At 39.0% G+C, this 72,089-nt stretch overlaps 3 protein-coding genes, 1 non-coding gene and 1 pseudogene across 10 annotated transcripts in view; 2 read left to right on the top strand and 3 right to left on the bottom strand.

Moving 5' to 3' along the window:
* Positions 1 to 17,814, bottom strand: part of LOC145497757 (uncharacterized) — a 123,771-nt gene extending 105,957 nt beyond the window's left edge. For 3 of the 6 annotated variants that reach the window (XR_014050716.1, XR_014050715.1, XM_081477608.1), the window contains exons 1-6: positions 17,334 to 17,814; positions 6,497 to 6,925; positions 5,186 to 5,551; positions 4,432 to 4,560; positions 2,776 to 2,931; positions 2,026 to 2,050 (exon numbers count right to left, since the gene is read on the bottom strand). Coding sequence is in view for 4 of the 6 variants with exons in the window: in XM_081477608.1 (XP_081333734.1) it covers positions 2,026 to 2,050; positions 2,776 to 2,931; positions 4,432 to 4,560; positions 5,186 to 5,551; positions 6,497 to 6,925; positions 17,334 to 17,415 (1,187 nt within the window). In the remaining 2 variants the exon portion in view is untranslated. The remainder of the gene's footprint in view (positions 1 to 2,025; positions 2,051 to 2,775; positions 2,932 to 4,431; positions 4,561 to 5,185; positions 5,552 to 6,496; positions 6,926 to 17,333) is intronic. The other 3 variants (XM_081477606.1, XM_081477605.1, XM_081477604.1) reach the window with 3 other exon arrangements.
* A 1,493-nt stretch (positions 17,815 to 19,307) lies between these two features.
* On the bottom strand, positions 19,308 to 42,953 carry LOC145497735 (uncharacterized). 2 transcript variants are annotated; one of them, XM_081477574.1, is made up of 21 exons: positions 42,635 to 42,953; positions 41,343 to 41,485; positions 40,749 to 40,892; positions 40,138 to 40,246; positions 36,502 to 36,687; positions 35,331 to 35,453; positions 34,521 to 34,643; positions 33,827 to 33,949; positions 33,218 to 33,337; positions 32,424 to 32,558; positions 31,577 to 31,774; positions 30,946 to 31,140; positions 28,639 to 28,881; positions 27,697 to 27,933; positions 24,084 to 24,266; positions 23,365 to 23,457; positions 22,918 to 23,070; positions 22,020 to 22,196; positions 21,021 to 21,158; positions 20,362 to 20,559; positions 19,308 to 19,562 (listed from the first exon to the last, which is right to left on the bottom strand). In XM_081477574.1, exons 1-21 carry the CDS (start codon positions 42,696 to 42,698, stop codon positions 19,549 to 19,551), a joined length of 3,099 nt encoding a protein of 1,032 aa, XP_081333700.1. In that variant the 5' UTR covers positions 42,699 to 42,953; the 3' UTR covers positions 19,308 to 19,548. The 2 variants fall into 2 exon arrangements, with proteins under 2 accessions (XP_081333700.1, XP_081333702.1); XM_081477576.1 differs by lacking the exons at positions 19,308 to 19,562; positions 20,362 to 20,559 and having other exon boundaries at positions 21,034 to 21,154.
* Positions 35,781 to 35,853, top strand: Trnat-agu (transfer RNA threonine (anticodon AGU)). Its single transcript has one exon. It is a non-coding gene; the product is annotated as a tRNA-Thr (tRNA).
* A 3,878-nt stretch (positions 42,954 to 46,831) lies between the features above and the next one.
* Positions 46,832 to 50,069, bottom strand: LOC145498526 (uncharacterized; annotated as a pseudogene).
* A 16,681-nt stretch (positions 50,070 to 66,750) lies between these two features.
* LOC145497810 (uncharacterized) lies at positions 66,751 to 70,953 on the top strand. The gene is made up of 3 exons (XM_081477675.1): positions 66,751 to 67,473; positions 68,715 to 68,924; positions 69,019 to 70,953. Exons 1-3 carry the CDS (start codon positions 67,375 to 67,377, stop codon positions 69,223 to 69,225), a joined length of 516 nt encoding a protein of 171 aa, XP_081333801.1. The 5' UTR covers positions 66,751 to 67,374; the 3' UTR covers positions 69,226 to 70,953.
* The last annotated feature ends 1,136 nt before the right edge of the window (positions 70,954 to 72,089 follow it).

Here is a 72,089-nt window from a genome sequence, read left to right on the forward strand (position 1 = left end):
AGAAAATCATGTTGCGTGACATGAACAAGACGAGCATGAAACTAACATAAATAGAAAAACAGAATGCCGCATCTTCCCTTATAAATGAGTTCCTTTTTAAAAAAATACTCCTCCCTTGATTCAATAGAAATATGTAGCTTGAATATTTCTTCATAAACTCCGTTAAGGGTCGCAAATTCTCGGAAGTTATCCGCAAAAAACCACAACTTGAAAGTTTATGCAAATTATGTGCCATGCAATTTGCGCCTTGTTATGGGGCAGTTGTTTTCGCTAAAGAGTTTATCTGTTCGCTCTCCAAAGGAGATAAGACTCTTGAAAAGGGTTTAAGATCGCAACACGGCAAAGATGTTCAGTTGCACAATTTACTCGGATCAACACGACCAGTAAACGAACTTTGTACAATTTCTGCTATTATCTACAATCTAATCGCCATAAGTTGTAAAATATATATATATCTATATCTATATCTCTACCTCTAACGCTACCGCTACCGCTACTGCTACCTCTTCCTCTACCTCTACATCTACCTCTACCTCTACCTCTATCTCTATCTCTATCTCTATCTCTATCTCTATCTCTATCTCTATCTCTATCTCTATCTCTATCTCTATCTCTATCTCTATCTCTATCTCTATCTCTATCTCTATCTCTATCTCTATCTCTATCTCTATCTCTATCTCTATCTCTATCTCTATCTATATCTATATCTATGTATATATATGGAAAATTCTTTGCAAACAAGTTCTCCATAAGTGCGTAGACAGCTGTGCTTGATTCTTGAACCAAAATGGTTTAAACTCACAACTTGCGATTGGATTAGGAGCATACTCATTGAGGCAACTTGAATAGTAAATATCTAAGCGGAAATCTTTTGCTAAAATATCCTGATTCTTTAATTTGTTTTTATTGTATCTAATACGCGTTTTCGTTTTCGTTATGGGGCAGTTGTTTTCGCTAAAGAGTTTATCTGTTCGCTCTCCAAAGGAGATAAGACTCTTGAAAAGGGTTTAAGATCGCAACACGGCAAAGATGTTCAGTTGCACAATTTACTCGGATCAACACGACCAGTAAACGAACTTTGTACAATTTCTGCTATTATCTACAATCTAATCGCCATAAGTTGTAAAAAAAATATATATCTATATCTATATCTCTATCTCTATCTCTATCTCTATCGCTACCGCTACCGCTACCTCTACCTCTACCTCTACCTCTACCTCTACCTCTACCTCTACCTCTACCTCTACCTCTACCTCTATCTCTATCTCTATCTCTATCTCTATCTCTATCTCTATCTCTATCTCTATCTCTATCTCTATCTCTATCTATATCTATATCTATATCTATATCTATATCTATGTATATATATGGAAAATTCTTTGCAAACAAGTTCTCCATAAGTGCGTAGACAGCTGTGCTTGATTCTTGAACCAAAATGGTTTAAACTCACAACTTGCGATTGGATTAGGAGCATACTCAACGAGGCAACTTGAATAGTAAATATCTAAGCGGAAATCTTTTGCTAAAATATCCTGATTCTTTAATTTGTTTTTATTGTATCTAATACGCGTTTTCGTAAAGCACGATTTGATATTGCGGTGCGAAGCTCGAGTTAGAGCATCTAGTCTCAGTATGGACTGAAGTCTCCTTTTCAATTGCATGTAATTTACACTTCGTAAATGCACCTGATTCAATCGTCTAACAGAAATGAGAAGTGCTTAGATTATTTTAGAGAAATTAAACTCTGAAGGCAGAGGGCCTCGCCCCTCCCAATCAATATAGCATGTGACTACCCTCACCCCCGCCCAACCTGGAGGTATTTTGTAATGGTCTAGTGATATCAATTCACACTTGACTTTCCAGACACGTTTTTGGATGCACATGTTCTAGTTATAATAACTAGGGCGGTTGAGACAGAGGCTACTATTCTAGCCACAACGCAACATAAAACTAGCGGGACTTTTTTTCTATTTATATTTACAACTGAAATTATATACGCACTACTAAGCACTCCAGGTGACCTACCTTACACCGGCTGCATTTCTTACATCTGGTAAAGACATAATGAGCGGTTAGAAAATAGTTTTATTAAAAGGGACAATGGTAACAAAATAAAGTAACCCAGGTCCGTCACTTCCAATATGTGATTAGAGCGTTCCCTTAATTTTCCCGCTCGAGTTTTGCACATTGACGTTTATCATCGGTTCCCTAGGGTATATACGATTTTATTAAAAACTGGATCATTGGATAATGCAATTCTATAGTTTTCATTAGCTTAGCCATCATTGGTTATACCATGCTCCACAAACATGGTGAGCGTGCGCGTGATTTTTTGAGCCATTTTAATTTTTATTTTAGTCTAACTTTCTATATTTTGGGGGCGTTTTTAATAAAACAGTTATTCCAACGGCTCGCAGAATAATTTTTAAGTAAACAAAAAAAAAAATAAGGAGAAATAATACAAGATAGTACAATAGTAGAGAGAAATCAAAACTAAAATAAAAGAAAATATAACGGAAAGATGATAAATAATGTGAAAAGTGTTAATCAAGACTCCATGCAGGAGTGATAATGGTTACAAAAGGCGTGAATCAATTTTATGAAGGTGATAACACAAAGTCTTTACTAGTATGCGTAAAAAAGATATATCACGAGCTAGTAGCAAAGTACCTCTATCAAAGACAAAATAGATGTGAAACGTTCTCTAAAGATTACCGAAATACAGATATCAGTAGCACCCTGCTGACATTTTATATAGGTAAGACAGTAAATTACCTTTCCTTTGTTTCTTTCGCCAAGATAAGAAACATACACCAAGAATGAGCAACGCAGCAGACAATACTGCTACTAACGACGCAAGAATTATCACTACTGAGGAGCAGTTATCTTTGTTGTAAGCCTGCCTCCCTCCTTCCGGGTCTCTGCTAGGATCTAATAAGTGACAAAAGTTGCTTTACATTTTTTTGAAGGAGATTTAAAGCAAGTAACAGCGGTTTTAATGGAGTGTCGTGAATCCAAAACCAAAGTCATTACTTTAGCCCATAACAAAGAAAACAGACAATCTAGTGAACCAATGAGTACTCGAAACAAATACATACAGTTGACACTAAGTTCGGGTAAATGTGTGCGAGGGATTTAGGGTTGGTTTTGGTTTTACTTCTGATTGGATGAGAAAGTGACGCAAGTTCTTAAGGCAGTCTTTTAGGGAAAAAAAAATGCAAAACCACATCAAGTGCGAATACGTTCGACACTTTAGTTAAGCGAAAACCACTCTGTACATTTAACCTTGAGCGTGAACTGATCGAACGTAATTGGGCTAAATTAGATATGTGTGTACAACGCGCTATTTGTAACAAAGAAAAATAAGATAATTATAAGAAAATCGATGACACAATTTACATTGCAAACAAATGTGTGCACCCAGAGAAATAACACTTCGGCTTTGACAGTGTAACTATCTCTGATTTGCTCTCTATGACTGAGAACGCAATAGGTTGAAGTGTTAGCCGTTCCAGACCCCTCGGGGTTCAAGCCCGAGAAGACGGGAGTATATAGTGCTCCGTACATGAATGCGCCTTAAGGACGTTGAATTCACGCATACTTGAATTCACGCAATATATCAACTCTCTTTATCCCACTATTAAATTTAACCTTGTACACTCTCCTACTTCACTCGATGTTTTGGATCTCACGTCCAGCCTTGTTGATACTACATTCAAACTGATATAAACTCTAAGCCTACAGATAATCACATATATTTGTTACGTAATAGTGCCCATCGCACCCATTGCTCCAAAGCCATCCCCTATGGAGTAACTAGAAATGTCTAGTCCATTGCATGTCCAGGCCCTCAATTGATGTGGCTAAAGTTCTTTGCTGTCTAAAGCAAGCATAACATTGTCGCATTGTGCAAACGGCCTAATACCACGGGGCTACATGATGTCCCGTTTAAGTACTTCTCAGGGTCCTCTCATGTACAATAATGGACAACACTTGCTAGCAAATCCTTAGACTTGCACCTTCATTGGACTTAATGATGTCCTCGGGCAGACTTCCTTTAGACAGCAGTTATAGAACGCTAATCGGTCGGCTCCTTGTCAGAGTAACCGAGCGAACTGAAATTCAGACGAGTGTAGCGTGGGCTCACCAATTTAAAAAAAAGCAGGGAAGAGGTGGGGGGGGGGCAGTGGGGAGCGCTAAATAATAATAATAATAATAATAATAATAATAATAATAAATAGATAGTAGCAAGACGTTCTCTACATTTTATGCTAGGTAAGCTCTATAGCTGCTTCCATCAGGAAAGCACCCTTCCCCCCTCCCCCCCCCCCCTCCCCACTTGAGGAAAAAAATCACAAGCTAACGGAAAAAAGGGGCTCAAATCTGTGGGCATGGTTCTAGAAAATCGGACATGTTTTTGGAAAATCTAACCTGATGCAGTAGTGCGATCATACACAGTTGAAGAGTCCAGCCGCCATTGTGTGGTGGGTTTGGTAGTTCCAGGTGGTGTTGAGGTCGTTGGCACTGGATTATGAATTAAACAGACTCCTTGGCAGTTATCTGTTGGGTGGCAAAACAAAACAAAACAAAACAAAACAAAACAAAACGAACTCACAAAATCAGCGATTTTTATTTTATAGAAATCATTTTACAACTACATGTCCTCTGTTAAGTTAATAAAGATGAACACCCGGTGTTCGGGAGGTCATGGGTTCGATTCCTGTCGGGGACTCAGAATTTTTCTTTGTCCCACGCTCGTGTCATGTTGATTAATTCACCTTTACATGTCCTTTGTTCAGGCTCATCTTTGAGTCATGCGCGCGAGCGGCGAAGGGCGAAACGATCCGGCGAGATGGGGTCTGGTGAAAAGGCGGCTTGCGCCTGTGCTCCAACAGGAGCCTACATTTAACCGTGACCGACACTGATTAGTTTCTCCATACGGGAGTCGATGGCATTTTCTTCGGAAGTACTCGTCAGTATTCGAGTGTGGTCAGTGTCCGTGTGCCATGTCTCGCCAGTAGTCGTCGCGTATTTGTCGGTTTGTCACAGTGTTTGATTGAGAGGAGACAGAGGGAGGAAGACCAGGGATGGGGGTGGGAGGTGGGGGGGTGGGTGTGAGAGAGGGAAGGGGGCAATGAGATGGGCTTGATTGCTAGTGGTGGAGGATATAGACCCATTCACATACCTGTTTTTTCCTCACAAATCCATCCTCTGTTAATGTTTCCCTTGATGCTGCTAAACGATCCCTTGGCCATCACAGCGTAAAAATCACTGTCTTGAGGCTTATCCTTCTGCCATTTGTTTATAGTTACGTTTTTGCCATTGATCCAAGTCCATTTGTTAGTTGTCAAGTTTCTGTACAAACCGATGTTCCATTCATTTTCTTTGCCACTATTCCGAGTTTGAATCTCTTTATTTATAAATTCCCACTCTCGCTCTGTTTCCATGACCACCAGATGCTTATTGTCAAATTTACAACTGCCCTCTGCCTGTGGCCACTGCAGTGGCGTGTCATTTGTAAAGGTGTAGCAAGAGCATCGCTTATCTCCATCTGAAATTCATAGAAAGAGGAATGAAAGAACATACAAGCTTGATTGGAAAATGAATCAACCGACAAAGACTGGGATACTGGGGTAATCTGCTTATTGTTAAATTTACAAGAGCTCACTGCTTATGGCCACGACATTGACGTGTCATTTTGAAAGGTGTAGCAAGAACAACTCTCCTTTCTATGTAAACTTCCGTTTTTTTTTTTAAATAATTACTGAAACAAAACATGGAAAATTGACATGAACAAGTAAATTCACAATACTCAGGGAACGCAGTATTTAGGTTCTACGTTTTTCTGTTATCCTGTAACGTATTGCCGTTGCCTCTCAGTATATTCATTTTATAGTTTTTCTGTCATTATCTTTTTGGGGGTGGCTCTCATGAATTTGGTTCCGCTGTGCGGAAGTCGACGGGTACGTTGACGAGTCGCATGTCCCTGCGAGCAATCTAGCGTTTACCATAATGATTATACACTACGCTTGCGTATGGAAAACTAGGGTATTGATTATGTTTTTCCCTTTGCTTGAAATTTCATTTCGAGGCTGTCAAAAGTTAATTATAACTGTGTTAACTTACTGTAGAGACAGTGCTCCACTCCATATGATGATGTTTTGTACTGAGTGTTTGAAGCCCGAGCAAGACAACGCTCTGAGATATTCACAGGTCGATATTATATCTGGCAAGATTAATGTCGGGGAGCACTGATATTTTATGTCGGGTTTCAATGAACATACATTTTGTCTTGACGACGTTAAGGCTACGACGATTAAGATCTCATCATCGAATAATCAAAAAAAAAAAAAAAAAAAGCGCGAGGGACAAACGCAAGGGGGAAATCGATTCATTGCTTGTGGAAGTACGGATCGTCACATCGAAGATAGGTTATATGATTGAAAAAATGTTTAAAACAATCATTTAAAGTATATATGGAATGTGCAAGACTTACCCTCTTGATTGCAACCGTCGACAGGAGACTCACAAATATACCCAGGGTTTGGTTGTGATGTACAATCCAAGTCATCATACTTTCCATAATTTTTCCGATAATCCTTGTACATAGCTACACAATTCCCTTCACCATTCGGTTCCCCTCTAGCCCAAGGAAGATCTTTCTGAGATGTGCTCTTGTTACTTAACCATCTCCACTGTCTAGACCGATAATCTCTTTTCAAACCGATAAAATATTGGTCAGCTACTGTCAACTTTAAAATAGTGTCTTTCAAGAAGCTCCACTCTGCGTAACTTTCAATAGACACAAGATCACCAAGTCCAGTCTTCTTGCACAATCGTCTGCTTTGCTCCCAATTAAGAGGGGTAGATGTCGCGTGAAATGTGTAATTGGAACAGCCACCTTTGAACCATTTAAAGGTTTCACCTATATAACAGAAAATTACGAACAAAGATGTAAACTAGTCAAGCATTCGTACCGGGGGAGGGGTGCTCCCTACGACGGCCTATACGAGTAGGCTCACCCGAAAGGGGTACCTTGTTCAGGCTTCAGGTATATTAAAGTTTAAGGGGTTCACAAGTTGACGTATATCAAAGGGTAGAGAAATCTGTCTTTTAGGCATTCAAAAGGGACCTCAAAATATTTCGAAGAGACGCACCTTACGGCAGTAGCATTTAATTTACTAAGCACTACCTCATAACTTCATTTCAAGAGTTTAAAAAAGAGATGCAATGTTCTCACGAAGGTAAGGGAACGGGGTACTTTTTCCAGTAGCATTTGCATGAAAGGCGTACCTTTTCTTGCTAAAGGGTAAGGGGTTGGACCTCGGGGCGGAGCATCCAAGTATAAAACTTTACAGAGTAGCCACCCCCCTACCCCGCTGAATATAAGACATTCAATTAACCGTAGTAAACTTATTCATGTTTTTATTTTAAAATACTTCATGCTTCACTTCTGTGATCCCGTCGATGAAATTTTTAGAAAGCTCGTCGCTGAACCCCAATATTATGGCTTGTAAATAAGAAACAACGCCAGATCAAACAATTTTCTTACAATATTAAAACGAGAAAAAACTGAAATAATGAAATAAAATGTTAAAAAAAAAAAGATGTAAAAATCCTTTGTGAGAATGCGGGAAATTCGCCATATATTTTTGGGCACAGGATAAGCAGGAACTCTGCTAAATCAATAAACAATACACTTTTTAATCACTAAATGTCCGAATTACATATTATACACCAATTAATTAAGTTAGGTGACATATAAACAACAGGATGTAATATTTTGGATTCATAAATGTCGCTGGATTCTTCATAAGATATACATTTGAATTCGTAAGCGTTTGCACTTGAAAGGTATTCTGATTTTTCCTCGACCGTTTATACATATTGATAATAACAGCTAGACATTCATGGGGGAGTCTATTGCTGTCAGATTCATTACAGTTGCAAGAATTGCTTACCCCACAAAGTATTGTACTCACGTTTTACATTTCAGTTTTGTTCCGTGTCGTCACCAACTTGGCAAATGAACACAGGATAAAAGCCAAATTGATAAGGTTATGTGGCACGCTCGACAAAAAAAAAAAAAAAAAGAAAAGAAAAGAAATATATCCATAATAAAATACATAAATTGTTACCGGCAAGTTTCTTGATAACACACTAAGGCCAATTTTTGCGACTACGTTCTCACGTTCTAGTTTGCATGGTATTTTGACTTCCATTCTTCCTAAGGCCTAATGAAAGGAGACTGTTTTAAATTTTCGTTAACCTCATCGCCTTTCTTCAACCGCAGAGTAAATATTTCGATTTCAGCTAAAAATCGCATACTGATGACCTAGTTCTACAAGACCCTACAGAGCCCTATTGCTGGTTTTCAGTGTCACGCCATTCAAAATGGATCAAAATAAAAATCAAAACCGGGCATTAGATAAAGTCCAGAATCTGGCAAATAAAAGAAGGTAAATATGCAAAGACTCTCGCCAAAATTCTGGTCACAGCAATTTTTCTTATGCGAGATATGCGGAGAAATTTTTTACCCAAATTTATAGAGATTTGTATGGAGACGCCATGCTGGTGCCCATACGGATGGGCATCAACATGGCGGCCGGAAACATACAGAAACATCTGTTACTGAGTTTTGCTACAAAAGCGTGAATTTATCCCTCGAGGAACTCTAAAACATTAAAATAATACTTTTTCTAAGACATGAACTGTTCAGATAGCCAAATTCCCCGAAATAAGTCACTTTTTTTAACCATCATGACAGCCCTCTAGGCCGTCATGTAAATGCCGCGTCACGCAAAAGCTTAGAAATTCAAGCGTAGTTTATCACAAAACCAAGAACCCATTCGGAGCAAAAATTTGTTTGAATATTGGTTTTCAGCCGCTCTTATACCTCATTTAAGTAAAACCTCAGGAAGATCAATAGTTTTGTAGTTCGAATTTTAGTGACGTCATGTGAAAACCAGCTATGAAGAGATTCTCCACGATTCGATTTTGCACCAAGCAAGTGGTATCGTAGCCTGCGAACACGGACGTATTTCCGGCTGTCGCTTGTCTCCGTCGAAAATAACGTCTGCGAAACCGAGCTAGGAAACGATTTCTGTCACGTAATGACTTCTGTTTCTCTTTGGCCAATCAGATTCCATAATAGAATGAAAATCGAGTGCTCCTCGCAGCGAATACCTCGCACAGTAGTTCTAGGGCTACTTGAGCTAAGCTGTGATTGGCTTAAAATTCCTACGTCACAGAAATCGTTTCCTGGCTCGGGTTCGCAGACGTTATTTTCGACGGAGACAAGCGTCAGCCAGAAATGCATCTGCTTTCGCAGGCTAGTGGTATCGAAAGTGTTCGGCTGAATTTTAATACATCGAAATTGGTCTATTAACCTACATTACTGCGGAAATTACACGTTGGCGCCAAATTAAAGTTACACTGCAGGAGATCCCCAGGCCAAAGAAAGTAAAATACCTAATACCATGGGTGACAAATTGGCGCGAACTTTCAACATTAATTTATAGTTTACGTGTAAAGTTTGGTTCTCATATCCCGCCGACGTACCTGCGACGTAGTCGCCGGTTGCAGTTGACAACGTTCAGCGATCTGTCCCAGTGGGTCTCCGACGCATCTGCGATGGATCGCCGACGCGACGTACTCAAATTTGCGCGAAATGCAAATCGAATTGCTCAAGTTTCAACAATTTTACCCGTAAATATGGATCGAATCGTCTTACTGGAGTACGTTGCGTCTGCAGATGATGTTCACAAAAAATATTTTCATCGCCGACAACCGCCGACAGCCGCCGGCTTGCCTGCGAAACTGAACTCAGCTCAACTCCGTAGGCAAGCCGGCGGTCAATGCCTGGGATAGATTATGATTCGGCGATAAATGCTCGCATATGCCGCAACGGTGTCCCAGGCCATGCCGGCGGCTATGTCCCAGGTATGTCGGCGGCATATGAGAACCAGGCTTAAAATTATGAAAATGCCACAGCAACGTATAACGCGAAATTTCTTGATACAATAAACAATTCAAAACTCACGATTGTAAGCGTCATTTGCCGTGGTATGCTCGTGAAATTAGAGGCTCGGAAAATGATCAGTATTATGACAAAACGCGCGTGAAATTATTTCCTAATTTCACTCGTCATCATTGGATTACCCATTCTAACTTAGTAGAAAGACTGCATAAAACAATTTCAGAAACTATCGTGAACGCAAACGGTATATGTTCTTCACCCCTCAAAAATGAAATGTTTCAGCTCGTGCGAAGCTCAAAAGAAACTGAACAAAAGCAAAACAAGAAAAGACTCTTGATTGTCAGATTCAACTTAATTAAAGGTATAGCGCTTTAGCCACTCAGGAAGTAACTTGTCAACATTAGAGCGAACACGCAACTACTACTGTAAAAGCGAAACACTCGAAAATATGCAGTGTAATAAAAACAAATAGATAACGTTACTTCAAACTGCCGCGAGCCAAAATAGATCATTCAGAATAATTCAACGAGAATGAAGGATAAACGATGTTCGCGCTTGCACGATATCAGTAATTTGGCATAGCAGAGATACACGGGAAGTTATTAAATAATTGTGATGATAATAACTGATACAACTGCGCAGCGTAATAATAAATACTGTAATTTGTTTTATATATGCCAAGGTAAGTTAGTAAACCTAGCGAGTTAGGCTTTAAACTTCAGCTTTAAAAGGTCAAAAAAGGATGACGATGAGAGACATTTTCGTAGACCGTAACTCTTTTAAATTACAATGTAAGACCCCAGATGAACTGAAACGAGATTTGCTTTACAGCTGTGGCACACGAAGAGGAAAGTACATTTAAACAGAATGGCGCCTTAAGACTTAATGCTGCGATAAATTTGATTTTGTTTATATCTTTTTTAAATACTTGTACAAACGGATTTTACAAAAATTAATTTCGATAGCGAGAGACTTTGTGGCATGCCGAATGTGACCTGCGTTCTGTTGGTGTGCTGCTGACGCATCTCCCATTTTAAGCCAAGAAAATATATTTCCACGCTCAGAAACTCAGAAAGGAAAATGGACTAGCGACAACGACGAATTTATTCTTGAACTTCTCTTACTCGGTCATGAGTATTAACGAAGCTGGATGTAGTTAGAACTTATGTAAATGAAATAAAATAATGATACATCGCCAGACCAACATAATAGCCAACCAGGAGACGAGTGTTCGCTCTGGGAAAAGCGCGAAGTCATCAGACGTAAACTTAAGACGCAAGGCAAGAGTGAGGTCTGTACACTTAACCTGCTTCCGCTGATGAACAGCGGTAGTCGGCGGCCACTGTCACGTTTCTCGAAAACGTCGTTTTCGTTTGGTAAATTTGTCGTTAGCGACCAGATATCGAGTCTTTTAAGCCAGAAAAAACGTAACTTCAAAGATATTTCCCTCGGCGCATTTCAAAAGGGAAGTAGTTTAGGAGTTTAGCCGGGAAGACCACATAGGTACAGTTCCCAGAAATCGACTAAGCGGAAGTTCGTGATGCTTATTGTGCTGAATCTCCAGTTTATCCCACTGTAATTCGCTTTCCACAGAATTTTTTTGACGAAATCATAGCCCAAAACTTCCTTCATTTGGATAATGTTCGATCTCTGGCTTCAGGTGACTTGATGTCTTCAGTTCGGAGGAACAGTTAGCGGGAGCCAGACATTTAACTTCCCTCTTAACTCACTTATAAAATGCTCCTTTTTGACAAATCGTATTAATGATACCATGGACAAGGCGCGTATCCGTCTAGGTCAATTTGCAATGAATCTGGTACAGATTCATTAAAAGGACCCCACATTATAGCGACTGATAATCGGTTTCTAACACTTGACAAATTCTGGTGACAAAGGTCATTTGCAGCTTTGCATATCACGCCTAGAGAACAAACGCCGGCAATCACAATTGCAAGTCATTAGGCGTCCACACTTACCCGTTCTAAAATGGAAAATTTCAGTTAATACCACAATTGCAATCAGCAGAGACAGCTTGGAGAGATTCATCATCTTATAGTTGTCAGTATTTGAAAACCTTGAAAGACAAAATACTACGGAAGAGTAACCACTGGTTACCTGATCTGCGCATGCTTCCCGGCGCTAGTGAACAGCGGAAGTCAGACAATGCCATATAAGTTTCACGAAAAATGCTCTTTTTAACTTGGAAAATCCAGGTTGTAGGCAGTTGCTTTGATCTATAACTACACGACACTGAATTAAAGTCGAAATATTGTGACAAACATTTTGCATTGCAATAAACCAAAACTTGGTTTTCAACAATGCTAAAATCCTCAGACTCGTCTTGTTTATGTTGATATCCCGAAATATAAATGATATGCCCTGCGGATTAAAAACTCAGTTCAGTGGCAACAAAATTGCCCCGGTTACAGACGATCCATTTTTCAAGTTGAGTGGCTCATAGCCACTTTGATATGTTGTCAAATTCCTCCGTAGCGATCAAAAGCATGTATCCTGTGTTTTAAATTAGTAGCAATGTTTTTTTTTTTCCAGGACTGTTATTTTTTTCCGTATTCAAAATAGAAAGACACTGGGAGTCTATCCGAGAAGATCATAAAGCCACAGTGCCCAGAAACCGAAAGCGGAAGAGCGTAAATGTCTATTGTGGTAAATCTCCGGTTTACCCCATTGTTAACCCGCATTAAAAGGTTCCTTTTTAACAAATCTTGTAACCGAAAATTACGCATCCTTCTGGATTTATTTGTGTACAGTATTATTATCATTATTATACCCCAAAACTACTATAGCTTGCTGGATTTATTTGTATAATAGTTTGAACTCCACCTAAACATGTTTTGGAGGAACAGCTGCTGCTATACCCATTCGTTTGCCTTTGGTTTGATCTCTAACTCCAGATGACTTGAAGTGTTTCGGAGTTCCCTCTTGACTCGCTAGCATCTTGAATTACGAATCTTACTGACCTCGAAATTGGGTATCTTTCTCGATTCCTGTGTTTGTACTAGTCCTAGTTAACAAAAGAACCCAGGGTAGAGTCTCAATACTGACTCCCCTTTACACTGACCGGTAACGGCCTCTATCAATTTCCAGTGTTGGGATCAATACTAGATTGCTCACAGCCCTCTATTTTCTCGTATTTTCATTCGATCGTTGAACGCGCGGATAGACTAGGTACAGCACACATTTTGAGGAGGGTGCTATCAAGCTAAAAACTGGCTATCCCCTAGTGCCCCAGGACCATGGTATGGTCTCGGCCCTAAGGACTCTAAGCAAGCATTACGTGAGGACGATAACAAAAATAATAATAATAATAATAATAATAATAATAATAACAATAATAATATGTTAAGAACAACTTTATTTATAAAACTATCAAACGTACACTATTTCAAAATATAACTAATTTCCCTTGCTGTTTTTTTTTTATAAGAGTACAATGTATCTCAATAATCTCTAATTCCATAAAGATCCTTTCCAACATATTTCGTAAAATACTCACGATATACAAACTGTTTCGCCTTCGCTTCACTTCTAACTTATTTTTGTATAAAGACATTAAAAAAAAAATATTTGGTCTGCGAATGTGTATTTAAAAAATGCACTTTCTCCTAAATTAAAATAAAAGTGTGCTCTAAAATTAACGCACACAAGCTTGGCTAACGTTTAAGCGGCAGTCATCAATAAAATTCCCTTCTGGAACTTTGTGGAAAGGTGTCCTGGAGCCTCTCACACATGTGTGCACTCACCTTAAAATCTCAAGGGAAAGCAATGTTCTAATCCAAGTAATGTAATATAGTAATAATAATTATAATATGTGATAGCACTTTCTTTGTTTGTTCCCTGCACTCCATTAAATGTAATTTTTTTTCTAAAATATCTGATTTTCCTTAAAGAGCAGATTTAAAAGAAACAACATTGGGGTAAGTTATTCCATAGAACAGACTCACGATGTGAGAAGGAAGATCGGAAAAAAGTCACTCTTGGGGCATTGCACATAGAGGTTCAGATTATCTCTGTGGTTTCTCAACAATGAGTGTTTGGTAAATAGAGAGTTTATGCCAGCTGGAGCTCTATTGTAACTGTCAGTGCATCTATAGGAACATAACGGAGAGATGTATAAAACTCGTGCGTTAAAAAAAAAAATATTGAGTTGGACACCATTACGAGGGAGAAATCAGTCTGGGATGCATTCCAAAATCCCCTATGTCCCTATGCAGAAAAAGAAATAAGGGAGGGCCTCGAGGAACGTTTTAAAATATTTGTTAAACGCGCGGATACGCGCGATGAATTAAGGGTCCGATCTCAAAAGGGTTTGGCAGACACAAACAAGCTTAACGTTGTACGTGTCGTGCAGAATGGTAACAAGCTCCTCGACGGAAGAACCCACGACTGAAGGATCAAGCCGAGAAAGATCATTGGTTCGCAGCTGTAAAATAACTATGTCTGGGGCGAATGAAGTGACCACAGGGAGGTCGTATTGCAGCGTCTTGGCCACAGTTCTACCCCCAACACCACGCCACTTAAATGTGGCAACATTATTTAACAAGAATTAGTGGTTAAGGTTAGGGTTTGCGGCAACGAAGTTGTCTAAACGTCTAATGAATGAATGCCCCGGAATATAAATTATAGGATGACACATTGTAATGTAAAACAAAATATCTCCACAACTTGCCTGAAAAAAAAAAATTTCGCCAAGAGATATACTCCCTGTGACGGTTATCATAAAAGCAGAAGGGAATATTTGAGAATGCGATCAGTCCTTTATACTAGCGGACACAAAACACCCATCAACATGATTGGCTGTTTTGTCACATGACAGACAGACCACCATCGGATTACCTAATGTGTGCCTTGATTACAATAGGTCAAGTTATCGACATAACATCATGCCTTAATTAGCTTGATGTTTGGTTATATATCAGCAATAGAACGCTTATGATTGATCATTTGCAAATTTGAAAATATTGTATTCTTACTTACAGGATTTTTTATTTGCTTTTCTTAGCTTAGGCCATCTTCTTTTTTTTTCTCCATTTAGCTTCGTTCGACCGACCCAAATTTTTGGCATTTTCAAAATAAAAAAAAAAAACAATGTAACGACGTAATTAAGCCATTTTTCACTTTAAATAATTATTTTAATCTCAAACATGAGCATAGTATTAAGCATAGAGAAAACCAGGAACAAAACCAGTAACATTTTTTTTTACAGTATATTGTGCTACGTTGTTTAAATTTTACAATAACATCAACCAAATATTGATTTCCGGTTCATGTCTTGTTGTTTCCAGGCTCCACAGCAATGATGCTTGGGTACCAGGCCTCCTATTCAGAGACTTCTTGTAATTTATTTATTCATTTATTTATTTATTTGTTTATTTATTGATTGATTTTTATTTACTTTTGTTTTTTTCAATCCGGCGGACGGACCCAGTATCAGGAAACACATTCGAGGCTAAAGGAAAAAAAAAAAAAAGAAAGAAAGAAAGTGGGGCGGGGGGGGGGGGGGGGGGACGCTTGGTAATGTAACACCTGCATGGAAAGCTATGTAGGACTGGCAGAAGCCTTAACACGAGACTGACTGAACACAAACGAGCCACGAAAATAGTGATGCCAACAGTCACATTGCTGTTCTTCCGCAACTGACAAACCACAACATTGACTGGGACTCTGCTCAGTGCTTAACTTACAGTACAGACTATTTTCAACGACTGACTCTGGAAACCTGGTACACTACCCTAGAACAAGCGCCTCTTAACAAATGTCAACAATTAGTTTTTTTAGCTGAATACTATTGACACTTTAATAAAGTCTTTCATTCATTCATTCGTCAACAACTACCGCCGCCTTACAAAAGACTTATCCACGACGGAAACGAAACCGACAAACGGACTTCTAACAGACCGACTTAATTTGACTAACAATAGACGGACGAAAAACCGACTAATTTGACTAACAATAGACGGATCGAAACCGAACAATGACTGATGACAAACCTACATGAGTCTTTCAGCCAATACTATCATGGCTAAACTGACCAATCAAGTTCAACGGACCAGATCAAAAACATCACCGACTGACAAACACTATTCACTTGACTCTGAAGATGACTTCCGCTCAGGTTGTCGAAACGTTAGTCCCCAACAACAGTTCTTCTCAGAACTACCCTCACCCGGACAATCACACTATACGAAGTACTGATACCCCTGGGTTCAAACCATTTGCTACAAAATATTATTTTTTATCAAAAAATTCGAATTTTCAATCTTCTTACTGGCCGAGATTCTCCATATTTACAGGCGGACGCTTCTATCCTGTGTTTGAGGTAAGCTAAAATCTTCATGCATCGAGCTTAGTATAACTTTAGATTTTCAGTTACTTTACATTAGCAGTGACTGGACTAATCACAACAGCCAACAGCAAAAAAACAGTGGCAGGGGTAAGAAAACACACACACAGACACACACACACAAAAAACACATGAGCGGCCTTTGTTCGAAGAAGTAGTTTCCAGGGTAAGACATGAGTTCACTTAACTACTCATGAAAAATACGTATATTTGAAATTTTTTTTTTTTTCTTCTGATAGCGTGAATCATATTTCTCTTAAAACGCTTTATGGCACTTAGGCAGTGGAGATCAGAGGTTGGTCATTTCTTAAAATATTTCGTATATGTAAATTAATGGAAATGGCTTCCCTTACCGACAGTTTCCTCACAAATAAATCCTCTATTTGCTATTTTTGCACCACCCGAATTACACGGCAAATCGTTAAAATAACCTTTCATCTTAGGGTTGTCCCCTGCTGCATAGTTCTTATACATAACAACACAATCTCCGTCACCTGATGGCTGACCATAATACCATCGCCATTTCTGACCAGGTACTTCAAGCCTGGGCAGTAAACGATTTATTTTTTGGAAAAGGAGCAATATTATATTTTCTTGCGGGTCAAAGTGGGTGATCCCGAGCGGGCAAGGTAGCGCCATCTTGCTCGCTTGGTTAGCCAATCACAGCATAGGATTAAATTCATCTTGCCCCAGACAAAACAAATCAAATAATTATTGAGCATTTAATTATGGACAATATTGTATTTTCGTGGCGGCCATATTGGTACCCGCAATGAACCACGAGTATTTGTCTTTATGAACTTGTGGCTATTTGACGTGATTACATGAAGCGAATATCAAGTTCAAAAAGGAGAATATGAGCGGGCAGAGAAAGACATCCATTTTGATTGAGTTCGAATGGTAAATTATTCAACGTAGCGTAATTAAGACTTAGTGCTCCTTTCAAACTATAGGGACTAAGGCAGGGAAAAAAATGCAGACAGTAACACTTACTGCAGGCTCTGGAGACTTGACAGAGAATCCTAAAGATAATAAATGCTTTAAAGGTCGTCAAATATGTGTTGAGTAAAACCATGTCTTCCAAAAGAACAACGTTCCTGACCACGAATCACAATACTCGAACGCGAAAAAGGCTTGGATGAAGTTAGGTAGGGTGTGTGTGTTTTAGTTCAGATGCTGACAAGGAAACCCGTGGGGGTTCTCAGAATAGCAATTACTCTAACGTAGGGCCCTGAATAGTCAACGAAAGCAAATTATATTGATCAGAAGTTTTTTTCTAGTAAGCGATGCCAATTGTTCTTTCCTCTTACCATTTTCGGACTTCACGTAAATGATTTAGCTTTCTACACAGACTCTATCCAGGCAAATCATAACCGACGGGGTTTGCGTTGGAAACGGCAACGAGAACACCACCAAACAGAACTTATAATGCACGTGTGTTGTAAATCTTTGTACATTCCTTCGCCGTGCTGTGCAAACAACAGCGTAATTATAAAATGACTAAGTATTGCGTATTTTGAACAACTGCGAAATTCGAAAGTAATATATAAATTCATTTTTTACTAGGCGTTGCTCTCGGTGGTCATTGCTTAAGCTCTCCAGTAAATGGTTTAAACTTTCATTGATTTTCATTCAACTTTGGTAAACAGTGCGGTTAACGTGGCAGGAGTCCACCAGCTCTGATCGACATTAAGCTCTTCCCTTAGCACTTTCAGTTTTGTTGAACTATTGTTAGGTAAATTTTAATTCATCACAATTAGCATATGTTTTCGTTATAAAGTATCCGCTGAAAAACATCGATTTTCCCTTGTTGTCTCGTTCGACATTGGTTTCCATGTGAAAACCGTTCAAGCGTTCTGTTTTGATCATGAAACACTGCGTATATGAGAGGAAGACGTCTCTCGATTTTTCCGGTTTCCCTCCTGAATTTTAAGTTATGACTAAGCAACGGTTTGCAAGACAGCAAACCCGTGTATAAGTCTTATGAGGCCAGGAGCCCATTTCTCGAAAGGCCCGGAAACTTTTCGGCCCTCAAAGCAATTTTTATTAATCTGTATCTAAAAACAGAGGTGTATACACCTGGAACTTTTTGCATGAAGAGAATCTCTCATCATATTAAGAATATGTGATAAGACAGATCCGTAATCATAAGGTTTGAGATTCTGCCACTACTTTCCGGGTACGAAAACTTTTTGGGACCTTCGAGAAACTGGCTCCAGAAAAAATTATCTCTGCCATAAGCCATTAAATCGATCGCTGTGTTCGCCCATGATTATTTACATAGAGTACACGGAACCAGCCGAGAGTCAAAATATTAACCAGTTGTCGTGATTATACATAACAAAGACAAGTCATCACTGAGCAAAAAAAAAAAGTACTAATAATCGTTATTACTATTAACAGAAATCCACAAATTAATAGATTTTAATTGTGCAGCAAACATCACGTAACTGAATGATGTCGGCAAAAGATAACTTCAACGCGATAGACGTTTATTTTCTCCAAGGTTAAGAGAATTTCGCGCTAGATGTCTACCGAATTAGGTTCTTGATGGCTAAGCACTCGTGTGTTAGTAACCCCGGGGAAGAGACGTCCATGTGAAAAGGTCGGGGATGCTCGTCGAATAACAATTTAACCCCTAATTTTGCTAAAGGAGACCAATCTTTATTTGACCCAAAAGATACCCCTCAAAACGGAATAGGCTCTATTACCAGCCGCTGTTCAGGAAAGGAGCCCGCGCTAGTAAACCAGGATCGAGAGACCGGCGGAAATCGAGCCTAAAAACGGAAATAAGAACGTTTTTGTCATTATTATTTCTTCGAATGCACCCTAAAAGACACTTAAGATAGTGGCCTTCCGTCATCAACGCCCTAAGTGACACCAGAAGCCTTGATTTATACCCCGAAGCGAGACAACCTATTGATATGTGCACCTAACCCGACCCCCTCCTCCCCCCCCCCCCCCGTATCCCACGCCCGGAATGGCTTGTGAAAAGGACACAAGTGGCATAACACTACCTTTTTGTTTAACTTCCATATATTTATTGGTGTCTCATCATCAGAACATACAACTTCTCCTGACGACAATTCACTTGCAAACTAAACTCACACCATGTGTTGTTAAATCTACAACAATCTACGAAGAAATAAAACTCCCATATCATCGCTGCCATGTTTTTCTTCAGCTCTGTTCTACTGTCGATCTTCATCTATCGGCCTGTCCCTAAAAGGAGACGTAAAAAAGGTCCATTGTATATTTGCTAAATATCAATAATTACCTTTCCCAACCTCTATATAGGTCGTTTGCAACTGACGTCATTACCGCCATGTTGGATGACCTTTAAAACCAGAATTCTAATTAGCTTTATTGTTGCTATTATCCAACATTGCTGCCAGGGTAATCTCTTGGGAATGATTGCAAACCACCTATTCCATTGCCGTATGGCGACAAATAAGCAAATAGTTTTGATAAAAAGATTCAACAGAGCAAAATGAAAAAAAAAGTGTATTGGGGAAGAATGACGGGATTAAAAGGATGGCAATGGATCACAGTTTAGCACACGATTTGTTGACCGATATCAAGAAATCAAGAATGTCATCCAGATGAAAGATCCTTTACTCAATGTTTGTGTTTAGTTGATACCTCCTTGCCTTCACCAGCTAACGATGCTTTTTTTTTCTTTCTAAAGCAAGTTGAATAAGCAAAGTTACGGACTGGCGAGATTACTAAGGGACAGTAGGTAACTGGGACACAGTATGTCCCAGTTTAACAATGCCAAATTAAAACAAGTAAATAGTTATTACAAGAAAACCTGAGTAATGAAGCTATCATCATCATCATCATCATCACCACCACCACCACCATCATCTTTTTATTTACTTGCCACACAACAAAATAGCAATGTACAATAACAACTTTGAAAGGGCGAGGAGACTTCTAAAAGAAAGCAGCAGGCCAGATCAGCTTTAGGACCTTGATAAAGTATCCTAAATTGCGATAATTGTTGCCTCATTTGTCTCACCTGAGCCACCACCTCCTGAGCCGAAATCCAATTTCACTTTTAGTGTGAGGTGCTTTGTATCCGAACCAAACGTGTTAGTTGCGGTACACGAGTACAGTCCAGCATCATGTTCCATCACGCTAAGAATGATATAACGCACTCCTGTGGTGACGCTGCCTGACGTGATGTACTCCACTCTCACAGGCCCCTCATATCCCTCTGGAAGTATTATAACAAGTTATAAAACATTTAGTGACTCAACTCATTCTCTTTAGATACAGCTGGATACGTACAACACAGCTCCCTGATTAGATCGAGCCAAGTGACAGCCTATCTCGTCAAAATGCATGAGGCAAAATGTTGCACGAAACATATGGAACCAAATTTTATTTTTCAAATGATTTTGTCGGCATGCAAATGAAATTCTTTATAATCCAGTGCAATGGTTATACTTGACTTATCATAAGACGAAGAAAATCAGTTCATTGTGCAGTAAAAAATATCATTTATTTTTAGTTTGGACTGCACTGCAATGTAACGCAAACGGTGCAAGCGCGTTCTTAAAACTCATAAAATTTGTATGAACGTTCGAACAGGTAAATAAATAAACGTTTGATGGCACTCGTGTTCATACGATTATCAATGCTTGAGGACATCGATTCGTTGATTCAACAACCTACCTGGTGCTTCTTGTGTCTTTTTTACCACAAAATTTGGTGTTGGGGGCCCAGCTGCCATACACTCGAACTCCGCCCGACCATTTTCATCCGCTTCTATAACCATGGAGGGAGGTCCAAAGGACGACACTGTAGGCCTTGCTGTATAAAACGAGCGTTAAAATACATCATAAAAAATAAAACGTTGTAAAAATATTTTGTGACTAGAGTGGTTTTCATTCGAGTGTCGAGAAGTAATTTGTTTTGCCCTGACTGCGCTACACGACTGTCTTTAGAAATTCACTCACACAGGGCCAGTTTTTATGCAATCAGAAGTAAAAGCAAAACCAATCGTTCGCACTTGCGTTTTCCCGCGCTTTGCGTAAGTGGTATGTAATTACTCCGAGTTTTGATTCGTGCGCTGTATTGTCTGTGACTCTTGCGATTGCATGGAACAATATTGTTTGGTTTTGGTTTGAGGACACTCGATTTAAAGCCGTTCTTTTGGTCTAAATGTCGAGTTCTATTTAAAACGTATCCCGTTTAATAGACTTGAAAAGAGCAACGAACAATTTTAAAGGCAAACGTCAGATATATTTGTGATCATACATATAACACGAACGACACACTTATTCAACATAAGAATATGCATACACGTACAGTTTAGCTCAGAGGGCCAATAACTAGAATTAACCAGTCAGATTTCTCGAATGATCCCGCAAGGTTTCAAAGGCTTTCTTGAAAAACAACAACAACAACAACAACAACAACAACAACAACAACAAAAACAGCAAATAAAAGGTCAGTAATGCAGGGAGTATCTTCTGATAAACCAAACTTGCTCGGAACCCTACCCAGAGAATATCGCAGCCTGGTCTTTTTTGTATGTACCTCGCTGCACTCGGTCTTTACTAGGCGCCAAGAACTCGGGCCGGTATTCTCTCGCGCGCTTGGCTTATTTGCGAAATTAATAACTTAATGCAGTAGAGATGTTCATTTCTATCGAATGTAAATGTATCTTACTTCCGCAATCGTCTTTAGAGGTGGAACCTGCCGATATAGTTGTATATCCACTCGGACATTGTTTGCATTCTGTCCCGCCAAACTGGTCTTGATAAGTTCCTATGCTGCAAAGTATGCATGCTTGATTCTCAAGAGAATCAAAACCATCAATGGACCAATACCCTTTCTTACACAAATCTGCAACAAATAAAAAAAGAGATTAATCATGTGGGAAAAAAAAACATTATAAGGCAGTTGTTGACGTAAAATCTAATAATAATAATAATAATAATAATAATAATAATAATGATGATGATGATGATGATAATAATTTAATAACTTCTAGAGCGCTATTTACATTTACTGATCAACAGCGCTTTACAACTTAAAATACTTAAAACACTACAATAGAATTCAAATTAACCTGGAATATTTAGCTCTGAGTACTACGTGTGCGATTTTTATATCTGGGTAATCACTGGCAATTATAAGAGGTGTACGTAGGTCATTTGATGAAATCGGTTGCTTTTGAAAACATTACCCAAAAATTCGGCTTTAATCGCGAAATTCCAAATATTTTCTGTGAAGAACTGAATAGCCTCTTTCCAAAATCTTTTCACGAAAGTTTCTGTTCCATTCAATTTTTCACCCCGGATTTGCAAATTTTAGTGAATGGTTCACATTTTTCGATTTTTCTGGAAGTTTTAAGCCGACATTTCAATATTAATCTTTCCTGTTGCGAAATGATTTTTGGTCGAATAAAAAGCGGCCCGTAGTTGACCAAAATTTTCACGCCTGGAACCTCGTATGCTCGAAGTTTCTCTTGAAATCTCTAGCATCATACTGTACTCGGGCTTAATCTTTGTTGCTCTATAGAGTTTGCTTTTCAGCATAAACATAATCAAGGGTTATTACTCACCGATACATGTTTTGGACCCTTCCTTGGTGTTGTTCTTTCCCGAGGGACATTGAGTACAAGTCAAGCTTGACTCTTTTTCACTGATATAGCCCACTGGGCAGTTTACGCAGTCTTTCAGAGCGTCATCATACTTCATTCCACGAGGACATTTGACTGAAAGATCGATAAATGTATGTCAATCCGTTAATCACTCCTCAATCAGTCAGCCAGCTAGTCTGTTTATCACTCTGCCTGTCTGTCTATCTGTCTGTCTGTCTGTCTATCTGTCTTTCTGACGGTCTGCTATTCTGACTGTCCTTCTGTCCATTCATCATCTAAAAACGTTATTCGTTAGTCCACATACAAAACTTAGAATCCAGTTCGGTAACACAACATAGGGATCGTCCATAAAGAAGAGTTATATTTCACTTAATTTACAAGATGATCGAAGTTGCAAGGGCAACATACCGCATAACTTGACTGAGTTCGAGAAACCAGCTACGGATGGTTGGGGAATCATGTGAGCAGGACACACTCCACTCTCAGGTAAACTTACAGAGTCTGAAGAAACAAAAGATGGTAAGAATAATCAAAAAGGTCGAACAACCCTGACAAATGTCAAAAAAAATGTCAAATGTTGTTTATAGTGGTCAATGCGCTTAGCTACACCTAGCTAGTTCACAGGCATGCCACTTTAAATGAAGGAAACAAATATATCAACTAAACGTAATAGGCTTAAAAATCCCAACCGGCGGGAGGCAGACCAGTTAGCTATATACAAGAATGACCGAGGAGCTGAACTAGGGTCTACCGAGAAACAACTCCAGCTAAGTGGTCAGAGCGGGACTTGAACCCGCGACCTAAAGATTTCAAGTCCGGCGCCCTAACCACTCGGCCACGCTGCCTCCACAGACATTGTTACTAATTGGGTAGTCAAGTTTCGACTTAACTTAAACACCCTTACAGAAAACAAATTACAAATTAAGGGAAGTATCATGGTAAATACCGGTATTCCATTTTAAATTGAGACTAGCACTATACAGGCGCGTCTTTAAACGTTTTATGCAGCGGTCTTTTTAACTCAAAACTGGACAACTTGTGACACCAGGTGTAGCACTCAGATCTGCGGCGCCAATGTTTTAAATTATAAATTCAATTAATTTATGTCTTTTAAGGATGGCACCAACCTACGCAATCAGGTATCTCTGGGGGTGTCCATACCAAGGTTGTTGAGGTACAGTATGAACCAAGATGATACTGGAACAGGTCCTTTCCCGCTGTGCAAACAACCGAACAATACATATAATCTCCGAAAGCTCGGCAATCCAGGACTCCGTTGTCGGGGTCGTCGGGAGTTTCACACTGCCTCCCTGTAAACAAAAGTGTTGCTTCAGTAAGCCACCACGCATTGTGTTTGTGTTTGTTGTTGTTGTTGTTGTTTGTTTTTCCTTCTTTTATTTTCTCATCAAAACACCCGCACTGCTGAATTGATATTAAATACATTCATTTTTCTTAGGTTATTTTTTAGAACATTTTCAATTCGATATCCAATTTTTATGAGACCGCTATTACCTTTTTAAGCTTTTCAATTTTTTAAACATTTCAGCGTATCTTTTAAAGTAGTTAGTTTTTTATAGATATATATTATTTATACATGCTCTTTTTATTTTACGTTATACAGGGCCCTCGTTGATACCAGTCCTGCGACTGAAGGGGTCACCCTGTTTAAATATCGATTATTATTATTATTATTATTATTATGATGATTATGATTATGATTATGATTATGATTATGATTATGATTATGATTATGATTATGATTATGATTATTATTATTTCAACCAAAAACTCAGGTACTTGTGTTTGGCTTTTTTTTCGTCACTGATATTGTTATGAGGCAAGACGGCCATTGTTGAGAAATCCTAAGAATTGCGGGCACAAACTCAAAGTCTCAATCATCAACTACGATATATTCTATGTAGACAAACTAATGGAATTACGTAAAATTGCTCTCGAAAAAAAAGACTCAACACAGCAGAACAAATAAAGAGACAATCGAAGAAACAAACTAAGAGAATCAAAGAATCGAACACACACACAAAAAACAAACAACAAAGAAAGGGAATCAAAGAAACAAACAAACAGACAAAGAGACAATCAAACAAACCAACAAACAGGAATCAAAGAAACAATCAAAGAAAATTGGAGAAAGAAAGAAACAACAGACAAACAAGCCAAGAGAATCAAACAAACAAACAAGCAAACAGAAATCAAACACACAAACAAAGAGACTCAAAGAAACAAACAGACAGACAGACAATTTATTTCAAGAGTATCCCACCGAAGCATTCTCAAAATGTCTGCAGATCTAATTTCCCAGTCACTTTGAGTGATGATCCGAGCTGCCCGATTGTAGAGTTTATCAAGTCTGTGTGAGAGACCCTTGTTTAGACCCGACCAGACAACATCACTCTAATCGCCCAATGATTTAAAAATTTTAATTAAGACTCCTTTCGGGACAAAAGGTCTAACCACTTTTAATCCAGCAATGTCTGAAGATGATATCTTAGAAAATGGTAAAAGTTCAAGTGAGGCCTTACATTACTGTAAAATGATGTTAAAATCTTTTAAAAATCCAAGCTTTCGCCGATCTACGGCATCATCAGGGATAAGAAAAAATATTCCGCGTAAGGCTTATATACAGATGTAAAGTAAAAACTTGTAAAAAGCGAAAGAATGTGGGGGGTAGAATGCATGAGATAAATAAGATACAAATATGAAGAAAAACGAATGATGTGATCTAATGAGCGAGTGTCAATGTACAAAGAGTCTCTAAATATGTTAAAATAATTATTAGAATAACAGGTCCGCGAATTCGCTGCATTCCTCTCGGGAGTTGAGGGCAGGTTTGTAGTCTCGTATGTAAAACGCTTCGAACAGTCGTAGATTTGCGGGGTCGTTTTATAGTACAATGGTCTTGATTTCGATACCTTTGGGGACTTTGTTTTGGCACTTTGAAATGTGTTTCTTCACGGAGTTGTCATCGTTCAGGTGTTCTCTTACACGATCGTGGATAAAGCGTGTAGTGCTCTCGATGTAGTATTGGTTGCAGTTGTTACACGTGATTTGGTAAACAGCGTTGCGTAATAAGCACAATTTGGTACTGGAGATGGGGCAGTTGGCCCTCGTGCATGTCCGTTCCGTGTTGTTCTGAGAGAGAGCTCGTCTGAGGGTGTATGACTTGTGCGCGACCCGTACTGGTATACCCTCTTTTCGGAAAATGTTGGTGATCCTGTAGTTGAGACGTTCGGAGATATATGGGATCTTCAGGTACGACCATTCTGTGTTGAGAGGTCGAGGGTCTTTCTGATGGTTCCGGGAGTGTCTAGTTTTGTCTATAGTACTTTCAGGATACCCGTTAAGATGGAGGACGTCATCAAACATGTTTTGATGCTTTGTGGCTGTCGTTTTTGTTGTAATAATTATTTTAACATATCTAGAGACTCTTTGTACTTTGAAACTCGCTCATTAGATCACATCATTCGTTTTTCTTCATATTTGTATCTTATTTATCTCATGCATTCTACCCCCCACATTCTTTCGCTTTTCACACGTTTTTACTTTACATCTGTATATAAGCCTTACGCGGAATATTTTTTCTTATCCCTGATGATGCCGTAGATCGGCGAAAGCTTGGATTTTTAAAAGATTTTAACATCATTTTACAGTAGTGTAAGGCCTCACTTGAACTTTTACCACTTTCATTCAAAATGCCATTGAAGGACAACATCCAACCATGATAGATGCTCGTCATTATGAACGTCTAAACATTTGGCTGCTTTAACTGTCTTTATCGGATCATCACCCAGTCTTATTCGGAGGGGAAACGTCAGTTGAGCTGCTTTAATTGTGATTAGAGCAAACTAATGCATACTCGGTCTTCACTACATTTAAATCAGTTTAACTCGTTGGCAATAAGGCGCTGCCCAATATTTTCTAATTCATTATTAACCAAATTTTCTAACTCTCTATAGCAAGTCGCTATAACAGTTATGTTTGTATCAGCAGCAAACATTCACGTTTTAGAACAATATTGAGAACACGGCAAATCATTAATGTAGATAAGAAATAACGAAGGCCCTAGAATTGATCCCTGGGACACTCCACAAGAAATTTGTTTACCGTTGGATAGAAAATTGTTGAATTGGCACCTCTGCTGGCGGCCGGTAATACATGCTTTAAACCATTGAATAGAAATAGCACTAACAACGAAAAGCCGTAATTTTTCCAATAAAGTATTATGATCAATGGTGTCAAAAGCTTTGGCTAAGTCGAGAAAAACAACGAATGTGACAAGGCCATTGTCGATGTTGAAGTACCATACCAAACAAACAAACAAACAAACAAACAAACAGAGATCAAACAATCAAACAGAGCGAATCAAAGAAACAAACAAACAAACAGAAATCAAGCAAACAAAAAAAGAGAATCAAAGAAACAAACAAACAGAAATCAACCAAACAAACAAAGAGAATCAAAGAAACAAAGAAACAAACAGAAATCAACCAAACAAACAAAGAGAATCAAAGAAACAAACAAACAGATATCAAACAAACAAACAAAAAGAATCAAAGAAACAAAAGAAACAGAGATCAAACAAACAAATAAAGAGACAATTAAAGAAACAAAAAAAACAAACAAACAAACTGAAATCAAACAAACAAACAAAGAGACAATTAAAGAAACAAACAAACATTCCAGCAAACAAACGTAAAGGGATCCTTTGTGCAAATGACTTACGTTTGAGGTTTACGACAAAAATACACCTCGCCACATTTCCTGTTTCGTCGAACGCAGTGTATTCCACATTTGTGCTTCCTAATTGAAATATATCCCCAGGTTTTTTTGATGATTCGATTCTCACCACTTTGACGTTGTCGATAAACACTGGCTCTCTCCACGATACAGCTTCCTCGGTTCCGGCTATCAGTTGATATATGGTTCCAGGGCAATAGACCAGGCTTGGTGCCTCTGCATCTGAGTATTTGCATGTTAAATGACGACGGAATAGGAAATAATTATGTATCTTGATGTAGTTATCTTAGTGGATGCTATTAAGAAAATTGGTTCAGCAGGACCGTAGCCAGAAAAAAATGTGACTGAAGCAATGTCCATGGTTAAATTCTCCTTCTAGGTATAAAGCGGTGTTTTACCTTTCTTCCTAAAAATACATGTATCAGTGAAAAACACCAACAGCAACAAAAGTTAAAAAGAAAGAAAACGACTGAGACAAGTGCCTCGGTCTGCCTCATAATGGCTTCGTCCCTGTTGGCAGGTTGTACTATAATCCTCAACAAATTGTAGTTGGGATGCTATTGTACGTAACGTGATATTGAAGTTTTGCAAATAAAATTTTATCATGTGTAAAGCATATGTTTAGCTTGTCTTCTCCCCCATTTCAATGTGCATCCCTTGTGAACATCTCATCGTAAGGAATAATTTTGGAGGGAAGTCAGCATTGTGATTGGGTAGAAACGAGAAACTCGAGGCTATAGGTTCGTACAGAATTGTAAGTTACCCGGATTTTTTTGGGAAAAACGTCTTACAATATAGTAGTTTTGTAGGTATTTCTAAATTTCAAACTTACCTCCTTTTTCAAGTTTAAAACGCTCAAATCAAAGTTTATGAACTTTGTTTAAGATTTTCATCCGATCTCGGTTTAAGTACGAGCTACAAACTTACCTCGAACGTTGATATCCGTAGTGCAGTTTGCCGTTACCCCTACTTCGTTGGTAGCAACATATGTGAGCATCGTGACACCGTATGGGAAAATGACCTGGCCGCGGTACTTTGCTGGATAGACTTGAATGTTCTGTACATTGGACTTCGGGTCTTCGAGTAAGGCGGTGACGTCGTATTCTGACTTGTTTTGCGCAAGCGTAACGGTAATATCGGAAGGACAAGTGATCCAGGGCGCGGGGTATTCTAGATAGAGAAGAGTCATGTTTGTTACAATGATGCTCCTTTGATAGATAGTTAATTAAACACTTAATTAACTCACAATTCCACCCAAAGGTCAACGTCTAACAATGGTTACTATATCGTTATAGTACTTTTATTTAAGGTTACTGTGGACCTCAAGGGCCCATTTTGGCCAATGCTTTTTTTTTTCTTCTGTTTTTTTTTTTTATTTCTGTACCAAATTCAAGAATTCTACTTTATCTGAATCTTCCAAAAAAAAAAAAAAAAAAAAAATTAAAATCTTCAAACGCGAATGAGTTATCTAAACAAACGTAAATTTTTTAAACAAGTCAATGAACCGCAAACTGTGATAAGCCAGTTAAAGTGATTGTCTCAACCCTTGAGATGAGCAGTAACAATTTTTGCGGGCAACTGATCTCAATTTTGGAGGCGTATTTCGCTCTTTTTTTTTTTTTATCCCTTACGTCTTGCAATTTCTTGCACTGAAATCTTCGCTTTTGTCGATTGGTTTCGTCTCTTAATTGATAGACTAAGCGATTTTGTACGGTCTTCGCGTTCCTACATTTGAACGCAAGCGCAAATCGCAAGCGAATGCTTCGTCGATGCCCTGCTCTAGCTTCTTCTGCCACATTGTCGGCGTCGTTTCAAGCTATTTGTCGACCTCTTGGATTCTCTTTAACAAGGGAGAATCAGCAACTGAATATTAATGACACCAATGTTGGTTACCGCAAACAGTGCCTGGGTTTGCTGACTTTCCTGGCTTGGCTGTGTAGTGGAACTTGTTACACCATTAAACGCAAGCGAGTTTTATCATCTGGATGAACTGAACGGTAATGAACTTGTGTTCCTACTCAGTTTTGTCTCTTCAAACAACACTGAAGACTGTTTGCTTATTCCAAAAGTTAATTATCGGACAGTGCATTCGGAAAAGTCGTTTTCTTGACCGCCTGTTTGTCTGTTGTTGGCTTCTGAGAAAGTTAATTGTGAACTTCTTCATTTGTGAGGAGTGTTGACCTTCTATCTTTGCTTTCGGAGTGAATTAGCCACTGATGTAGTTCTGCATCGGACAGTTCGTCTGGATAGTGAAGTTCGCTCTCAGAATGGCCAAATTTATACTACAGACGGATCATCCGTCTGGGATGTACTTGGGCAAAGAACGATAGTTCGTCGGATAATTCATCTGTGTATAAATACGGACAAACAGACGGATCATCCGTCTAGACGGATTATCCACGAAAGTTCGTGAGTCAAGACGAACCATCAGGATAATTCGTCTGGACGGATGATGCGTTTGCTTGCCCGTATTGGCCGTTTTCACACGAGAGGCGGATAATCCGTCTAGACGGATTATCCTTCTAAAAAGAATACCGTTCCGTTTTCACACCAAGACGAATTATCCGTAATGGACGGATAACCCGTCGTAGACGGATTATCCGTCTCTAGTGTGAAAACGGCCATTTATACACAGACGGATTATCGGACGAACTATCGTTCTTTGCCTAAGTTCATCCCAGACGGATGATCCGTCTGTAGTATAAATCCGGCCAATGTTCACTTTCATCACTCATTTTGGAGAGAACAAAATTTTGCAGCAACAAAATTGTTTTTGTCATTAACTCGCACCGATTTTGCCGTACGCGTTTATAATAGGGCCGTACGTATTTCTAGTAGGGCCGTACGCGTTTTTCCGGCCCTCCCACTTCGACGCGCACGGCCCTCATACGGGATCTTTTCTCTTATGGTTTTCCAAGGAAATTGCGCGTGGGGCCGTACGGATCATATGATAAATTGCAATATTTAGAGAGGATGTCACATCAGCCCTAACTGTTTTCCATGCGGGTAACTCTATCCTGGTCAAATTGGAATTTGGAGATGCTGTTCATTCTTTCGGATGGAGGAGAACCAGAGAACCCGGAGAATAACCCTCGGAGCAAGGCGAGAATCACCAAGAAAACTAACCCATATATGGAACCGAGCGGGAATCAAACCTGCCCGGACCACATTATTAACGCCAGGCGAGCGCTCTCACCACCCCGCCATACTGAATTACTTATATATCTAAAATACCTCTGTCACAAGTTGGTATGGCTTGGACGTCCCATTGTCCATTTGCTTGGCACTTTCTACTGGACTGGCCATTCAGTGTGTAACCACTATGGCAGCTGTAGATACAAGCCTGGTCAAAAAAGTTTCCGGATACGGAGCAGTAGACCGGAGTTAGGTCTCCGTTTGATATTGGAGGCAAAGCTGGGCAGCTGATGCCTAAAGCAACAAAAGGCAAACAATGTCAGTAGGTAAACATGTTTGGTATTAGATTAATGTGTACAACTTTATTTAACCAGAAAATGCACTTTAAACTCTTAGCAATATATCAAGCACGAACGACCGTGATTCACCATATTTCCAAACTATAAAAACAGAGTTGCAAATGCGATGCGTAGCGGAGTATTTTTGAAGAACTTTGAGGTGTTTGGAAATTTGGTCAAATACTGCCTTGAATGTTTGATATAACTTCTCGATCGAAACTAAAACTAAGAAGAAAACGAAGAAAAAAAATCGTATAAAAAATCGGTGTTAATTAAGATCAGATTTCCAAACACCGTCACGTTCATGATTTCCAATGTCGTTAAACTTGACGCATTGGTAATGAGTTTTAGAAATAGATTTCGCACCCAAAGATTTCATTTACGCCACTTACGTTGACAGCTTATTATTGCAGCATCCCAAGAGCCAGTATCCAAGCAGGTTAGTTTATTGTTTTGGGGGTCTGGAAGCTCGTAACCAGTTTGGCAGCTAAATGTGCACGTATCGTTCACCTTCCTACCGTCAACAACGAGACATGCCTGTGGGGTTAGGGTTGTTCCTTGTGATTCCACCAATGGAGGGCAAGAAATAACTGTAGAAAATAAAAAATGGCAAAAATAGCTATAAATTTTGTAGTTGACGTCTTATTGTCATCTTATTGAGCAAAAAGAGTACCCTTGAAAAAATCTAAATGTATACTTTTTTAGTTGAAGTCTTTGGGTAGTAACTTAACGTAACCGAAGTTAATTTATTCCGTGCTCGTTCAGTTTGTCAGTCAGTCAGACAGTCAGTCACTTACTCGCTCAAGTGACTACGTAACTCAGTCAATCAGTCGGTTTGGAAGTCATTTAGGCACTTCGAGGCAGGCATGCAGGTAGACAGGCAGTTAGTCAGTCATTACAAACAGTTAGGCACCCACTCACTCAGGATCAAACGTCTTGAAATTAAAGTTCCACTGAAAGACCTTCGTGAAAGCAAGTCTTTTTTTATCAGATATGTATAGCGATACGAAAGTGCTTATCAGCCAATCTCACCAAGCCAGTCAAACAGTCAGTCAGTCCACCAGTCAACCAGCCCACCGGTCCACCGGTCCACCGGTCAACCGGTCTACCGGTCCACCGGTCAACCGGTCAACCGGTCAGCCGGTCAGCCGGTCAGCCAGTCCACCAGTCGATTCAATCATTGAGTCAAATAGATTAAATATTAATTTAATAATAATTGAACATTTGAACGACGCTTACGTTCGCAATTGAATTCATCGCCTTGTACGTGTTTGTAGCCTGTTTTGCAGCTGCACTCGTACCCTCCTTGAAAATTTCGGCAGTTGGTTGACGATGTGTTGCATTTGTCCAAGTTACGAGAGCATTCATCGATATCTAAATAGATAAGACAACTTGCCTACCAAAACTGTTTATTGTTAATTATAATCGCTGGAAAACAGTATGTTCCCTGTAGGAATAACATTTCGTGGTAACATAGTTAATAGAGGAAATGACAAGAAAAAAAATAAAACAGTAAACATCAAAGAAGCAAACAAACCGATTAAGATTTATGTTGCAGGGTCCTTGACCCTGCATGTTTTGTACTCATTGACTATTTATGAATTACATAGTCGCAATGCTTCTGTTGGTTAGTTGTAAGAGCACACCTAGCCACCTTTTTTTTATTTGCCAGGTTTTATGCAGGGTCAACCCCCAAAATAGCCAACAAAAACATAAAGCGAGGGGCTTTACCAGGTTCCTTAGCCATTTCCCTCTATTAACTAAGATGGTAACTGATATAAAACACAACACAAATGTAGTCTTGAACGTCAAAATTGTCTGAGCATACTACGACAACATAACATACGAAACAGCTCATACAGTGGGAGGTTTTGAAATTGGACGAAGTTATTTTGATCTCTACTATAACAAAGTGCAATTAAAATACCTGCATGGATTTATTTGGCTATTAGGAGCAGGTTTATAAAAGTCAAATATTTTTCGGTGTAGGCAAGTTCCATTCGTTTCGATTCTTAGCGGACCCTGCATCTTACCTCTGCACTTGAGTTCATCGTAAAGCTCAAAACCAGTTGCACACGAACAGTAAAAGCTTCCATTGGTATTGTGACAGTTCGTCTCACATCCACCATTTGCCAAAAGACACTCATTGGTATCTGAGAAATGAAATAAACACATCGGAAAAGAGAGATTTCTACTTAAGTTCCGAAAGTCACTAGCCTTTTGCTTTACAATCAGAAGTAAAACCAGACCCAATCGCGACTCATTCATACACTCTTTCCCGCTCTTTGTGCCGGTCACATGTATTAAGTTCGAATTATATTTTCATTGGTTCACTGGATTGCCTGTGTTTGTTATTGGCTAAAGTTACAACTGAGATACCAATACTCGATTGAAAACTGCTCTATACGGAATATCAGTCTATAAAGCATTGATTGGTACATTTTATTTCAAAGGTAAACACGCCAATACGATTTCTTAGCTAAATAGTAGTTACCCTATATTGTCAAATGATTATTGCATTCATCACTCGTCCTAAATTCGACGTCACCTGCCTCATATATGAGCCAAAGGGACATTACATTGTTTCATGAATTGTCACCGCAGGAAAACATCAATGCCATGTCAGTGCCGGTGTTTCTTACCTATACAGTTCTTTTTCGAGCTGTCCACTTCAAATCCTTTAGGACATGTACAGATGTATTTGCCTTCAAGGTTTTGACAGCCATCACTACAACCGCCATTGTTTTCTACACATTCATCAATGTCTAAACAATAAATAACACGTTGGTAATAATATTTCAGTAAAATACCTGTAACGTTTCGAAAGAAAGTAAAAACCGGTATAATTTTACGGTTGTGCCTACAGTAAACAGCGAAAATAACGAATCCCCGAAAATAGCATTCTCGAAGGTTACAGTTTACTTGTGATATGGTTGCGATAAACTGGTCTTGGTATTAATTGCTTTAGAATCCCCTGTTCCAAAGTTCAGACTTGCTTGTACGCCATTAGTTTGTTTTTAAGGTGAGATTTACGAGTTCTTAGCCTTCATCATATTCATTCGGACGAACCCCTCACATACCGACCAAGTTCTTGAGTTACCCAAAGAAGAACCCCTTAAGGTGCGACCGTCTGAAAATAGCGAAACGAAACGATGTGGACCATTTCCTTCTTCAACATTTAAGATTTTCACATCGAGAATAGAATTCTACACCAAGAGAGCAATTTCCTAGTAATCTACCAAAACGTTTCACATTAAAAAAAAGACTCTCTTGTTTTTTGCTTAAATGCAACAATTAAGCCGCGAAATTTGACGCAGACGAATGTAAGAATCTTACCAACGCAGGTATGATTGTCCTGTGAAAGCTGGTACCCAATGTAGCATTCGCAGTGATAGCTTCCATAACTGTTTTTACAAACCTGATTGCAACCTCCATGGTTGTTATCGCATTCATTTATATCTAAAGGAAGTAAGGGCAAAATCAGTAATTTGACGGTCTTGCTGTACTGTCATTTTGTAAATTCTACTTTGCTTTGAGTCGATCGATTTTTCCTTCTACTTTGAAATGTGTTTTATCTTGTACATGGGTGGAACTTTATTTGTTTGCGTTTTTTGTTTGTTTACTTGTTTGTTTTTACCTTATTATTAAGTTTAAATCTCTTATTGCTGCTACTTAGCACATCATATCAAAACAATTGAAAAGAAGATGAAAGTTGAAAGGAAGTTGAAAGTTGAAAAACAGTTGAAGGTTGAAAAGGAGCAAACCGTAGATACGAGAGGGAAAGAAATAACAACAAAAATAAAATCAAATATGTTTAAAAAAAAACAAGAACACGACTCACTGTGCTTGTTACTGCACTGTATTTTTTTTAGGAAATAGAAAATAACTTATTACTGGTTAAAATATTCCATCACATGTATGATATAGACATATGCTATAGTCAGATTATACCGCTCTAATTAAAGGAACAAAGAAATACTGAATAGATCAATTAGTGCCTTATACATTTCTTGCTTTTTTCTTATCCAGTTTTCCTTCTCGACAAAAGACTTCAGGAACTCAAAAGCTTTGCGTTACAAAATGGCGACTGTACATGAGAACACGGTTTAAATGCTCACATGACCACATTAGATTAAGCTGACTTACCAAAACATTTATGCTTGTCGCTCTGAAGAGCAAATCCACTGTGGCACTTGCACTGATAACTTCCTGGGGAATTTTCGCAAATTTGGTCGCAGTTTCCGTTGTTAGTGTCGCACTCATTTATGTCTGTATTTATTATGGAAAAAAAATATAGCATTCAGATAACAAAATTCATTAGCATTTACAAAATAAACCTAAAACCAAGTCGGCTGTATTATGATGAACAAGTGCGACGAGAAAGTGGAGATGATCAAAGTTTTGTGGTAAACAATTAAAGTTTGAAAGTGAAGAATGATCATCGCAGTTAATTTTCCAATTTAAGCAATTGGAAAGAAGAAGCCTGAAAAAATCAGGGCTTCAACGGGATTCGAACCCGTGACCTCCGCGATACCGGTGCGATGCTCTACCAACTGAGCTATGAAGCCACACATGTGTATGAAGCCACACATGTGTGGCTTCATAGCTCAGTTGGTAGAGCATCGCACCAGTATCGCGGAGGTCACGGGTTCGAATCCCGTTGAAGCCCCGAATTTTTCAGGCTTCTTCTTTCCAGTTGCTTAAATTGGAAAATTAACTGCGATTATCATTCTTCACTTTCATCTACAACCGCAGTTCACATATGAATTATTTCATATAAACTTCACATCAATTAAAGTTTGCTCGTTAAACTGACGTCCTGATTCGGAAAATTTCTTCCCCGAAAATAATATGAAAGAGTACAAGTGATTTCAAATTTGAAGGAAAGCCTGCCACTGAATTTGACATCTTGTGACATGAATGGCGGAAAGTACTAAAACGCATAAAAAGTCTTTTTGTAAAGAGAACAAGAATAAATTTACACCGGTTGCAATGGTATAGCCACACTACGTCCTGGTGTTTTCACTCTGAATGAGCATCACCGATCATCAATTTGGATTTGTAAAGAGGAAAACTTTGGCGGAGAAATCACATGACTGCCGTGGCTTCATCGTTCTCGAAAACCTCCGTTTTCGTGACGTATTAATGTGGACGGTAGACCTAATCGCAGAAATAAAGCATAGTTTTCAAACTCCTATGGTGTAATGTGGGAGGGGCCTTAAATGCCAGGGACGAATAAAATTAAGGCTATTACAGGGTTTTTCGAGAGTAAACAAATAGTGATTTTAGTTAATTATGCAAAGGAAATTCCACCAACCTGCACAGTCTTTCCCGTTAGCCATGAGTTTGTATCCAGGATCACATTGGCACTCGACCCATTTGGTACACAAGAAATCGATGTGGCAATTGAAGTAACATTTGCCAAACAAGCAATACTTAGATTTTTGAATGCACGTCTGAGAACATCCACCGTTGCTATCGCTGCACAGCTCGGGATTCTTTGCTGCAGGTATAAAACCAAACGAGGTAGCTGTTTTTGTTGTTGTTGTTTCAGTTTCATTTTTCTTCCCTTTCCAAAATGTGATACTTGTATTCAAGGTCAATATAAAATCAAATGAGATAATCTCTTTGGATTTGAATGTTAGTACTAAGATATCCGGAATCGTATTTCATTATTGTCGTCATTTGGCTACAACTACCAGAACTCTTTCTTTTTTTCCTCTATTATTGAAATTTTGATGTCCCAGTATAAGTGGGGTTTAAATAGCAATTGCCCTAATTAGCATAAGAAACAGGTAAAGTGAAGGATTCTGGTAGTTGCAGTCAAATGACGCCATCATGCAAATCGCCAATTACGAGCACTTTCTACGTGCCTCAGTTGTTCACGGGGGCTATCAGGGTTTGAAACGTTCTCCCCATCTCAGGCCGCCCATTTCAGACCTCCCATCTCAGACCCACCATCTCAGGCTCCCATCTCAAGCCACCATCTCAGGCCCCCCACCTCAGACCCTCCATCTCAGACCCCAAACCCCCCACCTCAGACCCCCCACCTCAGACCCTCTACCTCAGACCTCACGCTTTTCGTGTGAGACTACAATATCAGGCCCCGACAATGTCAGACTCCACGCTTTTCGCGCGAGACTACAATATCAGGCCCAGAACATGACACCTACAATCTCAGACCCCAAGCTTTTCGTGTGAGACTACAATATCAGGCCTCGACAATGTCAGTTATTACGTTTTTCGTGCAAGACTACAATATCAGGCCCCGAGCATGACACCTACAATCTCAGACCCCACGCTTTTCATGTGAGACTACAATATCAGGCCCCGACAATGTCAGTTATTACGTTTTTTGCGCAAGACTACAAAATCAGGCCCAGAACATGACACCTACAATCTCAGACCCCACGCCTTTCGTGTAAAACTACAATATCAGGCCACGCCAATGTCATTTATTACGTTTTTCGTGCAAGACTACAATATCAGGCCCCGAACATGACATCTACAATGTCAGACCCCACGCTTTTCGTGTGAGACTACAATATCAGGCCCCGACATTGTCGGTTGTTACGTTTTTCGCGCAAGACTTCAATATCAGGCACCGAACATGACACCTACAATCTCAGACCCCACGCTTTTCGTGCGAGCTTACAATATCAGGCCCCGACAATGTCAGACCCCACGTTTTTCGCGCAAGACGACAATATCAGTCCCCGAACATGACACCCACAATTTCAGACCCCACGCTTTTCGTGCAAGCTTACAATATCAGGCCCCGACAATGTCAGACCCCACGCTTTTCGCGCGAGACTACAATATCAGACCCCGAACATGACACCTACAATCTCAGACCCCACGCTTTTCGCGCAAGCTTACAATATCAGGCCCCGACAATGTCAGACCCCACGTTCTCGCGCAAGACGACAATATCAGTCCCCGAAAATGACACCTACAATCTCAGTCCCCACGCTTTTCGTGCGCGACTACAACAATGATCAGAAACCCTCGAGCCTTCGCCAAAGATTCATTTTTCTGGGAATCTCTCAGCCGCGCACTTTTATGAGCCGACATACCAGCCTCCTGAAGGGGTTTATTTATTTGATTAAGGAGAGGCCAAACGTGAAACTGCATTTTAAAATTTCTGTCAACGACATGTATTTACGTGGAATAAATTGGTCATTTAATGGGAGTCCATACCCTCTGGTTGCAAGTAGACGACTTATTTTCACCTATACGACATTGCTTAAACTGGTATTTGAAAATACTGAAAGAGGCCTTCCAGTGCTATCGATGAATATAACTATAAATATTTCGGGCGTGAAATTAAACAAATATCCCAATAAAGAAATGCTATAAAATCACCTTACGCTTGATCTTTATCAACGTGTTATACACTTCTCGTCGGTCTACCTTATTGCATAGAAAAGCTTCGGTACATTAAACGAATAATATGCGAGTGTGAGAATTGCGTGACTACATGAAGCAATCGACATGATACCAATCTGTCAGCGAAGTCTGCTAATAAACAAAGGCATTTTTAGGTCAATAAAAATTTCAAGACGCTGGTTGCGTGACTTGAAACAAAGTGATACATATAATTATCTTAGAACGTTTTGGGGCGGCTGCTTGCTTCAAAAATATATTTTAAAAGTATTTATAATTTATATATTTCCTAACAAAATAGTACCAGAATACGGTAATAAGAAACGCGATGCTGTGAAGTCTATAGGTTAGAAAGGAAGTTGCAACAATGGCGACTTTCTCTTCCAGTGAACTTGCAGTTTGTTATTCGTAATAGCCATATTCCATAATAATTTCAGTACATTACTGAAGAATTACTGTATTACTTAGCACAACAGTTAACATAAAGTTAAACCCGACACATTAAACAGTCAAACCCGACTGATATGATCGGGGTCTGACATGGTACGTTGGGGTCTGATATGGTAGATCGGCGTCTCTATTGTATGTTGGGGTCTGATATGGGGGGGGGGGGGTTGATATGGTAGGCCACGTTCCAACTCTAACAGGATCCCCACGGGGGAGGGCCTGGGGGACGTTCAATATCCACCGTCACTATGCATTGGTAAAAGTAGTTAATTTGGTGAACACTTATCCACTCGATGGTAATTGACCTATGGATAGCCACACTGGCCTGAATCTCTGCCAATTTCTCAAACTTTCAATTATACCTTAAACTGAAAAAACGTGGGAGAAGTGTACATGTAATTTGAGCAAATCAATGTTTTTCCGCCCAACAGCTGAAACTGCTTAAATTATTCTGCAACAAAAGAAAAACTGAAAACAGAAAATAAAAGTAACTTTTGAATGCTAATAAATTAGTCATCAAGACAACAAAAATTTCAATTTAAAGTGCGGAGGATAATTTATACCCGTCAGGTGGTGAAGGATGAGTCTTAAAAGGCCTCCGGCCTCTAGAAGTATCAATTTAAATTTGTATGGACTTCCTTCATCCCTAGAAATAACTTTCGAATATTAATAGGTATATGTATAGAGGAATCTTTATTTATAGGATTTGCGTTATCAGCATTAGTGCCCTAGTCTCTGATTGACTTACAAAATTTGGACTATAAATATTGAAAGCTAGAGCTGTAGGTACGACACGATTGCTTGTCCCGGTAAGAGGCTTGGAGCGATGAAGTGAGGCTTTGAATTCAAACTTTTCCCAAGATTACATGCCCTCGTCAACAATTTACCACCAAGAAAATTGCAGGTTTTTAAGACCAACAACTTCATTAATATCACTGCTTCTAAAGGGCTATTTCGTTCCTTTCTTTCCTTTTTTTTTCTTCAAGCTCTTTAAATGCTTGAATTAAATTCGCATTTACACGTATAATACCTTAAAATACTTATGAGGTAAGATGTAAACATTGACGCCGGTAAAGGTCCCCCTACGCTTTATATATTACCGTATAAAATCTTGCCTTACATTTGCAACCATATATTTCAATCCTCATGCAGGGAAATTCAACAAAATCCAGTGGTACAATACGCATGTATTGTGTTCTTATTTGCAGATGAATGTCGTCCTTTGAAATCTTAAAAGAGAGCGACATAAAGTTAACACAAAAATAATTTTAATGTGGCATGAGGTTATTTTCAAATTCTCGATCTGGAGTGGAACTAGCTCAGTAATGGTGGTTTGTATACATATAATCTTTTCTAATTCAACTGACACATTCCGAGGAGTTAGGCTTGGCTATTTCATGCTAGTTCCAGTCCAATCCATTAATTCTAAAAGAGACTGAAGTAGATCACTTCACATAATGACGCGAAATTCTGTTTCACCTTACGAGCCCGTTAGAAAAAAATTCTACATGAACTCAAGTCAGTTCTTTATCTGGCTCAGTGTATTAGTTAGCCCGATGTTTCGTTCGTAGTTTTGTTTTGTTCGTTCCATCGGTCCTGGGTTCGAACATGCTTTTTCTCCCTTCCTTCGCGGGTACGCTTGTTTCTTTATTCTTGTTATATTATGAAAAGAGAGTATCTCTACTTGTCAACTTTTTTTCTGAAGGTCACACAAAGTCACTCAAATCTTACCGGCTCAAAATCTTCGTATGTAGCACCGTCAGCACTAACTTGAATCAGATACTTAGTGACACGCCTAGCAGTTTGATTGACAGCAGGACTTGCCTCAGCAGCGGTGCGGATTTGTTTAACCAATTTTTTCTCGCCAAAATCAATCTGAAAATTAAGTTAGTTCCTGAGGCATGAGTTTCGCTATATCAAACTCAAGTTTTCAAAAGAAAATGGAGATATGTATTACTTCGAAATATATCAATGAACAAAATTGAATAAATCAATAAATCAAAAAAATGTAAATTTATGTTAAAAAATTCAATTAATAAATTTCAATTTTTTTTTCTCAATAGATGTAATATGAATCAATAAGTTTTTAGAATGATTCTCTTTTAGCAAAGTCGCATGGTGATAAGACAAAGTGATATCTTTTTCTGCTTATGGGAATATATCAAAATAAATTATTTATTCGTCCCTCAATCTCGTTATCATTACAACTGTTACCATAATAAGAATCATATTAAAAATATTGACATTGGCTTATTCTAAAATAATTATCATAAAAAGGTCTAAAGAGGGCAGTGTTCGCGAAAACTGACTAGATCCCTTTCTGACCTGTAAATATTCACTGTCGGTAAAGTTTTTCTGTGGACACCAAGCCGACGAAGACGACAAAGCCGCGTCCGCAGGGGAGTACTGTGGAGCGAGCTGCGAGGATGCTGTCACTGTACTTTTAGGAAAGAATGGCGACGAAGAATCTATAATTAAAATCAAAAATACCATTAGCAAGTACTTCGGGTGCATTCAAGGAATTCAAGATGGAATATATACTGACTGCATTTTGTACAAGGGAATAGCCTTTATAGCCTGCAAGTGAAATTTCTTAAACTCTAGCTACCGTGAAAAATACTGATTCTTTTTAACTTAACAAATGTTAGCAATGCGCATTTGTATGCTATACGGACCTGCGTCGCGACCGTTTTCAGCTGAATTTTGTTTGACCGTGCTATGTTAGGATTGTTTGTTAGGGGTTGTGTGATCTGTCGAATTTTATCAATCGTGTAATATCATTGGAGAACACAATGTTTGAATATTTCTCGACCTTCTCTATCCATGTTAGGTTAAGTGTTCTCTGAAGAAACCTCAACCAAATCGGAGCCTTTTAAACTAAATTTGATGTTAGCCATGGCCAGCTTAAAAAAGTTAATCAGCCATCCTAATCAAAAACAATTTATTGGAGTATTTTATTTTCGTTTTTACCTACACTAAGAAAACTACCTTGTACAAATTGAAAGCTTTCCTGTCAATTTCTATAGAGAAAAAGGAAAGGGATTGAGCTTGTTCAGTGCTGAAAATTTGAAAACGTCCGTAACTGAATGCCTATATTTTCTTTATTGTCGTGTTCAGCTTTGAGCTATCGTGTCGAAACAATCGATCGCGAAAAGAAAGTTTCGTTTTCATTTACGTGTGTAATGTCATGATTTATTTACACAACTGAGATTAAAAAAAAGTCTTAATAATCAGTTTAGTAAAAGGCATTTCTTACTTTATAATAGCTATGATACGTTCATAGTTAAGTTAAAGAACGGTCGTTTTTCTGTTTCGTAACCGTATTTACTGTTATTGCTACATACCCGAAAACAGTGATGCGAAAAAGTACCACATCTACATCTTCATCTACATTTACAAGCTACGAAGAGTGACTAACTCATCACAGCAGATATGAAAAAAGTAGGAAATATATGCAACTAAATCACTAATTGTAAAAAAAAAAAAAAAAACAGAAACGAAACTGGCCTAAATGCCTCAACGCTTGGTTGGTTTATCTCTTCAGCAGGAGCAATACATTTGTTGAAACGAAATCGGTAAAGTCGAAATCAATTGACTCGAATAAGTCATAGACTTACCTACAACGCGAAACTGTCCAGTGAGTACAACCACAAGCAAAGAGAATAAAGGTTGGGGGCTCATTTCATCCGTGGTTTGTTGGTAATTTACAATTCAGAATTACCTATGGTAGCAACGAAATAAACTTGCCAGAGGTAGAATTAATGCGCTTGATATGCACTCTGTCCACGATTAAAATCCGTGGAAAAAGAAGAACCTAATTTTCTAAGAACAGGTGTTTAAACGAATGAAGTTACATATGATAATAATCTGAAATATTTCAACACATTCCAACTGTCCGTCAAGTTCACAGTTAAAAGAAGAGTGAAATAAAGTGAAGATTACTAGTTCTTTTCAAGAGTAACCAGCCTTAAAATGAGTAAATAAGTGTCCGCGATTACACTTAGTTTGGGTCCTGGTAAATTTTCACGTAATCGCAAAATCCAACGAGCCATGAGGCGAAATTCAAATATGTCGCTTTAAATTTTTTAATTTGTCGTTAATTGCTACTGCAGCTGAAGTGACAACGGAATTAAAATCACAAAATCGTATGCGCGAACATCGCCTACAAAGTTCATTCTGTCAACACGAATCGTTTAGAAATTTTTTTAATTACGATGAACAAAATCTTGGTCTTTTTTTATTAACGAAAACGTTGGTATTTCTTTAGTCGAATTTCCCTCCTTAACTTTTTTCATAATATCATCTCTAGAAAGTTTAAAGTTAGTTTGCTTAGCTGTTAATAAATAATGGTAAATACTGAATTAGGAACCAATCATTTATTTTGTTTACAGGGCCAAATCATTATTCTGTAATCAAGGACTTATTCTTTGTCTCCAACTGTTTTCCTTGACAGTAATCCCAACTTCAAACACTGCTCGATGCTCAGTAATTTTTTCAAGTATATTCCAAATACAACACATTCATTTGTATGGGTAATAAAATGGTGACAAGTGAAATTAGGAAATATTTCACGCGCGTTTTGTCAAAATTCTAATATTTTCCCAAGCCTTTATGCCAGGGAAATTATCTGAATTTTGGCAAAACGCAAATGAAATTATTTCTTAATTTCACTAGTATACTATTTGATTAATGGCCCTATTCTCCCAGAGGAGAGCTAGGAATTAGTAGTACTATTTGATTACTTTTTCATATCATGGTTGACAAATTACACTTACAATCGTGTTCTCTTTTTTTTGCCAAAACGTTGTAATGGCAATTTGAAATATACATGGGAAATTATAAATTAACGTTGAAATTCCGCGCCAAAACTAAGAAGTAATTTGTCATCCATGATATCATCGTTATAACTCAAAATGTTCTCTGCTGAGGTCATATTTGATGAGTGACATACCGAGGGTCTGTCATCCTGTTAGCGTTTATGCTTTTTTTATAATTGCACGCCAGCTAATTGCGGAGTCATAAAAGTGTGATTTGTAGTGCTTAAAAATCAAATCCACCATTTAAAATATTTCATGAAAGAAAGCAAACTATGAGCAGGTTAGCCTCATCTGAAGCACCCATCTCCAAAGAAGGAGAATAGAACCAGCCTCGAAGTATTTATATCCATTGAAGATTGGCATTTATATATCCGTTTTCGGTAGTGAAATAATTTTATTCTATGTGTCTTGTTTCACGTACTCAAATAGAAAATATACATAACTCATGTGTGGGTGTTGCTTTAGATGAGCCCTGTTTGCTGGGCCATAAAGATGAACATTGGCCGTTAATTTTAGCATGAAATATAGAAAATGAGGTGTAGAGGAACTGTTTTAAATAAGAGTCCAACTTACGATAAAACGCTACCCTAACTAAAGTGAAAGTAGACCACATTTAGCAATATCTATGCCGCGGATGACAGAATCTCCTCCAACGGAGTGCTGGGTATTGTTACGTCACTAGCTACAGAAAATTCATTTCTTTGGTAAAATAAAATCCCTATACAATCCATGTACTTGGCTTGTTATAAAAATAAGTTGGAACCGGGTGCCTTGTTCGCGCTTAAGTAAACTATTAACTATTAACTTGTAAAACTAGTTTTTTTTGTAAGAGTACAAATACTGTTGGGAATTAACACTCGTGTTACGTCTTTACGTCTTTTACGTCCTATACAAACACTAAACTAAACCACTTTAATAGCGTAATCAAACATTCTGACAGCCCCTCTCTGTAATATTTTAGAGATGAACTTTAATCCTTGGACGTGCAAGGAACAAGCCCTCAGCAGATGGAAAGTGGGAATTTTATACCTTTCCTGGCTCAGCACAAGCTTAAACAAAATGGTTTTTTGTACCCAGCTCGACACGACATTCATCTGTATTCGCACCGTCGGATGTGAGTTTTGACAAGGAACATAATCCTGACCCGGTCAGATTTGTCGATTTCATCACTCATAATGAGACGCGTTACTATACTACTGAGACGTCAAAATAGAAACAGCAGTACTGATCGACTGAAGGAAAAGAGGTACGAATCGAATACTGAACTGCGTGGAAATACACCTTAGTTTATGCTTAGGGAAGTTATTATGGAGATCATTCACCGTGCTGTGTTAGGGTAGTTGCATTCTGCCATTACACGTGGTCACAAGAAGGTAAGAATATAATATTCTCTCTACATGAACCTAAACGAACGAGCGAATCGTTACGTTCTGTTGCTTGTACAGTCCGTGCACATAGCTAGAGCGCACCCTTCTAGTGAAACCGACTCAAATCGAACAATATGAGCGAAGTAATCATAGTGTAACCTAACAGTGCGAAGCACCGACATGTCTCAACCAAAAAGTATAATCTATTCACTTGCTTGTTCAGAGCGGGTAAAAATAACATAGCACGAGTACTGGGTTAAAATGGTGGATTTTTGGCGGCACGCCATGCAAATTAGCTTGTGTCATGGAATGCTTAATTACATCCCATAGGAACAGCTTGTTTAGAATCATATTTATTCCGTAACACTCGACTGTGTGATTTGTATTCTTTCATTACGTAACCAGTTCTGTTCAATACTTTTGTAATTAGTCCTTAACCAATAGTTTTCTTTTCCTTTCTTTGATTGTAACACCTTGCGTTTGCATATTTAGGGTTTTTTGGGGTGATACGTGTTGAGAGGTTTTTCTGTGTGTAGAAGAAGCAGGTTGAAGTGTAGTTACGAGCGAGGCTAGAAAGTGGCAGGAACACGTCCGGAAGCACATTTTCATTACTGAGAAGCCATCAGTAAACCATTCCTAAATTCACGACAAAGAGCCATTTGCCGGGGAACGCGAGTGCTAAATAGCTGGTCGAAGCAATCGAAGGACAAGCGTAAAGTTCTGTTGAAGCCATCGAAGGACAAGCGTAAAGTTCTGGTCGAAGCAATCGAAGGACAAGCGTAAAGTTCTGTCGAAGTCGGCCGTTGTAAACCGGACAGCTGGAGTAAATCAGAGAAGTCAAGTTGAAATATAGCGGACTGACTGAAGACGTAATCGGAAGAAGTAAGTTGAAAGGTGGGAGTAATAAACGGGAGTTTGAATTGGTTCGTTGTGTGTGTCATGTGTTGGTGGAACGTTGTTGGGGTCAAGCTCATGGACAAGGACTTCAGACGCAAGGTGAACTGAACTGAACTACGGAAACGCCTATTTTTTTTAAGGAATATTCTTGTAAATAGATTAAGTGTACTGAAGTATTTAGCTTGTTTATTATATTCTTGTAAATAAATTAAGGTTAATTATTTAGCTTATTGTATTATTGTTAGTTACCCTATTTAAAGTATAATGTTATTTTAGCGTAATTGTTATAATAAATGCTTGTAGACTTAGGTAGTTGTTGCGTGTTTTCTCGGGTTCGTTTATGCTTAGTTTTTTTTGTTAGAGAGAGCCCACCTTTGTGGCGCGGTTTCGTCACAGCTTGTCAGTCTTAGACTTCAGAAAGTTGAAATATCGATTTATGAGAGGTTACACGGAATATTACAGTAAATTAATTAAATTAAGAATTTACGTTTGTGAAGTTAATGTGAAGTTAAATATTTGTCAAGTTACACAATAATATTTGCCAAGCTGAAGTCTTAACTCGCAAAGCTACATTCCAAATAGTACCAAACTATTACTCTTTGTTAATTGCCACGTTATTTATTTGACTATAAAAAATTGCGACAGAACATTTCTTAAAAGCATACTAAGATTTAAAAGGCTAAAAAGCTGAATTATTAATCGACGACGTTTCGACGTTACCGTAACGTCATTATCAAATCAAAAATGTATAAAAACTAGGTTCTATAAATACTAAGACAAACAATAAGTGATAAATAATTACAAAATTAAAAACAAAAAGTTTCGCACGTATGGAGTCTGTTTGGACGTTCAAATTAGATTTGAATTTCTTGATGTAAAGCATTTCAAACACTAAACAATCTAATTTAACAGATTTCTCAGAATCTTAAAATGGCACTCATTCAAAAGATCGCTCCTACCGTGCGCTTCGTGAAAATGTTTGCCGATTTCCGAATTTTTGTGTTTAGCAACACGTCGAAAAAGGTGTCGGGCTGTGAAACCAACATAATCTGCATCGCACAGATCACATACTGACTTTTGCTTAGCTTCTTAAGGTTTAAGATCTTGTTCTAATTTCTTGCCTTAAAAAACTGGCCGCAAAGTGGGGCCAATCTTATGACTAAGATCACGAGAAAATGTAAGATCACGCAACTGCCTCCGAACGGCATTAGCAGAAACTTGATCTTTGAAAGGTAGACTCGCTAATTCTGACTATGTTGCCCTCGTCAGTATTTCTCTCTACTATGCTTACTGAAGGGTTTCGAAAATCAAAATCGCAAATAACAGAATCTATAAGACTCCACGGGTAATCAAGACGGCTAAACATGGAGCGCAATTTGGTGCATTCTTCATTAAAAGTCTTTGTTGTGGAGAATAGAGCATAAACGCGATGTAGCATTGTCTTTAATAAAGAGTCTTTATAGCATTTATCAGTATGACTATGAAAATGCAAGACCAAGCCAGCATTGGTTGACTATCCGTAGACTTGAGTTTCGAGTTTCTTTCCATTCTTGATGATTTCAATACTGATGAAAGGGAATCTATCATCTACAGGAAGCTCCATCGTGAACGTTAGACTGGGACGTACATGTAGGCCATTCAGGACGGTAAGAAACATATTGGCAGCATCATTGTTAAGCATTCTTGCAAGAGGATCATCAACGTATCTTCTGTACAGATGAGGCATCAAGCCATCGCGTTCGAGTTTCTATTCGAGGTGGCACATGAAGACGTTCGCCAAAAGGTGGCCAAGAGGGGAGCCCGTAGCCACTCCGTCTGTTTGTTCGTACAACTGACCATCGAACTGAAAAAGTTGATTGGTTGTGGCAATTTCAAGTAACTTAACAAGCTGATCTTGTTGCAGGTTATACATCAGTCAATTCCGGCAGTGCCCATCCCCCCCCCCCCCCGGGCTAACCCCCGGGCATTAGCATTTTTTTCAAAAAAATGGGCAAATTCCCGGGGTGGGGACACATAAGCTGTCTAAATGCCCCAGGGTGGGGACGAAGAGAGAGGGCAAATGCCCCGCCCGCGGGATCGTCGCCTTCCAACACCTCCGCAGTTTTTTAATTAATCAATGAATAAAACGGTCAACCGTTCAGTATTTTAATGCAACGGTAAGACTTCAAGGACAACAGTACGTGTTAGTTGATTCTGATTATATTTATTTCTTTACATTTGTTTTTAACAGTTTGCTAGAGGATAGCTGGGATTGCGGCGGACGTGTCCCCAGCCGCGGGCGATGATAGGCGCCTGTATTCGCAGGCTACTTTTTCTGTGGAGAATCAAGACATTTTAAATGATGATGCATTGCATTTTAAGCTCGCAAGATCTGTCTTGAAGATCGCATCATTTGAATTCGCAAACCTTAAGTATTTTAACTCCACTTTCATGAATTTAAAAAATGCTAGGCTAGTTTTGAATGTGAAAAGAATAGTCGTGTTCACGTCAGTGATTGTTTTGTGATAAACAAAATATAGTTCACCTTGTCGCTTATATTTATATGCTTACAAGTAATGAAGAAATATCTAAAATTGAGAAAACATACCTTTAAAAACATCTGCAATCTTCTCTAGTCCCTGACGGACAAGCCATTGTTCAACAAACGCTTCGTCTTTCCCGATGAACTCATCCATGGCACTTTCCAAAACACGTGTGTCGAATGCCCGGAGGTCGCCCCGGGGTACGCAAATGCCCAGTCCCCGGGCCACAATAAAATTGCGGATGCCCCACCCCCGGGACTGAAAACGTGAGCAAATGCCCCGCGGTTGCCCGGGGAGGGGGGGGGGGATGGGCACTGCTGGAATTGACTGATGTATTAAGACCATAGGTTTTGTTAAACCAATCATCCGTGAAGGCTTTGTTGACCAAGATGTTGATAGTCTCATCCAACGGCACATTGGTGAAGAGAGCTGTAACGTCATAGGAGACCAGTGTATCATCTTCATTAACAGAAAGGTTACGAAGTTCATCAGCAAAATCAAAGGCATCGATAATCGTGTACTCGTTTATGGAAAGTGGTTTCAGCTTTCGTTCAAGCCACTTGGCGAGCTTGTAATTATACGTTCCGGTAGCATGTAAAATAGGCCTCATACTTAACGTGGCTTTGTGAGTCTTAGGAAGGCCGTAGAGATGTGCAATCCTGGAACTTTTTGGCGAGAGTGTATTTGCAATTTCCTAAGGCAATATTTCATGTAGCGTTGTGCGCAACTCTTTCTTTTTCTGAAGAAGCGGGTGGAAGTGTTTAGGTGGTCTCCCACGAGTTTTAGGTAACCTGTTATCAAGGGGATTAAATTTGGAAGTGTTGCCAACTGAGGCAGCCCTTAAAGGGGGAATGTACTCAGTTTTATCCATCACAACGACTCTCGAGCCTTTATCTGGTTTGGTAATAACGATGTCGTCGCGTTTCTTTAAACCATTCAGGGTTTTAACGAGAGTCTTGGGTGGATGGGGGGATTGGGGCTGGTACGCTGAATACGCTGAGCGTAGAGTTGAGCTAGCCGGCAGCTCCTTATCATTTTCTTCCAATAATGGCTCTATTTTCCAATACGTCCTCTCAAAGCTGGCTTGAAGGTCAATGGGTGAAACGTTCTGAGGTAAAGAAAACTTCAAACCCCTGCAGATGATAAGTTTCCCGAGGAAAGAAAGGCGATGTGAGGACATGTTGTTTAATGTGCTCGTGGATATCGAACTTCTTTGATATTAAGCGTGAGAGCTTGTTGACATGGCATTTTAACATTTCGTCGTACTGTTTGTTACGAAGAGTGTGACAAAGCGAAGAAATGAGCACTGAGATCTTTGTAGGCGTTTTGAACTTCTTCTCTAAGATGTTTGAGCTGCCAGAGTTTGAATCTTAGTTCTTCCCCCAATACATCCTTTTAATTATTTTGCGAGGACTTCTTCCATTTGCGTGGTTTTCTACGTTCAGGTTGGTGTTACACCAAAGTTCCAACATAAACGTAAAATTCAATGGCACCTTGACAATTGGTGAGGCACTTGTTACACTTTTCAAGACGTCTGAAAAAGTGTAGTTGAACTTTATTGATCTTGAGTATACGAAAAAGAAGTGACTTAGAAAAACATATGACTATAAAAAATTGCGACAGAACATTTCTTAAAAGCATTCTAAGACTTAAAAGCAAAAATCGACGACCTTTCGACGTTACCGTAACGTCATTGCCATTTTCAGTTCGATGGTCAGTTGTACGAACAGACCGATGGAGTCGCTATGGGCTCCCCTCTTGGCCCCCTTTTGGCGAACGTCTTTATGTGCCACTTCGAAGAGAAACTCAAACGCGATGGCTTGATGTCTTATCGATGCAGAAGATACGTTGATGATACTCTTGCAAGAATGCCTAACATCTACATCCTAGTCTAACGTTCAAGATGAAGCCTCCTGTAGATGATAGGATCCCTTTCATGGGCTTTGTAATCATCAAGAATGGAAAGAAACTCGAAACTCAAGTCCATAGAAAGTCAAACAATACTGGCTTGGTCTTGCATTTTCATAGTCATACTGATAAACGCTATGAAGACTCTTTATTAAAGACAATGCTACATCACGCTTATGCTCTGTCTTCCACAACAGAGACTTTTAATGAAGAATGCGCCAAATTGAGCTCCATTTTTAGCCGTCTTGATTACCCGTAGAGTCTTACAGATTCTGTTATTTCCAGTTTTGATTCTCGAAACCCTTCCGTAAGCATAGTGAAAAGAAAATAATACTGACGAGAGCAACATATATTCAGAATTAGTCTACCTTTCAAAGATCAAGTTTCTGCTCATGCCGTTCGGAAGCAGTTGTGTCATCTTAGTCATAAGATTGGCCCCATTTCGCAGCCAGTTTTTATAAGCAAGAAATTAGAACAAGATCTTAAACCTAAAGAAGCCAAGCCGTCAATTTGTCAATCAGCAATGCGTTGTTTGTGATTTTGTATGTGATCTGTGCGAAGCAGATTATGTCGGCTACACAGGCCGACACCTTTTCCAAGCGTGTTGCTGAACACAAAAATTCGGCAATCGCCAAACATCTTCATGAAGCGCACGGTAGGAGCGATCTTTTGAATGAGAGCCATTTCAAGATTCTTGCAAAGTGCCATGGCAATTTTGATTGTTTAGTGTTTGAAATGCTTTACATCAAGAAATTCAAACCTAGTTTGAACATCCAAACGCACTCAATACGTGAGAAACTTTGTGTTTAACTTGTAATTTTTGTAAATATTTATCACTTATTCTTTGACGTGACGGTAACTTGGAAACGTCGTAGATTTTCAATTCAGCTGTTTAAATCATAGAATGCTTTTAAGAAATGTTCTGTCGCAATTTCTTATCGTCAAATGTTCTTCTAAGTCACTTCTTTTTCACATTATTTATTAAGGCGAAAATATTTTTTCGCATGGTTTTGTTTGAAACCTGTGTTCGTAGATAATTGGGCACCAGCATGGCGTCTCCATACAAATCGCTGTAAATTTGGGTAAAAAGGTTCTCCGCATATCTCGCATAAGGAAAATTGCTGTGACCAGAATTTTGGCGAGAGTCTTTGCATATTTACCTTCTTTCATTTCCCAGATTCTGGACTTTATCTATTGACCGGTTTTGTTTGTTTTTGTTTTTTGTTTTTTGTTTTTTATTGTTATTTTGATCTATTTTGAATTGCGTGACACTAAAAACCAACAATAGTAGTCTAAAAGCGGAACTCCTTGGCTGGGTTGTTCAAAGCCCGATTAAGGAGGATCCTTCTTAACTACCAGTCGGTCATGAATTTGTTGCTAAGCACGGTTTCTCACCGTCATATTTTCAAAACCACACCTTTTAAGGATAAGCTCATTGCACAGGTTTCAGTCCAATGAAGATACCTGCAAAAGTTTTAAATCACGGCCATATTTGACCAGTCACGTGAATAGAATAGAAAAAACCCTAAAACTTAAAATCTAATGTAAATACAAAAATTCAAATCAGTGTCAATAGAGCAAGAATGTCCATGTGCTTAATGCTGCGTACAGGCGTGATAAAACTCGCATTATCATAAAAGATATGAGGTAATAAACACCCATATTAAGACTTTCTACAATAAAGAAGACTAAGTTATTTCTGATCCATAAGAAATATCGCAACTCTTCCTCTATTCTTCCAAGTTTTAGGGATTTAAACGCACGGTTGGGACTGGCACTAGTTTCTATTTTCAATATATATATATATGTCTGGATTTATGAAAACCGTGCTAATTTCAACACAACCACCCTGAAACTTTTCCAAGAAAATACACAGGCTTTTTCATTCGATCAACCACAGGCGCTCTGTCAACCCACAGCCTACTAACCCACCTTGCTTGTGTCTGGCTGGCTGGCTGCCAGCCCCTAAGACTGCAGGGCATTGCTGGCCAAGGCTGTCCTACAAAGAAAATGAGCGGTTTTAATATATGAACAGGTGCACAGTGCAACACGGAATGTATTTTCTTAGCTGCAAATTAATGCTATCATTATAAAATTAACAAGTTTAAATGTGTCTTTTGAACTTGAAATACAAAGGATGAGTGTTTCTCAGTCTTCTTTTACACTGAAGTTTATTTGTTTGTTTTTGCTGCTTTTATTAAAGTTTCTTCTATGTATGGCCCATTCCACATGAGAACAAAGGAAAGGACCATTTTAAATATAAACTATTGTAGGATTTTAAGTACATAGCCAAAATGCACAAGGACTGCTGTTTTAAATATCATCATGCATCACTGAGGGGCTGGGGGGGGGGGGGGGGGCCTCCCCAAACTAAGGGACTACTAATAGACTTCTTGTATTTTGGCATTAGTGATGCAATAATCTTTTAACCATAAGTCAAACAACTGAGTTTAGTTCAGATCAAATGTAATATTAAATGTCCTGGTTAGAACCAAAGTTTTCCATTAAAAACCAAATTATTTTCATCTTACCTATTCCTAAAGAAATGTGTAACTGCCAAAAATTTTGTCATGGAAGTCAAGTAAAGTATTCCCTGTAATTTAGAGCAATTTGTCTTTTCTCATGGCTTGTATCTAAGCCTGATATAAAAAATAACATAATAGAAGTTTTTTTTATTATTATTATGTGACCAAGTAACATACATCTGTGGCAACAAAAGTTATCAGTTTCAAAAGGTCACTCAAAAAACTTGCCATTAAATTTGTCATGAATGTTACATTCATGGATGTGATATATCATGAACAACAGTAAATGCAAGAGGCTTCGTAATAATTGCCCAAAAAGCTTGGTTCTAAAAGTTAGTTTTTTGCTCAACAAAAAATTAGGACTTAGAACTCAAGCAATTACCATTGAATTAGTAATAATAATAATAATAATGATAATAATAATAATGATGATGATAAGTAGAATAATAATAATAGCAACAACACAATAATATACATGTAATAGTCAACAAAATGTCAAAGTATGAGGACATGATGGATCATCACAGTAATTAGTGTAAGTTTTCTTCCCCTTTTGAAGGGAACACAACAAATGGTCATTATAGCTCTGTGGTTAAAATTTAATGTCATTGAATATAAGACTTGTGTTTGTCTCTTAAGTTTAAGAATTTGGAACTGAACAAAGGTTATTAGTCTGAAACCATGCAAACATACTCTCAACAAAGTACCTAGTAACTTATTATCCATTCTAGATCAAATTAGCTATGTTCAAAAAGAGCTTGAAACAATGTAGTTTTTTAAGAAAAATCTTTTCTAATAATAATAATAATAATAATAATAATAATGCTGGAGATGTAGAAAGAAGAGAAAAAGCAAACAAGGGGTGTTTCTTGGCTTCCCTAGGCAACTTGTTGTTGACCGGAGCCAATGACGAAACCAGCTTCAATATCATCAATAGCTGTGCGAATCTTTAATTAATAATAATAACAATAATAATAAGGGGCCTGTTTACAAGGAGGGAGGGTTACCCTAGCAAGCAGGTTAACCCTAACTGGAAGGCAAAGAATGATAGCCTGGGTTTACAAGCAAAATTTTACAGGCTGGGTAACCCTACAACCTGGGAGAACTTAATGCACAGTTATACTCAAAGGGTCTGGAAACAATTAGAAAGTTAATCGGTGTAGGCGGGTTAACCCTACCTGGAGTGTTTAAAGAGGGAAAAAGTTAACCCGCCTGCCAGGGTAACCCTAGCATGCAGATAGGGTAACCCACCTACTGAGTTTACCCTAGCTGCCTTGTAAACATGATGAAGAAAAAAAGAGGAAATATGTGAGTGTTAGGGTAACCCGCCTTCTAGGGTAACCCTCTCTCCTTGTAACCAGGCCCTAATATTAAAAAATTTAATAGTGCAGCTTTCCATGAAATTTTTAAGTATGACGTAGATGTACCATGCAATGATTGCTAAAAAGTACAAAACATGGTACAATTTCAAATAAAATAGCTAACCAGATATCAATAAAAAGCTAAACATAACATTGTATGTCTTTACAAGCTGCTTGAACCGATTGATATTTGCTTCATTTGGCCAGTTTTCTAATAAATGTGGGAAAAGTCAAGAAGGAACAGAGAAATTATACTTTCAACATCATTAATTTCATTTTCTTTTTGAAACACTGTATTAAGTCCATGATCTGGAATGTGACGTCCATGACAATATTTTATTATCAAATAAAAAGCACCAATTGAAAGAGAAATTTATCAGTGCATAATTTAAGTGTTACCTTATACGTAAACAAACAATATCAATGGTTTTTATGTTTTCACAATTCACAGGAAATTACGGTTTAAGATTTGCACTAAAGAACATGGTTGACTCAGCTGTTAAACGTCCACGAAACCTCCATTTATTTAAGCTTCAATATATTTTTTTGGAAAAGAGTCAATTTGACGGGTTCTCAACTAAACATGCAACTCTTCCCTATCTGTCATAAAGAATTTAAGTCAAAGGGAATGATTTTTTTTGTATTTTTTTTAATGCTTTTTCTCTTGCCATATTCGTACAAATGTAACGTCCGTGATCGTGGAATAACCCGTATTTAAGGTTAAATTTAAACTTTGCTTATTATAGTTGCCCAATTACTAGGCCGGGTCAATGAATAGCAAAACGAACGGGAGATTGCTTAAAGGGTCTTTTAAATCAAGAGGGTATACATTTATCTATTTATTTCTAGTCATAAACTTGTAGAAAATAGACGGGCCAAAATAAGCTTGGCCAGTATTTCACGACTTCATTCTGTTCATTCTTAGCTGACGAAGGATTGAAACTCACATAAATCAGCAGTACTGACAACTTATTTTATCTTTTAAAATCATAATAATATGTCACCCTAAGAGCATTATGCCGAGGAAAGCTACGAAGGCTGTTTTTCACAACTTAGTTTTATATAGCGAACACACAGGAAACTATATTCGAAAATAAAGGTTCAACTGTACCCTTAGAAATAATTTGTTTCAACGGTAACAACTTAGCATGTGTCACTGCTATTCAACGGTCAAACTCACATTTTGAGGTTTGCCATTCTCTGCAACAGCTACAATCGGATGATGGCCATTCCTGCTTTCTGTAACTTTAGACAAAGAACCTGGTTAAAGAAGTATTTCATCGGCGACAGCTCTGACTCATTTGACAACAATTTTGCAGCCTTCGGGCTTCGGTAGTAAAGATTCGCGGCTTTTCCACTTCGGTTCGCCTTGCATTTAGCACATTTAGGCTGAAAATTATATTCCAGGATGTATATTACTCTGTAGTGGAGGAAATTTTGCCAGGCTTTTACCCAGTTCTTTGCTAAAACATAAACCGATAACTCAGATAAGCTAAAAATTATTAGATTGCAAGCAAACTTACCGCTCAGTCCAGGTATCCCAGCAGAGCTAAAACGGGAGCTTATAATCCACGCCTGAAGTCAGTCTATTCCGTGTAGCTTTATAGAATGGAATTATGGCCGTCGTTCAGGTGGTTACCTTTGTGAAACCATCGAAAAATATCATTTCATAGCACGATTTAATTTGACCGCCACGAGCTTACAATTAGATGCTATCAGGTTCGCCAATTTCCAGTCCTGCGCGCGGTCTTTCCCACGTATGAGCGAAAAGCCACAGGCAAACCATAGTCAGAAACAACACTCAAAATAGTTTATCTCTATGGAGATGGTTTTGATAAATTTCTTGGGTGTTAAGCCCTTTGGATTTCGTTGTATAAGACTGCTATATAAAAGTTTTGTATTTATCTTAGACTGTTCACGGCTCTTTATTTTCACGTATTTTTATTCGATCGTCGACCTCGCGCATAAAATCGACTTGAACTAAGGGATCTCGCTTTTTATTTCGCGCTCGCGTTTTCTTTCGCGTGCGTAAATAGAGAGGCTGTTGAACAGTCTACTTTATCTGATTTGCTTCTATGTAATATCGGACTGATAAATTGATGCACCTCTCCAAGTATGTGTCTCCGAGTATGCATTCCCGGTAACGAGCGCGTGAAAGGTAAACATTTATTTACGCTTCTCGCGTCGCTTTTGTGGCATGAAGGTAACAAGATTTCTTCTTAAAAAAAGCTCTTTATTTTGCGGAATGAATTAAAAACGTAATTTGCCGTGATTAGTTCGTGGGCGGTCCATCTCAGCGGTCCATGTCCAAAATATGGACTGCAGATCGACTGCTTACGAAGTTTTTGTTTTTCATCGCGGACTAGTTCATGTTCATCCATATAATAAAGAACTTTATTAAATGTCCGTGGAGGGAAGTATTTAATAATTAATGTGGTGTACCACTTTGTAGTGTATTTCAAACTTATCTCCTGCAAATCGGCGACAGAATCGAAGAAACCGTTGGTGGTTAGAAGAAAAAAAATATTCACTGCAGGCTGCTGGTCCACTCCAGAGGCTGCGAAAGTAATTCAAGCCTCGTGTAATGTTTAATTATAATACCTTTGCCTTCGAGTTCGTTGGAGATTTATTTTTCAAAACATGAATTTGGTTTTAATTAAGGAAGTAATATTTTCCAGAATATTTGCGATGAAAATAAGGGACGTGTTCGCCTGAGTTAAATAGGTGACGGCTGATTCCAGACTGTTCTATTTCGCAATTTTTGACAGCCAACCGACGTGTCAGGAATGTAAATAAACTGGACAATGCTCGTACATTCGTTCGGTCACGTCAGGCTGTAACGATATCCATATTGATTGATTCACTTCCGGTCTAAGTTTCATGACTGACATTGCCATGGAAACGGTTCAGACCATGCTTTCCGTTTTTGACTTGTCAGCTGTAGTCGAGAGTGTAGATTAAACACAGCAGTTTTGTATCTCCAGTTCTGGTCGATTCTTCTCTGTTCTACATACGAACAACGTTACAGGGTGTCAGAATCGGCGAATCCTTAACTCTGCTTGCATTTCTTCCGAAGAAATCGAGAGTTCTAAGTGTTGTAACATGTCTGATCACGAAGATGTACCGCCAGCACAACCTCAAGTCATCCATGTTGCATCGAATTTACCGCTGCCGTCGGCACTTCAGCTTAAGGGCAATTCTTCTGTTAACTGGACCCGAATGCCATTCGTTATTTCCCCCGCACCTGAAGAGTTCCAGCGACGCCTCGACACTGCCTTGCCAGGACTTCAGTTGGTTGTGCCTATCTTTGATGACATCTTGATCTATGGAGTTGGTGAAACTAAAGCAGAAGCCATTGAAAACCATGACCAGCGGCTCATCACCCTTTTAGAACGTTGTAAGAGCAAAGGTATCAAGCTAAACAAGGAGAAGTGCAAGTTCCGCCTCTCCGAAGTTTCCTTCACCGGGCATGTCATATCTGAAGAAGGCTTGAAGCCGGATCCAGCTAAGATCCAAGGGGTTCAGGATATGCCCACTCCGGAAAGCAAGCAAGATGTGAAGAGGCTACTTTGCATGGTTAACTACCTTCAGAAATTTGCTTCAAGAGCGATGATGCAGAAATCAACTATGCGCAGATCGAAAAAGAATTTCTTGCCATCGTTTTTTAACTAGAACGGTTCGAACAGTATGTTCAAGGAAGACCAGTCAAGATAGAAACAGACCACAAGCCCCTTGAAAGTATCTTCAAAAAGAGCTTAATCAGTGCCCCAAAACGTCTCCAACGCATGATGCTGCGTCTCCAGAAGTATGACCTTAAAGTTACCTACAAGAAGGGATTCAAGATGTATTTGGCAGATACACTCAGTAGAGCATTTGTTCAATCGTCTGCTGTTGAAGACACAAGAGGAGATGCAGTGAAGGATACAGAGAGTATCAACATGGTCCAGTACCTCCCAGTGTCCGAGACAACACAGAACATCATTTGCACTGCTACTGAAACAGACCCAGTCATGAAAGAACTCAAGACTACCATAACAGAAGGTTGGCCAGAGAACAAAGACCTCCTTCCTGCAAGAATTAGAGATTACTTCCCTTTTCGTGAAGAGTTGACACTCCAAAATGGACTGGTGTTGAAAGGCGAACGGTTGGTTGTACCTGAAAGTGCAAGAGAAGAAATGAAGGCTAGGATCCATGCAAGTCACATAGGCATTCAGGGCTGCTCACGTAGAGCCAGAGAGGTGTTGTATTGGTCAGGAATGAACAGAGACATAGAGAACTGCAGCGCTCAATGCAATGTCTGTAACGACCAACCAAGAGAACAAACCAAAGAGCCAATGATCTGTCACGAGATACCAACCCGACCTTGGGAAAAGATAGCCGTGGACCTGTTCCAGCTGAATGGAAGAGATTACATGGTCACTGTCGACTACTACTCGAGCTTCTTTGAAGTGGACAGCCTAACCACAAAAACAGCTGTAGAAGTTATCAAGAAGTTGCAAGCGCTTCTAGCCAGACATGGCATACCAGATCAAGTCGTATCAGACAATGGACAGCCATTTGCATATGACAGCTTTCATGAATTTGCCGGCACCTATGGCTTTAAACATGTGACCAGTTCCCCCCTGTATGCTCAGTCAAATGGAAAAGCGGAAAATGCTGTCAAGACAGCCGAATCACTCCTAGAGAAGGCAATCAAATCCAAGCGGGACCCATATCTGTCACTGTTAGATTGGAGGAACACTCCGACAGAGGGCCTAAACTCTTCACCTGCTCAGCGGTTATTTGGTCGAAGAACGAAAACTCTCCTTCCCACCTCTAACCATCTACCGAAGCCCAAGATTCCGAAGGAAGTCGAGGACAAGTTGACCCTTAAGAAGGCAAAGCAGGCCATGTATTATGACAGAGGCGCTAAAGAACTAGAAGAGTTGCTACCTGGGGACTTAGTTCGAATACAGCCGCAACCTTCCAAACTACGAAAGAGAAAGGAGTGGACTCTTGCAAGAGTAGAAGGAAAAGTCGACATCAGATTTTACCAAGTCCGAACCGAAGATGGACGGGTATACCTAAGAAACAGGCGTCACCTCAGGCGCACGCGCAAAACAACAGGTGATAGCAGGTCTGAGATGGTGCTGCCTCCGAGACCCAAACCAAGCTCTCTAGATCCACCTGATAAACTACCAGTGCCACCTGCCATCCCCGGTACTAGTGAGAGTCAAGACCTGCCACATGCAGCACCAGTGCAGAAGCCCCCAGCTAAACCATCTGTTCCTTCTGCACAAAACAAGCAGGAGACTTCTCCACCAGCTACTACAACATGAAGTGGACGAGTCATTAGACCCCCTGCACGCTTTGCGGACCACTAGTTTAAGAGACATTGTTAAGAAAAATGGACAACTAGTGTGAGACATTATCAAGAGAAAATGGACATGACAAAACATTTCTTTTATTTCTTTATTGTTTGATTCGAATAGGACTGTGACTTGGAGTTATTTGTTTACACTTTTATTTTTCTTTGTTCACTTTTTTTTTTTGTTTCTGTAAGATGGGACGATGTAAGTTAGTAACGATATCCATATTGATTGATTCGCTTCCGGTCTAAGTGATCCAATCGCGAGTTCAGGCGAAAAGGGAAGGAGGAAATTGGTTACCAGCCACAAGCTCCAGAAGACTTACGTAGCAAAGGATAGGCGAACGATATTGAGACGAAAAAATGCTGCTTCCAGAGGTATAAATCGGCTGCTTTTGACCTGCTGTCACAGTGGTTGCCTTTTGAGGAGAGGTGCTTTCCAAACAAGAATTGCAAAACTAAAACCCTATGTGGCATCCCAATCCCTAACAAGTATTTATTATGCACTTATATATCCCTATTTAACTTACGGTTGCGTACTGTGGGGTAATAATAATTACGAGGCTCCTTTGTCACAATTGGTGAGACTGCAAAACAAAGCTATTACAATAATCAACAATGTGCCACTTCGTGATCATATTACTCCCCATTATGTAAACCTTGGTCTTATTAAGCTTCCTGACATTGTTAAACTATATACCTGCCAGCTATTATATGACCACTTAATTGATGAAAAACCGTCTAATTAAACCTTATCTCTGGTATCTGAGCAACATATCTACGTTACTCGAAGTGCATCCCTAAAACACTTAAATCCCGGTTTCTCCAGAATAAATATAAGGAAATTTTGCCCCACTGTTATTAGATGTTACTACTGGAATGACCTTCCTTTATCTATACGTAACTAAGGCCCAGTTCAGACGCCGAACTTTTCATGAGCCGAACCAAATACATTGAATTAAGTACATGAAAAGTTCGGCGTCTGAATCAGTTAAGAACGGCTATTTGAATTTGGAACGGCCAAGCCGTTCTTCCCGCCTAGCTCAGCCGGGAATTTCGGCTTTGGAACGGCTTTGATTCAGACGTCGAACTTTTCATGAGCCGAACCTAATGTCTAAATTATTATAACGTATTTTACAAGCAGTTTTTACTTTGCCTGAAAATCGCTGACATTTCGATGTGTTTTGGTTTAAACTAAATAAAGTTCGGCGAATTAAGTTCGACGTCAGAATCAACAGGTGTACTTTTGATAACTTGGGTCGGTCCAAATTCGAATTAAGTTCGGCTCATGAAAAGTTCGGCGTCTGAACTGGACCTTTCTTGTTTACTTTATATTTATCTTTGTAATTTTAGAATGGAATAAATAAATAAAAAATAAAAAATAAAAAATAAATAAAATAAAGAATTATCATACGAGCTCAAAGAAACACGGTTTATCAAAAGCCATACAATGAACAGAATTACCTCTTTTCCAGGCTCATGGAAATAAGAGTAACCGTAGGAGGAAAACGGAGGGTAAATTAGACCATACCACCACTGGGAAAGGTATGTCGGACCGCATTTAGAAAATGCTATGGATTGTCATCAAGCAAGATACAAGTGTTGCTGAAAAAAAAATTCATCTGGATAATCCTCCCGTAGAACCCGACCAGAGGGGCCAGAGAACGCCAAGAAAATTTTTGCCCCTTGTGAAAAACATGGTGGTAAACTTTATTTGCTCATAGTCATACGAGGCAAGCGAATCCCACTACCGGAAGTCACGAACCAATGCTAAGAAGTATTTTGACTCAAAAGTGTCCATGCGTCAAATATGGTCTGAGTTCTTTAACGAAAACCTAGATTTAAAGACAACCAGTTTAAGACGAAACAATAAAGGTCCAGTTTTAAGTTTTTCGTCATTCAGAAACATATTTAACAGTGAATTGAAGGAAATGCTTAGTTTTAGAAAAGCGAGACAAGATACCTGTCAAATTTGCGACAATAATTCCAATAAATTGAAGGAGCAATTGAGGAAAACTTGGCGGCAAAGGTCCGAAGATGAAATTTGTCGGCTGAGAACTCAACGCCAGTCTCACTTAAGAGAAAGCGAGGCTAGATTCGCTTCCTTAAAATACGATGTAACTATTCTCGCTACAGAAGTTCAACAGGCCATTTAATGAATAAAAATTATATTGAAATGGCTTCTTGTTCCTGTTTTTGATTTATTGTAGCTTGATCATTAGAGACTTATGCATTCAACTTCAAACCCAAATCCCAAAATGTGTTAAATATAGATACCATCTTTCTGAAGTTGAGAAATTTAGCAGGACCCTCATTCCACTGACATCACTAAGTCGGTACCTTTGCCGGGTTGTAATATCTTCAACCTCGCGGAATATTTACGCAGACAAATTATCTATACGCATGTACTTCACTGTTGTACAAGTACCCTCGCTGTTATACACTTACTAGGCTAAGTGTGTAGACACGTTTATTTGCTGACGGAGTTTGAATTATAATGAAGCCTGATAAGATTAATTTAGCTGAAAAATCCTGACGGGCCGTCAACGAAATACGAGGCGAAGGCAACTGATTGACCTTGTCACGAAATATACCTCCAGTTTACAGGAATCAAAGTTAAGAATTGTAACTAACATTCCAATAATAAAATGCTCTCCTCTTTATGTTTATAGAGACTTTCCGTGTGCAACTTCACAGCAATTTAGAAACAGCTGCGTTAGTAATTTGTTTATTTTATCGGTACTTGGATATTTCAAGATTAAAAATTAAACAAAACGACTTGTAAACGTAGGTGGTTCCATCGAAGCTGAACAATAAAGTCAAGAAATTCAAAATTAGAAATGATCCAATTGAGTTGCTTTTAGAAGGTGACAATAGCGGAGAGCGCTCTCACGGGTTTTGCTAGATATGTCTCCTGACGCGTCGCCTTTGAATTCTTTTTTGCACGAGTTCTGATGTTACTTTGTATGGTAAACACCGAACAGGAAAAAACATTTAAAAAAAAAGAAAGCTTACAGGTCAATGTTTTCACTGAATGTTTCATAGGTCCATAAAGCTGCTACTATCCTAAATAAACGCCTCAGACAATCAATAAGTACATTTTGATTGCTTCGTCCACTTTGGCCAAGGTTGCGCAAACAACCCCCCCTACCCCACCCCACCCCGGCCTCATCCCATACAGAAATCTTCTACCGTCCTCGAAGCATTAAATCGTTTTCCTCGAGTAGCTTTCCAGCAATTTGATTTGTTGTTTATAGTTTAGTAAATAGCAATTATTGTTCTCTGGGCTAAAAAGCACCCTACGATAGACCAACGGCATGTATGCATCTTTACTAGTATCACTAGTGAAAATTCATTGCTTCGGTTCAGTTGCTGATTTTTCTTCACTAGTGAAATTCATGATTCGCGTTTCTGATTGGCTAATCAGCCAGCACCAGTTGTTTCCTACGATTTTTATGGGTAAATCTCAGTACCTATAAATGAAACGCTTTGATCGTCAGCTCACAAACACCTGTAGCAGCACTGCAAAAATGCCGCCCAAATTTAACTTAATCCCTACCAGGCAAACCCGAAAAAAAAAACTGTACTCCCCGTTTTTTCGAACTCTAATCTGTTTCCCTTGGGTCTGCCCTGGTGTTATTTTAGGCATTTAGCAACGGTTAATTCAAACTTGGTTACTTCAAACTTTCCGCTCTTTGGAATTGATTTTTGTGTCCCTTGCCCTGCGACGTACCAATCCCTTTTATTTCCAACTGCAATGATACAATTGAAAACTATATCAACATTGAAACATATATCAGATCACCGCTGAAAAACTAATGTGATCGTACTTTAATCTTTTACCTTAATGTTCTTCCTGCAAAGTAGCTTTTTAGCTAAGCGGAGTTGTCACGATAAATAAAGAATTACCAATTATCAATTACCTCCTCAACTTTAGGCTCATTTAAAGCCCGTTTACACAGACAATTTATGGTGGCCTTATTTTTGTCGAGCCTAAAGTTGTAACTATTTTCGGTACGATTCGGTCTTCATTTCACCATGATATCACCTTTTGTTGTTTATAAGTTGTGTGTACATGCTCCAATAATAATCCTCTCTTCATTTGAACACGCTGCGATGTCGCACACAAAACGAGCTGATATTGCAGATGGTTAGCTAACGCAAATTAAGGTCATTCCTCACATTTGCATTGCGCATCCTTACTGCGCATAATTTATGGCGTCATTAGCGCGCGCTTGTGCACGTGCATATTGAAAACATGACGGATTTGCCTTGATATTGAGCTCTGCCAGTTGAAAAATGGCTCTAGCTCACCAACGAGCATGGGCACCCCAATTTTTTTTCCAGTCGTTGTAATCAACTAATCATAAGCTTTGCGTGAGAAAAGTCTGATCTAATTTCTATTGCTGAAAATTGAATAAGGGACCGTTCATTTTTTATAAGGTAGGGGGGGGCTGGTGGGATTTGGGGGGGGCCATGCGAAAAAAAATGGCTTTCGAGGGGGGGCCATCCCAAAAAAATAAGGGAAAAAGGGGGGGTCACGTGAAATATTTTAGTAAAACTTTAAAATGGCATAATGTTTGAATATCAAAAAAATTGCTATAGAATAAACATAGAAGCCAGGATACAAATTTATTACAAACTTTCCTTCTGCTTTAAAAAAACGTTTGGCGACAAAAAGCATTTGTAGCTACTGAAAAGAAGTATTTAACACTGTTATTTTCGAATGCAACTTTCACCGGCACTCATCTTCATCTCCGCTGTCGTCGAGTTCTTCGTCGCCGCTTGTACTGCTATGGGAGTCTCTTTCACCAATGCTGCAAGAAGCAGCAATGCTTTCCGTCAGAGTGTACTCTTCAGGGTACATGAAGGTGTAAACATAATCTCTGACTTCCCGCTCAAGGTTGGTGGTGATTCTGCTTCTTGCAGCATTGGTGAAATAATTCCCTTCCAAGAGCTGGGCGATGAATGGCCCATCTCTTCTAAATATCGATGTGGCAACATCCTCAACTTTAAGACACTCTTCTAGGACGGCCGTTCTAGGAGGGTACACAAGGCATTGTGGAAGATCATTTCCTAGCGGGTTTCCAACACAGATTCCATAAACTCGTTGGACGTTGTTTTCAGTCCGCTTCCTCTTTCTTTCATTTGACTTTCTGCGGTTTTCTTTTTTCCTTCTCCTTTTGTTGATGTGCTGTTTGAGTATGCCTTTGAATATGCTGTTATAATTGCTCTTCTTATTTTCTAGTTCTTCCATGTCCTGCGTGACCATCGTCAACTTAGCTTCTGTACATTTGATCTGTTTTACATTAAAACTGTGGACAAATTCTTCGCCCTGCTTTAAAGCAAGCCCATTGGACTGAAAGAGTGTGGAATCGTGTTCCTTTACATCTTTCAATATGACATTCAACTTTTCCACCATTGCTCTGTGCTCTTTGATGGAGAAGTTCAGTTTTCTTCCATCACTGGGCTTCAACTGGTACCCTTGCATGGAAAACTCACTCGCCCTTTCTGAACAGCCATCCGCACCTAGAAAAATTGCTTCTTTTGCTTGTAAGATGTCAAACTGCCTGGATCGTTCAGCTGTAAACCTTTTCTTAAACGACTCGTCGCTTTCGCCATTATTGCGCATTTTGGAATGAGCCTCTTTCATGATGCTCATGTAGTAATGCGCTCTTTCCCCGATTGGATTAACAATATAAAGAAGAAAGAGCATGGAAGTGGCAGGCTGGTTTTATCTGACCCAGAGAGCGTTGCTCTATTTGCAGACAAGTTTATTCTCAAATCGAAGTTTGTGGTGGATTATCTTCAGCATCTTGAAGTGCAGAAATTTAAAAGGAAAAAGAGAGCAGAAGAAAAGGCAAAGTTAAGTAGGGAGGAGGATTATCCTTGGACTGAGTTGTGCGAAGGTCTAACCAAGCTTAAAAAGCTACGTGTTCCAGAACTAATCAAGTACTCAAACCACCACGGACTGAAGCAGCATTTGAAAAGCAGCAAGAGTGAGAAAGTAAAGGCAATTGTAAGACATTCATGCTTGCAGCAGAAGAGTCCTCTCAGAGCTGGCCAACCAACACTGAGAAATGCCAGGACATTGACAAAAAATGACAACAGGGCAAGTGCTGACAGCAGTGAAACGGATGAAAGTGACAATGATGAGTATGACAGTGATGCCATTGACTCTGGGGGAGAAGATGACTCAAGTGACGTCATTCTTGCATTCATCAATTCATATGAGGAAGATGCCAATGAGAGGCCAAATGCCACACGCTCAGGGCGAGCCATAACTAGGAGATCCGAAATTGACTTCTCTTTCTTTTGATTTGTTTTTTAAACAACAGCTCTCTGTCGTATAGAGATGGTAAATATTTTCTTCATAGTGAGCACAATAACGTGAAGTAGGGGGATAATAGAGAAATATTAAAAAAGTTGAAATCTAAATATTGTTTGTTCAATTTTTTTTTGGGGGGGGGTCATCCCAAAAAATGACCGCTATAAGGGGGGGCCATGTGAAGTAAGCTGAGGGGGGGTCATGCGATTTTTAAATGGTGCTTCCCAAATCCCACCAGCCCCCCCTCTCTCATAAAAAATGAACGGTCCCTAAATAAGAAAAATAGCAGATACACTGTGGTCTTTTCTATTTTGCAGTCGGTAACTACGTCAAGAAATTTGGTTCAAATTTTTAATCAAGGATTTAGCTTTCTGTCTGAATCAAACTTAAACGTTTATTTGAGTCCGACACAATGTATTGACTGTAGTTTAATGCGTGTTCGTATGAGTCCGGGCTTACAAAGATATTACAATTACTGGGAATGCGTTCTTAAAATAAGCATTAAATAATGCCAAAATGGGGCATTTTCAGTGCCTCACTGCTCCTTAATGAGCATGGGCACCCCCCTTTTTTATTTCAAAATTGAAGTTATCATATGACAAATATTCAGTGGACAAAGTTTGAACAAAAATCTATTGTCACTTTTATTTCAGAGGAATTACCTTAAGCGCTTCAAAAAGTCAAATGAGTTGTCTTACATCTACACTTTATAATTAAAAATAATTGAGTTAGAAACTTAAATACAATAACAGCATGAACCCGCACATCGATCTATTTTATATTATACCATTAATATACAATAAGCTTACTATCCAACTACTGCGAGAAAGATTTACGAAAATGTTTATTACAAGCGTTACGAACTATTTTTGACTGGTTATTATTTACATATTATTACCCAGGTAGTGAGGCCTGGGTTTAAATTTCGGCTCCGTTTTTTTTTTTTTTTTTTTTTTTCTTCCCACGTTCAGTCACAAATCGCCGTCTGGTCTCTAAAGCGCATCCGTCATTTGTGCATGCGTACAGCACATGGAATTTACAGAAGTTGTCGTCGTGGAACGTTAGCACGGATTCCATGATTTCTAGGGCGATGAAATCACATACAAACGAACACATTGTTCGAGGTAGACCACCACTAAAGGACGTTAAGCGTTTTCGGAACGGGTCGGTCTGCAAGCCTTACGAGAGACCAATTTACGGGCGAACATTTTGAGTGAATTTATCAAGAATCATTTTATACCAAAGGAACCATCGACCGGGGCTATCAAATCTTCAACTTGATAAAATGCATCTTCAGAAGCGTCATCGTATTTTTAGATGTGATCGTGAAACAAGCAGAATCCCAGCACGAACTCAAGAACGTCTGAGCAACAAAAGCAGAAAGGTTAGAGAATTTGTTTACGAATGTATCTGTTCGAGTACACCTAAGTAAAAGGCTCTCAGAAACTTCGTAAAGTATAATGAAGATAAAATCTCGAACTAAACGATATTCTCTCGTTATTTTCTCGTAACAGAGTTGTGTGTCTTTACAAGAGTGAAACTCATGTAGCGAATTATTGTACATTTAAGCTGAAAGAAACTAATGTATGTTGACCCCAGCAAAACAATTCTTGGCTTGCACTGTCACGCAATCCTGACGCAATAAAAAATTTATTCGAAAACCATTTAGTGGATTAAATCAAGAAATTGTGATGTTATAGGAGATTAATAACGATGACACTCCTCTAATTTTTAAGTCTGTGCGTTTTCCCAAGCTCAAATATTCGTCGAAATATTTTGCACAAATTTACAGAGACCAGTATGGAGCCGCCATGTTGGGGTACCTCCGCAGTACTCCAATATTGCGGCCGGAAAATAGTATAAACATCTGGAACATACTTTGGCTATCTAGGCGACTGATTATCTGTACTGAACAAACAAGCATTTACATAAGCACTTTTCTTAAAACTTTAACTTCTGAATGGGCTAAAAATGATTTCGACAAACGCGTTCATAGGTCTATGTCACGCACCGCCATATCTATGAAATTCAAACTGTCTCGCTTGCTTGAGAAAGGCAAATATCAACGATTAAGGCTAAGGAAAATAGACTGAAACGTTTATAGGCTGATATAAACACCTTGACTCATTTCACACCCTAAAGACCTGCAAACGAGTAATAAGCTAGTAATCGATTCCAAGAAATGCAATCAAAAGCAGAATAGCTTAAGCACATCAGTTCGATTGCATTTCGTACAACTTCAAATGCAGAACATTTAGCTCAATTGCAATATAGCTAGTGCTTCTCAGTATAACGACTGCCTGGGTACACGCAGCAAAGCGTCTAGTTGATACTATGAGCTATGACTAACTAGAGATAAGCTAAACGTTGGGGGTTTCTTTTCATCAGAGAGTTCGAAATAGCAGAGTCCAACTGTAGCTGATCGTTACGGATTACGTACTTCGTTCTTTGTACAAGTAGTTCCACGGTTTAAGGTATATGTCCGCCCTGTGTAATTGTAGGCCCGATTTTAACTCAATTTCCTAAGTCGTGAAGAATGATAGCAATCAAGAAAAAATGAATGTTAATTGAGCGAACCATTATCAGCATTTAAACATTGTATGTTTTTCACCTTGTGTTTATCAGCAATTTAAGAAAGCGGTTCTTGTATATGGCCAGCAGAGGCTATGGCCAATAGCGTCAACTACCCAAGATGGTGGAAACATTCGAGGGTATACGGGGATAGCCCTACAGCGTCCAAAGAGAGAGCCAGCCGTTGAATTTGGGGGGCGTATAATGGCTGAAAGAGTTCAGCATTATATGTCCCTCAACCCCAAACCTGCTCCACCAATTGAGGTAAGCAGTTATGCATATTATCAGCTAACTCATGTTATCTTTTTGGAAATTTAACCTGTCGCCAGAATGCTGAACATTATGTTTATTTCTAAAGCTCCACGATGTGCCTAGTGACCCGGTAAGAAAAGCGGGAAAATGCCCCTTCGCCTCGCGGGACATTAAAAAGTGCGAGGTCATATGTGAATATGAAGGAGAAGTGCTGACTTTGGAAGAAGCTAAGAGGCGTGAGGAGATCTACCGAGAGGAAAGGAAAGTTTGCGCCCTCGTGGTTTTCGAGAGTGCGGGTCGCCAGATTGCGTGAGTGCTATTATAAGTGTGTACATAAGCGTGTTTTGAGATTTGTTTTATAACTTACTATGTATACTATATTGAAAATTCAGGGGCAAATTGTAAAATACGTACAGCATTTACACGACACACTGTAAATGAGGACTCAAGATGCAAGGTAATAAGGAGTTGTTTTTCCGTTTTTATTCACCAATCACGCTCTCATTTCTAAGTGTTCTTATTGTTGTCCAGCTGTACTCATTAGAAGCAGTTGTACGAGTAACGCGTAAAAGAAGTTCAGACATCTCACATTGTTCAATTTGTATCGTGGGAGAACAATTAAACGGATTTTTGTAGCCCTTAACCGTGCGCGTAAAACGGTGCGAAGTCATCGTTTAAGGAAAGAAAACGTTGCATAAATCTTTTACGAAGCATTGTAGTATGATACCGTAAACTTGCGAAAGTAACGATCGACGTTACCTTCGGAATTAGCAGTCTTTGGAGCTTCGTACTTTCGGAGTGTGGTTACTTTCGAGGGATCGTTACTTTCGGGGAGTAAAAAACGTTATAAGATCTAGAAGTTGGTAGGAATGAGATCTTTTTACGAAATAAAAGACGGAAATTCGTTAAAAAAGGTACTCAAAATATGAGACAATTCTTCGTTCTAGCTTAAATCTATGTTGCTGCCATATGGGTGGGCTCTTCATGCGTAGACCGTGTTACAGTGATTCGTCAGGAAAGCTAGTCAGATACCGTAAACTGTTTCTACTTCATCACGCACTGCTATATTAGTTCGCAATATCATATCAGTGCGATGGTCGAATTTTCAATGTAAAATTGAAGAAACTTTCCTTCTTATACGCTCCTGCTTAAAATGAAATTAATTTGAATCAAAGTTTGCGATAGTACGTTCCTGTTACTTGATGAAATTCTACGGATTTTGTTTTAACATGACGCAACATTAACTGATGAAGCACGAGTGACATTTCACGGCGCTTCCCGACATAAGCGATACATTTCCTTGTTCGAGAGTGCCATAAATCAAGTGGCACTTGAAAACGCTGGCACTTGGTACGTTTAATTCGTAATTTGCATCTTTGCTTGCCCTTTGTGCTAAGTGTTCGCCAAAAGAGCTACAAGTCTCGTAAACATAAATTTAGAAAGCGATACTACACTCTAAAAAGGGCTCACTGAATAAGATGCATATCTGTTGGGAGGCTTGTAAGGTACGGATATACGTATGTACATGTCTTCAGTGCTACGTTGTTGAAACCTGCATCAAACAATGAAATGTTTTTCTGTTCCTCATTTTATAAAGAGTAGTGCGAAACACTGTGTAATGTTCTCTTTTTTGTATTTATATTTAGGATTGATCCATATAGAGGCAATGTGAGAGGCGAATTACCGTGGGGTGCAACATTGAATCACTCGCGAAAAAACGCTAATGTAAGGCCCTTCATCGCCAACAAAAACTCAAGAAATCCAAGGGTTTTTCTTGTCGCCCTCCATGACATCCCAGAAACAGTAGAGTTACTATGGGACTACAATGACAAAGAGTGGGTGTTGTATTCCAATAGCCAGACCCTTCCCCATGGCCAGTAACTTCAGTTCTAGTGGTACAAATACATGTATAAAAACGTATTGTGTATTTATTTAAGTTTGTGGATAAAGTGAACATCCTCGGTAGAAAAAGTATAATAAAAGTTATTAACTTTCATCATCTGAAGAGTCTTCTTCACAAGCTAGTGAGACATAAAAAGCTTGTGCGCGTTCAGATAAATAATTTCGCGCTAACTTTAAACAGTCTTTTTTCACTAGATTATTTACAGGCCTCTGTTCATGTCTTGCAGGTACGAGTAAATCGGAATTCAATTCCGTCATTTGCTCTCTTTTGTAGAACGAAACCATTCTTGGCTTCTCTTTAGTGTCAATATTAAACCGTATAAGCACAGTCTCAGGATGGTGTACAAGTTCCAATTTCCCCTCGAAATCTGCGACTTCTCCATAACCAAAATTTAGCCACGCTAACCTTCTGACTTCAAATTTCTCCTTATCTAGATCCTCACTCCTGGAAAGTTAGGGTTAAAGTTGCCCAGTGTACCTCGATATTTTTTAAAGGACTGTTTTTCAGCAAAGTTGCCCATTCTTGTGGTAACTCGACCCTCTCTACTGTGTGAAAACACTTCTGAATACAGCCAAATCGCCTGTCGCATATCGAGTACGAATGTCCCTCTAAAAGAAACTTGAGATCTATTCTCAGAAACTGTCCCTTTTTCACCAGGTAATCGAGGTAAAAAACAGGAAGCATTCTTTAAATTGGCCCGAAGAGTTATCACACCAGATTGTTAGCTGATCAAATCTGCCATATTTGTTTCCATTTTTTCGAGTAGATTGTTCAACAAAGATATTATCTCGTGTCTCTCTCAGGGGCGGGGCAGAAGACTCCTGAAATTTTCGTATAGGCATCATCCAACAAAAAATGACGTCACATCCGGTTTAAACTGCGCTTCGCGGCTCGTTTCACAAAGCGAGAAAATGGCGTTTCGATTACTCACGATTTCCCTCTATTTGTAAACCATCAGTTTCGTTTCATTTTATATTGAGGATGGAAAGATGTTGCAGACACATTACTTCGACTTTTTAAGCAAAAATTTCGGGAAAAGAGAAAAGTTTATTATTGTTTTGAAGCAAAATAACGGAGAGCCTTTGGTCATCGTCGGGCGAATTTTACACATTTGAAAAACTGGTGTTGTTCCGACTTTTGGTTCTTGTTGTTCGTGATTTAGTGATAACAATAAGTGCAATAGTCTATAATGTTACCAACAACCTGGATGAAGTATTGCTGGCCATAGTTTGCACTGTGTACTACGGGAACATAATTAACAGAAGCCGTTTAGC

This window comes from Orbicella franksi, chromosome 9 (genome assembly GCF_964199315.1).
Source record: "Orbicella franksi chromosome 9, jaOrbFran1.1, whole genome shotgun sequence".
NCBI classification, from domain to species: Eukaryota; Metazoa; Cnidaria; class Anthozoa; order Scleractinia; family Merulinidae; genus Orbicella; species Orbicella franksi.

Bases quoted from the DNA above. Each gene is read 5' to 3' on its own strand.
- LOC145497735 (XM_081477574.1), bottom strand. From the start codon at position 42,698: ATGAGCCCCCAACCTTTATTCTCTTTGCTTGTGGTTGTACTCACTGGA. The intron at 40,247-40,748 runs GTAAGATTTGAG...CTCTCTTTTAAG, and splicing joins CATACGAAGATTTTGAGCCG to ATTTCAAAGGACGACATTCA. The intron at 31,775-32,423 runs GTAAGCGTCGTT...TATTTTCTACAG, and splicing joins CGATGAATTCAATTGCGAAC to TTATTTCTTGCCCTCCATTG.
- LOC145497810 (XM_081477675.1), top strand. From the start codon at position 67,375: ATGCATCTTCAGAAGCGTCATCGTATTTTTAGATGTGATCGTGAAACA. The intron at 67,474-68,714 runs GTTAGAGAATTT...TGTGTTTATCAG, and splicing joins TGAGCAACAAAAGCAGAAAG to CAATTTAAGAAAGCGGTTCT. The intron at 68,925-69,018 runs GTAAGCAGTTAT...TTATTTCTAAAG, and splicing joins AACCTGCTCCACCAATTGAG to CTCCACGATGTGCCTAGTGA.